The 70,199-nt window shown below is 16.2% G+C and overlaps 14 protein-coding genes across 14 annotated transcripts, besides 105 other annotated features; 5 read left to right on the top strand and 9 right to left on the bottom strand. All coding sequences in view use genetic code 6, as the record gives it.

Moving 5' to 3' along the window:
* Positions 1-1,204: 1,204 nt before the first annotated feature.
* Positions 1,205-1,265: a microsatellite.
* Positions 1,225-1,280: a microsatellite.
* Positions 1,235-1,295: a microsatellite.
* Positions 1,296-1,372: 77 nt separating this feature from the next.
* Positions 1,373-2,119, top strand: IMG5_123260 (hypothetical protein; the record flags this gene model as incomplete). The annotated part of the gene is made up of 2 exons (XM_004032351.1): positions 1,373-1,677; positions 2,079-2,119. Coding segments are annotated over 2 exons (346 nt in total), but the record flags the coding sequence as incomplete, so codon positions are not given.
* Positions 1,408-1,478: a microsatellite.
* A 262-nt stretch (positions 2,120-2,381) lies between the features above and the next one.
* Positions 2,382-2,426: a microsatellite.
* A 614-nt stretch (positions 2,427-3,040) lies between these two features.
* On the bottom strand, positions 3,041-4,622 carry IMG5_123250 (hypothetical protein). The gene is made up of 3 exons (XM_004032350.1): positions 4,043-4,622; positions 3,627-3,901; positions 3,041-3,566 (listed from the first exon to the last, which is right to left on the bottom strand). Exons 1-3 carry the CDS (start codon positions 4,595-4,597, stop codon positions 3,104-3,106), a joined length of 1,293 nt encoding a protein of 430 aa, XP_004032398.1. The 5' UTR covers positions 4,598-4,622; the 3' UTR covers positions 3,041-3,103.
* Positions 3,933-4,041: a microsatellite.
* Positions 3,968-4,041: a microsatellite.
* A 2,444-nt stretch (positions 4,623-7,066) lies between the features above and the next one.
* Positions 7,067-7,324: a microsatellite.
* Positions 7,325-7,556: 232 nt separating this feature from the next.
* Positions 7,557-7,621: a microsatellite.
* A 753-nt stretch (positions 7,622-8,374) lies between these two features.
* Positions 8,375-8,474: a microsatellite.
* Positions 8,393-8,473: a microsatellite.
* A 90-nt stretch (positions 8,475-8,564) lies between the features above and the next one.
* Positions 8,565-8,615: a microsatellite.
* Positions 8,572-8,615: a microsatellite.
* Positions 8,616-8,731: 116 nt separating this feature from the next.
* Positions 8,732-8,765: a microsatellite.
* Positions 8,766-9,306: 541 nt separating this feature from the next.
* Positions 9,307-12,098, top strand: IMG5_123240 (leishmanolysin family protein, putative; the record flags this gene model as incomplete). The annotated part of the gene is made up of 2 exons (XM_004032349.1): positions 9,307-10,924; positions 11,926-12,098. The coding sequence occupies 2 exons, from the start codon at positions 9,307-9,309 to the stop codon at positions 12,096-12,098; spliced, it is 1,791 nt and encodes a 596-aa protein (XP_004032397.1).
* Positions 12,099-12,226: 128 nt separating this feature from the next.
* Positions 12,227-12,278: a microsatellite.
* Positions 12,241-12,300: a microsatellite.
* Positions 12,301-12,736: 436 nt separating this feature from the next.
* Positions 12,737-12,776: a microsatellite.
* Positions 12,777-12,873: 97 nt separating this feature from the next.
* Positions 12,874-12,933: a microsatellite.
* Positions 12,934-13,159: 226 nt separating this feature from the next.
* Positions 13,160-13,193: a microsatellite.
* Positions 13,194-15,215: 2,022 nt separating this feature from the next.
* Positions 15,216-15,266: a microsatellite.
* A 287-nt stretch (positions 15,267-15,553) lies between these two features.
* IMG5_123230 (hypothetical protein) lies at positions 15,554-16,757 on the bottom strand (the record flags this gene model as incomplete). The annotated part of the gene is made up of 4 exons (XM_004032348.1): positions 15,554-15,703; positions 15,751-16,021; positions 16,075-16,362; positions 16,441-16,757. The coding sequence occupies 4 exons, from the start codon at positions 16,755-16,757 to the stop codon at positions 15,554-15,556; spliced, it is 1,026 nt and encodes a 341-aa protein (XP_004032396.1).
* Positions 16,758-16,919: 162 nt separating this feature from the next.
* Positions 16,920-17,744, bottom strand: IMG5_123220 (MORN repeat protein; the record flags this gene model as incomplete). Its single annotated transcript, XM_004032347.1, has 1 exon — positions 16,920-17,744. One exon carries the CDS (start codon positions 17,742-17,744, stop codon positions 16,920-16,922), a length of 825 nt encoding a protein of 274 aa, XP_004032395.1.
* Positions 17,745-18,008: 264 nt separating this feature from the next.
* IMG5_123210 (lalv9 family protein, putative) lies at positions 18,009-19,560 on the bottom strand (the record flags this gene model as incomplete). The annotated part of the gene is made up of 2 exons (XM_004032346.1): positions 18,522-19,560; positions 18,009-18,472 (listed from the first exon to the last, which is right to left on the bottom strand). The coding sequence occupies exons 1-2, from the start codon at positions 19,555-19,557 to the stop codon at positions 18,009-18,011; spliced, it is 1,500 nt and encodes a 499-aa protein (XP_004032394.1). The 5' UTR covers positions 19,558-19,560.
* Positions 19,561-19,684: 124 nt separating this feature from the next.
* Positions 19,685-19,728: a microsatellite.
* Positions 19,688-19,730: a microsatellite.
* Positions 19,720-19,767: a microsatellite.
* A 999-nt stretch (positions 19,768-20,766) lies between these two features.
* Positions 20,767-20,811: a microsatellite.
* A 625-nt stretch (positions 20,812-21,436) lies between these two features.
* Positions 21,437-21,482: a microsatellite.
* Positions 21,483-22,217: 735 nt separating this feature from the next.
* On the top strand, positions 22,218-23,256 carry IMG5_123200 (ribosomal protein, putative; the record flags this gene model as incomplete). Its single annotated transcript, XM_004032345.1, has 6 exons — positions 22,218-22,372; positions 22,418-22,586; positions 22,645-22,729; positions 22,786-22,845; positions 22,900-22,942; positions 23,019-23,256. The coding sequence occupies 6 exons, from the start codon at positions 22,218-22,220 to the stop codon at positions 23,254-23,256; spliced, it is 750 nt and encodes a 249-aa protein (XP_004032393.1).
* Positions 23,257-24,402: 1,146 nt separating this feature from the next.
* Positions 24,403-24,453: a microsatellite.
* Positions 24,404-24,453: a microsatellite.
* Positions 24,454-24,480: 27 nt separating this feature from the next.
* Positions 24,481-24,602: a microsatellite.
* Positions 24,522-24,593: a microsatellite.
* Positions 24,522-24,596: a microsatellite.
* Positions 24,522-24,597: a microsatellite.
* Positions 24,524-24,594: a microsatellite.
* Positions 24,528-24,592: a microsatellite.
* Positions 24,534-24,592: a microsatellite.
* A 289-nt stretch (positions 24,603-24,891) lies between the features above and the next one.
* Positions 24,892-24,926: a microsatellite.
* A 183-nt stretch (positions 24,927-25,109) lies between these two features.
* Positions 25,110-25,139: a microsatellite.
* Positions 25,140-25,755: 616 nt separating this feature from the next.
* Positions 25,756-25,782: a microsatellite.
* Positions 25,783-29,268: 3,486 nt separating this feature from the next.
* Positions 29,269-29,327: a microsatellite.
* A 989-nt stretch (positions 29,328-30,316) lies between these two features.
* Positions 30,317-30,360: a microsatellite.
* Positions 30,319-30,357: a microsatellite.
* A 332-nt stretch (positions 30,361-30,692) lies between the features above and the next one.
* Positions 30,693-30,754: a microsatellite.
* Positions 30,698-30,828: a microsatellite.
* Positions 30,752-30,850: a microsatellite.
* Positions 30,785-30,850: a microsatellite.
* Positions 30,793-30,849: a microsatellite.
* Positions 30,851-31,613: 763 nt separating the features above from the next.
* Positions 31,614-31,644: a microsatellite.
* A 66-nt stretch (positions 31,645-31,710) lies between these two features.
* Positions 31,711-31,748: a microsatellite.
* Positions 31,749-32,033: 285 nt separating this feature from the next.
* Positions 32,034-32,087: a microsatellite.
* A 5-nt stretch (positions 32,088-32,092) lies between these two features.
* On the bottom strand, positions 32,093-34,404 carry IMG5_123190 (protein kinase domain protein). Its single transcript, XM_004032344.1, has 11 exons — positions 34,272-34,404; positions 34,108-34,215; positions 33,932-34,049; positions 33,815-33,890; positions 33,673-33,756; positions 33,431-33,623; positions 33,196-33,369; positions 32,745-33,063; positions 32,554-32,689; positions 32,323-32,509; positions 32,093-32,266 (listed from the first exon to the last, which is right to left on the bottom strand). The coding sequence occupies exons 1-11, from the start codon at positions 34,339-34,341 to the stop codon at positions 32,202-32,204; spliced, it is 1,530 nt and encodes a 509-aa protein (XP_004032392.1). The 5' UTR covers positions 34,342-34,404; the 3' UTR covers positions 32,093-32,201.
* Positions 32,269-32,321: a microsatellite.
* Positions 33,078-33,132: a microsatellite.
* Positions 33,136-33,188: a microsatellite.
* Positions 33,374-33,428: a microsatellite.
* Positions 34,365-34,430: a microsatellite.
* Positions 34,367-34,428: a microsatellite.
* Positions 34,369-34,430: a microsatellite.
* Positions 34,370-34,430: a microsatellite.
* Positions 34,372-34,427: a microsatellite.
* A 4,029-nt stretch (positions 34,431-38,459) lies between the features above and the next one.
* Positions 38,460-38,501: a microsatellite.
* Positions 38,465-38,502: a microsatellite.
* Positions 38,503-39,752: 1,250 nt separating this feature from the next.
* Positions 39,753-39,794: a microsatellite.
* A 62-nt stretch (positions 39,795-39,856) lies between these two features.
* Positions 39,857-39,930: a microsatellite.
* Positions 39,857-39,969: a microsatellite.
* Positions 39,857-39,970: a microsatellite.
* Positions 39,971-40,487: 517 nt separating this feature from the next.
* Positions 40,488-40,550: a microsatellite.
* Positions 40,551-41,121: 571 nt separating this feature from the next.
* Positions 41,122-41,161: a microsatellite.
* Positions 41,125-41,159: a microsatellite.
* A 2,811-nt stretch (positions 41,162-43,972) lies between the features above and the next one.
* Positions 43,973-44,033: a microsatellite.
* A 672-nt stretch (positions 44,034-44,705) lies between these two features.
* Positions 44,706-44,753: a microsatellite.
* Positions 44,754-44,803: 50 nt separating this feature from the next.
* Positions 44,804-44,851: a microsatellite.
* A 9-nt stretch (positions 44,852-44,860) lies between these two features.
* Positions 44,861-47,025, bottom strand: IMG5_123180 (vacuolar sorting protein, putative; the record flags this gene model as incomplete). The annotated part of the gene is made up of 8 exons (XM_004032343.1): positions 44,861-44,940; positions 44,996-45,198; positions 45,251-45,435; positions 45,477-45,718; positions 45,785-46,223; positions 46,297-46,692; positions 46,734-46,856; positions 47,002-47,025. 8 exons carry the CDS (start codon positions 47,023-47,025, stop codon positions 44,861-44,863), a joined length of 1,692 nt encoding a protein of 563 aa, XP_004032391.1.
* Positions 45,431-45,473: a microsatellite.
* Positions 45,722-45,777: a microsatellite.
* Positions 46,168-46,213: a microsatellite.
* Positions 46,247-46,295: a microsatellite.
* Positions 47,026-49,265: 2,240 nt separating the features above from the next.
* Positions 49,266-49,310: a microsatellite.
* A 1,622-nt stretch (positions 49,311-50,932) lies between these two features.
* Positions 50,933-51,003: a microsatellite.
* Positions 50,948-51,008: a microsatellite.
* Positions 50,990-51,047: a microsatellite.
* Positions 51,035-51,079: a microsatellite.
* A 2,475-nt stretch (positions 51,080-53,554) lies between these two features.
* Positions 53,555-53,624: a microsatellite.
* Positions 53,585-53,626: a microsatellite.
* Positions 53,627-53,668: a microsatellite.
* Positions 53,669-53,712: 44 nt separating this feature from the next.
* Positions 53,713-53,803: a microsatellite.
* A 180-nt stretch (positions 53,804-53,983) lies between these two features.
* IMG5_123170 (hypothetical protein) lies at positions 53,984-56,708 on the bottom strand (the record flags this gene model as incomplete). Its single annotated transcript, XM_004032342.1, has 4 exons — positions 53,984-54,236; positions 54,360-54,747; positions 54,795-55,715; positions 55,791-56,708. The coding sequence occupies 2 exons, from the start codon at positions 56,706-56,708 to the stop codon at positions 54,870-54,872; spliced, it is 1,764 nt and encodes a 587-aa protein (XP_004032390.1). The 3' UTR covers positions 53,984-54,236; positions 54,360-54,747; positions 54,795-54,869.
* Positions 54,262-54,337: a microsatellite.
* Positions 54,263-54,346: a microsatellite.
* Positions 54,272-54,343: a microsatellite.
* Positions 56,709-56,764: 56 nt separating the features above from the next.
* Positions 56,765-56,820: a microsatellite.
* Positions 56,821-57,910: 1,090 nt separating this feature from the next.
* Positions 57,911-57,970: a microsatellite.
* A 788-nt stretch (positions 57,971-58,758) lies between these two features.
* Positions 58,759-58,791: a microsatellite.
* Positions 58,761-58,799: a microsatellite.
* Positions 58,800-59,091: 292 nt separating this feature from the next.
* On the top strand, positions 59,092-61,383 carry IMG5_123160 (protein kinase domain protein; the record flags this gene model as incomplete). Its single annotated transcript, XM_004032341.1, has 7 exons — positions 59,092-59,328; positions 59,456-59,595; positions 59,755-59,826; positions 59,869-60,428; positions 60,974-61,069; positions 61,125-61,223; positions 61,325-61,383. 7 exons carry the CDS (start codon positions 59,092-59,094, stop codon positions 61,381-61,383), a joined length of 1,263 nt encoding a protein of 420 aa, XP_004032389.1.
* Positions 59,623-59,663: a microsatellite.
* Positions 59,623-59,702: a microsatellite.
* Positions 60,687-60,725: a microsatellite.
* Positions 61,249-61,291: a microsatellite.
* Positions 61,384-62,100: 717 nt separating the features above from the next.
* On the bottom strand, positions 62,101-63,729 carry IMG5_123150 (hypothetical protein; the record flags this gene model as incomplete). The annotated part of the gene is made up of 6 exons (XM_004032340.1): positions 62,101-62,322; positions 62,365-62,775; positions 62,847-63,098; positions 63,250-63,511; positions 63,557-63,672; positions 63,724-63,729. 6 exons carry the CDS (start codon positions 63,727-63,729, stop codon positions 62,101-62,103), a joined length of 1,269 nt encoding a protein of 422 aa, XP_004032388.1.
* Positions 63,130-63,239: a microsatellite.
* A 512-nt stretch (positions 63,730-64,241) lies between the features above and the next one.
* Positions 64,242-64,282: a microsatellite.
* Positions 64,283-65,510: 1,228 nt separating this feature from the next.
* Positions 65,511-65,550: a microsatellite.
* Positions 65,511-65,554: a microsatellite.
* Positions 65,555-66,232: 678 nt separating this feature from the next.
* Positions 66,233-66,281: a microsatellite.
* Positions 66,282-66,862: 581 nt separating this feature from the next.
* On the top strand, positions 66,863-67,509 carry IMG5_123140 (hypothetical protein; the record flags this gene model as incomplete). The annotated part of the gene is made up of 2 exons (XM_004032339.1): positions 66,863-66,985; positions 67,186-67,509. 2 exons carry the CDS (start codon positions 66,863-66,865, stop codon positions 67,507-67,509), a joined length of 447 nt encoding a protein of 148 aa, XP_004032387.1.
* A 13-nt stretch (positions 67,510-67,522) lies between these two features.
* Positions 67,523-67,569: a microsatellite.
* Positions 67,570-67,632: 63 nt separating this feature from the next.
* Positions 67,633-68,176, bottom strand: IMG5_123130 (ribosomal protein, putative; the record flags this gene model as incomplete). The annotated part of the gene is made up of 1 exon (XM_004032338.1): positions 67,633-68,176. A coding segment is annotated over one exon (402 nt), but the record flags the coding sequence as incomplete, so codon positions are not given.
* A 4-nt stretch (positions 68,177-68,180) lies between these two features.
* Positions 68,181-68,257: a microsatellite.
* A 71-nt stretch (positions 68,258-68,328) lies between these two features.
* Positions 68,329-68,374: a microsatellite.
* A 136-nt stretch (positions 68,375-68,510) lies between these two features.
* Positions 68,511-68,580: a microsatellite.
* A 173-nt stretch (positions 68,581-68,753) lies between these two features.
* Positions 68,754-68,804: a microsatellite.
* Positions 68,805-69,135: 331 nt separating this feature from the next.
* Positions 69,136-69,162: a microsatellite.
* An 823-nt stretch (positions 69,163-69,985) lies between these two features.
* Positions 69,986-70,040: a microsatellite.
* Positions 70,041-70,199: the final 159 nt, after the last annotated feature.

Here is a 70,199-nt window from a genome sequence, read left to right as displayed (position 1 = left end):
ACTTTATTAATTTTTTCTTAAAGCTAAAAAATTATTCTATATATATAATTCTAGAGTAAAACAATTTTTTTTACTGGTTTCATTTTATTTGTAACTTGTAATTGATCTTCTTATGCAGAATAATATCTTTTTAATTTCATTTATTTTTAATTTAAATTATCTCCATCAAAATTTTATTATATTTCATATTTTATAAAATTTTAAACCAAACTCTGATAAGCAATTTTATAATTATTATTATATAATAAGACTCTAAATTCTAATTTATTTGATCATCTGATAACAGATAGACTATAAGAGTTTTAATTAAAGCTGATAATTTAAATTATCAAAAGCGAAAAAATAAAATAAATAAAATGTAAAAAAATTAAATATATATTTAAAAAAATTAGTTCAAAAATTAAATATTTAAAATAAAATATAGTTAAATGGAGTAAAATTAAAATAAACTTTAAAAAATTAAATTTTTCCATTTGAATAATTATTTTTCGATTAATTTTTAGATTAGTAAATTATGTTTAAATCAAACCAAGACAATTAAAATATATCTCTTTTAAAAGTTAATAATATAAATACCAATTAATAATGTAAATATAAAATAAAAGATATTTTATCAACAACAACAACAAATATTATAAGTTTATTAATAAAATGAATATATTTAAAAATAAAAAAATATTTAATAAATTTATTTAATTTTCTTTTATTTTTTTAAATAACTTTTTAAAATAAAAAAAATAAAAAAAATTGATATAATTTTAATTGAAATATCAATATTAACAAATAAAAAAATTACTATTATTAAATATAATTTTGCTTTATATAAAAAATTACTTAAATTAAATAATTAAAAAATAAAAAAATATTTTTTACTAATGTCTTTAAATATAGATGATATTGAAGGAGCTAGACCTAGATATTTTTAAAGGTAAAGAATATTACAAAATGCCAAAATTTATAATTAAGAGCTAGATAGAATTTATACTAGTAATTATAATATGGTAAAGAAATATAAAAAAAACTAAAAAATTAAATATTAAAAATAAGGGAAACTAATAATAATATAATTAATATTAAAATAATGGAAATTTATAAAATCCGAATATTTAATTATAGTAGTAAGAAATAGACTAATAATTAATTATTGTAATACTAGTAATAATTTATATAATAGTAATAATAATAATAACAAAATAATTCAACAATAATAGTAACAACAATATTTATAATAACCAATATAATAGTAATAACTACAATAATAATAGGTATAATAACAATAAATATAAAATACATAATAATATGAAATTTAAAATTAAACTCCATATAATAATTAAATTTAATAATAATTAGAAGTTAAAACAAATATATAGAGCAATAAAAATAATATAGAAAATATGGAATTTAAAAAATAGTAATAATAATAATAATAATAATAATAATAATAATAATAATAATAATAATAATAATAATAATAATAAGATTTTAATTCTCCTATAAATAATATATAAATTTTTAATTAAGATTAGAGAAATAATAATAATATTTCATCATAATAATTTTAAAATTAATAAAATTTATTAGGAATTTTGAATAATTAAAAGAATACTCCTTAAGATCGTATTAAGAACCTATCCTAAAATCAAAATAATAATGATGAAAAAATTCATAAAATGAGTAGTAAATAATATTAGGATTATATGATGCTTTAAGAACTATAAAAATTTAACAGTCATAAGATTTTAAATTAACAAAGATAAATTAACTATAATTAAAATAATAAAATTTTATATCATAATGTTTATTAGAAATAACCTTAATAATTTTAAAAGGTAAAGGAATTTAATAGTATTCATTCTCGATAATAGTTAACTGCAAATGAAATATTAAGCCCATAAATATCTGATTAAATGAAGGACTATTAATATTAAAATTAAAATATTGACTAATAATAATAAGTTTATCATTCTAATTTATAATACTAAAAAAAGTAATGCATATTAGCAATTTTAGATTGTGATAGTGAAAGTAAAAATATAGTAAATTAATTTTTCAAAAATAGAAATATTTAAGATTATTAGTTCTTTGCTTTACCTGGAAGTTCATTAGGAATTGTATTTGATAAAGGCTGGAGAGATACTTTTTTTAGTTGCTTTAGTTTTATGAAAAGAATGTTCTAATTTACAGATATCTATATATTTAATAATATTAATAATCCTTTAAGTTTTTAATGGAATAACTAATAATTACAATAAAAACATTTTTTAATTTAGAATTTAAAGCAAGCAAATTAAATTTTAAATGATGTATTAAATAGCAATTAAAGTTTAGTAATTTCATCAATTTTATTTAATGAATAAAATTAAATAGAAAAGATTGTATGAAAAATTTATTATTGATTATATAAAATTAATAATTTATTTATAAAAATATATTTATAAATAAAAAAAAAAACTATTTTTGAAGAATAATTTTTATATACAATTAAAATATTTTTTTGACAAATATTATTTATATTTTAAATATTTTATTAATATATATAGTTATATTTTTTATTTATAAATTTATATCATATTTTAAAGATTAACTTTTAAAATAATATATTTTTATACTTTATTTAGAAAATAAAATAATTTCTCTATTATTTAAATTATAATTAATATATAAAGAAATTATAATTTTAAAAGATAAATTAAATTAATAATATTTATATTTGTTCAATTTTAAATTATTTTAAATAGAAATTTTAATAATAAAAAAAATTAATTTTTATTTATATAAATATATCATATTTAATAATTAAATTTTCACATAATTTTAAATATAAAATTGTATTTTTTTGTAAAATTAATTCTATAGTATTATTTTATCTTTTATGAAATACATATATATATAAATTAAATAATTAAATTGTATATTTATGCAAATTTATTGTATTTAAACTATAGTCTATTAATTTAATAATAAACATTTAATTATTAAATTTTAATATTACCCATTATTTATTTTATTTATACTTAAAATCAATGAAAACTTAAATTTATATATTTTCTTTTATTTTTGTTTGATAAAATAAAAACAATATTAAATGTATATGTAAATAAAATCAATTATAGACCATATATTTTTAGGTTGCAGAAAATTTCGAATATCCTTTAATGACTTTTTCAATTGATTCAAGTAAATCTTTTTCTGAAATGGCTTTTCTTCTAGCCCTAATCGCAAACATACCAGCTTCCGTACAAACAGATCTCAAATCTGCTCCTGTAGTATTCGGACATAATCTTGCCAATAGTTCAAATCTAATATTTTTCTCCATACTCATATGCCTAGCATGTATTTTAAAAATATGTGTTCTTCCTTCCAAATCAGGTAACCCAAACTCTACTTTTCTATCTAATCTTCCTGGTCTCATCAATGCTGGATCCAAAGTATCGGGTCTATTTGTAGCCATCAAAACTTTTATATTTCCTCTATTTTCAAAACCATCTAACTAATTTACTATTTCAAGCATTGTTCTTTAAACTTCATTATCACTTCCACTTCCATCGTCAAATCTAGCCCCACCACTTTATATATTTATTAAATATAAATATAAATTATTATTTTTGAAAAAAAAAATTATATACATAGCATCTATTTCATCAAAAAATATAATGCAAGCCCTTTTAGTTCTTGCAAGTTAAAAAATCTCCCTTACCATTCTAGCACCTTCTCCTACATATCGTTATACCAATTCAGAGCCTATAACTCTTATAAAACAGGCATCTGTTCTATTTGCAACAGCTCTGGCAGTTAAAGTTTTCCCAGTACCAGGTGGTCCATATAATAAAACACCTTTAGGAGGATCGATACCTAATTCAATGAATTTTTCAGGTTATAAAAGAGGCATTTCAACAACTTCCTAAAATTTAAATATTAATTATTTATATAGCATATAATAAATATAATATTAATATATAAAAAAATTTATAAATATATAAATATATATATATATATATATATATATTTATATATATATATATATATATATATATATATATACTTTAAGTCTATCTAATTATTCGGTACATCCTCCTATATCTGAATATGTTACGTCCGGTTTTTCTTCGACAGTCATCATAGTTACGGAAGGATCAATTTTAGGAGGAAGAGGTAATTGTATAGAATATTTTTACTTTTCAACTCCTACTCGCATTCCTTCATCAATATCTGTAGGCGCTACTTTATCACCTAATCCTACAACGAATTTAGCCATTTACTTAATACTTATCATATATTTATTCTCACTAGGCTAGTCGCCTTATATTATTTTGTTACAACGTGCTACTTATAATGAATGTTATTAAGCTAATCTCATTTCATCTCCTTTTAAATCCCATTAAGATGGTAGGGATAAACCTGTATCACTTTCTTTTATACCACAAAGTTTTTTTATTTTTTCAGATAATTTCTTATTTTCTTCTTCAGTGTTTTTTATTGATTAAGCATATGGACCCATTCCGTATTTCTTTAATAATTAAATGTCATTTTCGTCTAAGGGGATGTGCTTTTTTTATTCTGGATTTTCTGATGTGGGATTTTATTTCTCGTTCTTCATTTTTTTTTTTTTGCTTTTTATAGATTGATTGATTATTAATATTAATAAATATTTTTTTAATTATATAATATTTATTTTATTTTTTTACATCAGAGAGAAATTAATTATTTTTTTAATTTAAAATATACATATAGGTTTATATTATTAAAAATATTTATTTAAGTATAACATTATTATTGTTAATTTTTTTTTGAAATAATTATATTTATTATTAAGTTATTATCTTTTATAAAGATAAAAATAGAAAACATTTAAAAAGTGCTATATAACTATATAAGTATTATTATTATAGTTAGCAATATATATTTAAATATTATTAAAACTTATATATAAAATATTAATTATTTCTTTTATCAAATTTTCATTTATATATAATATCATAATAATCAATAGTTTTATTCAAGTTATAATCTTAAAATGAGTAATTATTTAAATTTCTTAAATAAAATGTATAAGTATTTAATATAGAAATAATATTTTTATAAAATACTTTTATTTTGGTATTTCTAAGGTGCTAATATTAACTTTTTTATTATTAATTATTGCCCTTGATGTCATAGTTTCTCTATTTTACATGATATATCCTTTCCTACTTAACATATTAATTTATTCAATTAATTAATTTTTTAACATTTATTTATTTTCAAGTGTTTTTTTCAATTATTAATATTTTTATCTATTTAAATCAATTTATTCTTCTAAATCTTCTAATTTTTCACCTAGATTATTCCTTATTGTTTTTCTTTATATTAACTATTTTTCCAATTATAATAATTATTTTTTATATTATATAATGGATGGTCGTATTTACATTTGTTTATATTATTCTAAAAAAAAAGAATAATACTAATAATAGAAATCACTTTTAATAATATCATATATTTAACAAGCATTATCACTTTATTATTAATTAATAATATTATTGTTCTATTATTATTCCAAAATATTTTATTAATATTATTAATTATATTAGTTTTTTATTTTTATAAATATTTCTTATAGTTAAATTTGAATTTAAATATTATATTTAATTTACTCTTTTAAACCTTTTATTAATTAAATTTTTATATTTTTCGGTATTTAATTATTATTTGCTAATTATATAAAGTTTTATTTAACATTTTGATTTTTGTTTATATAATCATCATATTATGTATATTATTAAAATTATCCTTATGCAATATTAATCATAAATTTTATTTACTCAACTTATTATTATTATTATAGAATATTTAATTTAACGTTGTTTATTTCTTATTGTTGCATAAAAATTATAAGTCTATACAATCCTTAAGAATTTTTTTTCTTGTTAATTTATTTAATTAATGTTGAATATTTTTTTTTTATTAAAATTAATTATTTTAAAGTTTTTTTTTATTTTTTACTTTAAAAAAATAAAAATAAAAAGAGAAAATTATTTAATGTATTAAGAAATATATATATATACTTCAGATTAAAATAAAATAAAATTAATAAATGTTTTTTTTGTACAAATAAAAAATAATTTTTACTATTTTTATGTGATTAAAAAATAAAATATCGTTAAATTTATTTATTTATTTAGATTAATAAATATTTTATTTTTTTTATTAATCAAACAAAATGAACGAATCAAATAGATATAACTAAAATTTAATAAGAAGAGGTTTCTCTAGTTTAGACTTACAATAATAATTTTAAAATAAACAATTTTAAAATATTATAAATACATTTTAATAGAAAAATGATAATAAAAATAATTTATTAGATAGAATAGATATAAAAAAAGATTAATAAAAATATGAAATGTATAGTAACTAAAATTAAAATAATAATAATGAAAACATAAATAAAGATTAAAATGATTTATTTATAAACAATTCTAATAAAAATTTGAATACTTGGGAGCATTTTTATGTATAAGAAATGAATAAAATATAATAAAATAAAATATAAAATTGTTAAAAATTAGAAGTAAATACAAATCAAAATGAATAAAAAAATAATATAATTTAATAAAATTAATAATTTAAAGAAATATCAGAAAACACATTTTTAATAATAGGCTAGTTTGTCAAATAATTTCAAGAAAATTATTAAATAGAAAATCTTAATTCAATAATTATTCCTTCTTTTTCTAATTTTATTAAATAATTTAAAACAGATATTAATTGTAATGAAACAGAATCATTTTAATTTATGTTTAAATTGATTATTATCTGCTTTTAACAAATTGAGGTTGTTATTTTTTTTATTTTATTATGTATAAATTTCATCATTTTTTTTATTCAATATAGTTTCTTATTAACTACATTTTAAAATAAGGTGAAGATATTGATATTTTATAATTAAATTTATAAAATTTAATGAATCAAGAAATATATTTTGAAGAATAAATAAAATAATATGATAATAAATTGTATTAAACATAAGAAATCATGAAATAATTAAACAATAGTAATAATATTGAATAAATTAATTTAAACAAAGTAATAAATTAATAAACATAATAAATGTAATAAACATAATAAGCGTAATAAACTTAATAAATGTAATAAACATAATAAACGTAATAAACGTAATAAACTTAATAAACTGAATAAACTTAATAAACGTAATAAACTTAATAAAATTAAAAAACTTAGTAAACATAATAAACGTAATAAACTTAAAAAACTTAAAAAACTTAGTAAACATAGTAAACTTAATAAACATAATAAACTTAATAAACTGAATAAAATTAATAAAAACAATAAAATAAATTAATTAATAATATTAAAAGCTAAATAGAACCTTTACAATAGCAGGTAATATACTTATATATAAAAATATTAAAAAAAGAAAATTAAATAAAAGTCGAAACAATTATAAAGCTCTTTTTAAAATTAAACATAATTTTAAACTTTAGAAACTTCACAAAGTTAAAAAAATGCTAAAGATAAAGAAGTATTTTAAACAATGAGAATAGAAATAGATAAATTAAATATATAAAAATGCATGTTTGAATAAATATTATAAAAGTATGTTTATATAAATTATTAAAAAAATAAAATTTAATTTAAAATAATAGAATTTGTGTAGTAGTCCCTGATACAAAATTAGATTAAGTTATGAAAGAATTTATCATAAATAATGATTAAATTCATCAAATGTAAAATATGATAAATGCAAATTAAGAATAACTAACTTATGATGAAATTTAATTAAAATAATTAATTTAATGCAAAAATTCTACATATAAAGAAATTATTTAACAAAGATAAATAATCGATTAACTAAAGGGAGGATAAGAATAACTACTAGAGAAATTGGTGGCATTAAAAAATAAATAAAATTAAATACTTTAAGATATTGATTAGATATTAATGTATTAAAGGTAAAGGGAATTAAATTTTTAATATTAAGGAACGCCTAAGAATTTAGTAAAAAGTAAAGAAAAATAATATTAGTTTAGTAAAAAGAATTTCAGAAATTTAAATATTTTAAATTTAGAAAATTATTAGATTAAAAACAAATATATTTAAAATTAATTGTTAAATTAAAGTATAAATTCTTAAAAGAAATTCTAATAACTATAAAATAATTAAATTAATAAATATTATAAAAAAATTAATATGTTTTCTTATAACACCTCTCCATATAAAAGTTGTAATTATTATAATGTTAACAAATCATCCTATAATGATTTAATCAGTAATAATATTTCACATAGTATTGATTAAAACAATCTTTTAAGGATAAAATTAGAAGATAAACTAAATTTATCAAAAATAAATTTCCTTTAAAAAGATAGAATAAAAAATTGAAATATAAAATATATATTAAAAAAATAAATATAGTAATATTTGTAAAATTCAAATATAATAATATTTTAATAAAAATAATTATTAATATATTTATTTTGATTTAAACATATATATAATTTAATAATATGTTATTATTTAATTAAACTTCTTTTTACGTTAATATTATAATATAATAACTCAAAAAATGTTATTTTTTTATATCTATTAAATTAATTTTTTATTTATCTTTAAATAATAGTGTCAATAATAAATACAAATTTAACATTATAAATAATTAATTTTTTTATATATTTTATTTATATATTAAAAAAAAATATAAAATTTCTATATATAAATTATTATTTTCTTTTAAATATTTAAAAAAATAAATTATTAAAAAAAATGCGTTAATTATAAATTTTAAATTAATAATAATATAAATTTCTATAATAAAATTCTATATTAAATTTAATATGTATATATTTTGTAGTATTATTTTTTTTAATATCAATTTAATTTATTTCTAATTCATCTTGTTATTTTCTATAAAATTCTTACTTTTAAAAATTAAGTTAATTTAATATATTATATTAAATTTTGACATTAACCTAAATATTCACTTTTCTCTTCTTTATCAATTACATATAATTTAAAATTTGGATACATAAATGCTTTTTTTAAAATTAAATATTTTCAAATACATTTCTTTTTATTAAAATAAATATTTTTATATAAAAATATTCCGATAAACTTTTTTATAAAATCACTCATAGACATAAATAATAATATTTATACTAAAATCAATATTCTGAAAAAAACTACACAAGAAATTTAAATAGAAATTAAAAATAGATTATTATTTTTTCAAAAAAAAATATTAAATATTAAATATTCAAAAACATTTAAAAAAATTAATAATAAATCCATAATAATAAAAAAGCAAATATGTTGAGAAAGGTATTAGTAATAATTTTAACATATATTTTAATTTTAATACGCAATTCGCATTAAAAATAATAATGTAATCACGATATAGATAAATAAATATAAACCTACCATTATTAATATAAGCAATACTTTATAAGAAACCTTATCAAAATCCGCAAGCTTTAGTAAAAAAACCCCTTACCGCCTTAACAAATTCGTATAACAACCGATTTAAGTCTTTTGGACCCTTTGTAATAAACTAACCCTGAAATAAACATCCATATAAAATCTCTCATTGAAACTTCAATTTAATATTTTTAAAATTTAATAAAAGTAACTCCAAGCTTATCAAACAATATTTTTCCTAATAACTGGCCTTTGAACTGTTTAAATATAACAGTTCCTTAACTAGACTACACAATAGGAATCCCTAATTCAGACTTACATATATATATCACATATATAGACTCTAACTTAAGTAATTCAGCATAAGTTCTTGCGAGTGCGACTTTTTGTTCTATTGATCCAATTTATAGAAGACCAAATTTTGGAGTAATTTAGTATAATATAGCAATTATGAAATAATAAAGTATGACAAATAAAATTTTCAAAGACAGATTAGAAGTAACAATTCACGAAATTTTACATATTTTAGGCTTTTCATAATATGGTATGGGTTATTGGGTTGACCCTCAAACAAACAATTTTTATTTAAATTCATCTATCATAACAAAAAACATAACCCTAAATAATATCACAAATCCAGTCTTAATATCCTCCAATGTCCTTTAAACAGCCCAAAAATACTACAATTGCTCCTAAATATAAGGCATGAAATTAGAAAATCAAGGCAGTAGAGGTACATACGGTTCTCATTGGGAAAGATCAGTTCTTTTTAACGAAGTTATGGTCGCTGAAACTCTTCCTACTTAAAGCTTTATATCTATTTTTACATCTGCATTATTAAGAGACACTGGCTTTTATTAAGAAATAAACGACAATTTCGTCTACGATAAAATGCGTTGGGGAAACTAAAAAGGTTGCGATTTTTTTAATAATACTTGCAGAAGTAGTGTTTAAATTTTTCCAGAATTCATAAATGATAACCGAACAAGAGGTTGCACATTTGAAAATGATGGTTACGGAGTTCGATAAATCACATTTACAATGGATGGATGTACATCTATAGGTTCTCCAACTAATTCAATATGTTTTTTGGAAGAAAATAACTCAAATACATCTACTAATTCACGGTTTGAAACTTTTGGACCACAATCGAGATGCCTTTAATCCAATTTGAGGACTTTGAATTTCAATTTTACGGATATAAGCAGATGTCATTAAATTTAGTGTGCAAATGATGCATCCTATATCAAAATTAGAATTAACTAGATTAATAAAGAGGTCGTTTGTAACTAAGAAAATGAGGTAATTGTTTTAGATAATGTTTTGGATAATATAAGAGGAAACATTACATGCCCTAGCAATTTTGAACAGTTTTGTAATTATTATCCAATTTGTAAAAATTATTGTAGTTCTAGAGGAATTTGTGTTAATGGCTTTTGTATTTGCAATAGAGGTTATGCAAATGATGATTGTTCTATTAAATGCCCTTTATTTAGTGAAAATGGAATCTGTGTGAATTCTTGTTCTTAAGGAAATTTTTCTGGATTAGATAATGTAAAAAAATAAATTATTTAAAAATAATTATAAATATTAAAATAAAGACTTGTAAACCAAGTTGCCCAAAAGGATTTTATAAAAATATATAGAATAATACATGTTCATAATGCCATTTTTCATGTAGTTAATGTACTGGCCCTTCCCTAAATGAATGTACAGCCTGTTAATTTTTGACTTATTTAGACAACACAACATGCTTAGTAAAATGTCCAAAAGAAAAATTTTAAGATGAATTATAAAATAAATGTATTTAATGTTCAATAGGTTGCTTATAATGTACATCTTCAACTAAATGCATTTAATGTGATGATAATTTAAATTATATATTAAAAATTGATGGAATTTGTTAAAAAACAAGAATTTGTGATTAAAATTGTTTAGCATGTACCTTAAATCTCTTTGAATGCACACGATGCTCATCTGGTCTTTTTTTAAATTTATAAACAAAAAGATGTGTTCTCCCATCAAATTGTTCTATAGGAACTTTCCCAAATAACTAAAATTAGGAATGTTCTATATGTAAAATATAAGGTTGTTCTTAATGTTTAACAGAAACTACTTGTGAAATTTGTGACTCTATAAGTGGCTATAGAAATTTAGGTAATGTATGTACTAAATGCACTACTCCATGTCTTACTTGTATATTGCCTTCAACTACTTTATGTCTTTCTTGTGAAAATTAGAATCTTTTTTTATATAATTCTTAATGTGTAAGTAGTTGCCCTATAGGCACTTTCATAGAACTCTCAAACAGAAGTTGTTAATAATGCACATTAGAAGGATGTATCGAATGCTCGAATGGTACAGTATGCCTAAAATGTGATTTTAGTAGAAATTATATACTTTAGAATTAAGGTTGTATCAAAAACGAATGCGAAGGATATTGTCTTGAGTGTAATACGTAAATTAAAAGTTCTTGCTTGTCGTGTATATAAGGTTACCTATTGTTTATAGATTAATGTGTATAGGAATGTCCAATTGAAACTTTTGCGGATTTAAATACAAGAGTTTGTGGATGGTGTTAGGTTGGGTGTTTGAAGTGTCAAAGCGAAAGTTTTTGTATTGAATGTGATTTTTAATTTGGATATAGGTTAGTTTAAAATAAATGTGAATTTTTGAATTTTTGAAAGTTTGTCATTTTTTTAGAATTTAATTTATAATATATATTTTTCCTTAAAAAACTATTATTAATTATTGTTATAAATTCGAATGTAAGTTATTATTAATTCTATATTATATATATTCTAAATAAAACATATTATATTAATCAATATATTTATTTTATTAAAAAAACTATATATTATATTTAAATAAAAAGAAAATATATTTTTAAAATTTTAAAATAAAAGCAAAATCATATATATTATTCATACATAAAATAATATTGCATTGAAAATTTGAAATTAAAAAATGAGATAAAATTAAAAAAGTTTATTTTAAGTTTGAAATCTAAACTGAAAATAAAAATATTTGAAAATTATAAAATAAAGGTTAAAAATAATAGAAATGATAAAAAAAGAATTAAAACAAATTATAAATATAATATAGCAAGCAATACTAAGAAAAATTTAATAATTTTAAAAATAAAATATTATTTTTAAATAAACTTTATGCATTAATTAAAATTCTCTATTATTTAATGTTTAAAAATGATATTATTTATATAATATTAAATATATATACATTATTTAGATATGCATTTTTTTAAAAATGAATATCAAATCATATTTTAATAATTCTTTAAAATTCTATTTGCAATAATTCTAAAACTAAAAATAATTGAAAAAATCTAAAATATAAATTGATATTTTTATATTCTAATTTCTGTATTTAATAATTTATTTTTATTGATAAAAGTAAATATGATTATTATAAGAATTATTATTAAAAATATAAAAGTACAAATTAATTAAAAATAAGTAATTTTTTTAAATTAAATAAAAATATCATTTATTATTAAATAATACCAGTATTATAAGAATAAATTATAAAAAAATATATTAAAAAACTATTATTAGCAAATTATACATACTTAATTAAATTGTATTTTAGATATTAATATATTATTAATTTATAATTAGTTTTTATATCAATATATAATAATTATTTATTAAGTAATAAATTAATATTAAATATAAGCATATAATAATTTAATTTTTTTCTATTTTATTAAATATTTATTATATACTTTTATATTTAATTTTTATTTTAATTTAATTTTTTTGTATATAAATTAACGAATTTATAAAAAATTTAATTTTATATATATCTTGCATTTTTTTAAATTTTAAATATAAAATTAAATTTTTTAATTTGTTCCTATTTTTTAAAAAAATTAATTTTTTAAGAATATTGTTCAAAATTTTATTTTTAAATACATATATTTAAAAAATCAGACAATATTCATTAAATTTAATAATATTTTTTTTTTAAAAAAAGCTTTAATATCAATTTTTTTACTATCTTTTATAATATAATAATATTAAATTTATTTATTTTTTAATTTTTTTTTAGTTATTATGTTATACCAATTTTATTTGAAATATCCTTTAAAAAAATTACTTAAAAATTACAAAAATCAATAAGTTTCATAAAATTTCATAATTACTGATTTTTAGTATTAAAAAAAAATATTAATAGTTTCACATCCAAAATATTTTTAAATATTATAAAATCAAATAAATAGTAATTATTTTATATTTAGGACTATTTTTAAATTTAACCAAGCAGTTTATATTTTTTCTAACCTTTTATTTTGTTGGCTATTTTTATAAAATAATTTAATTATTTATATATCAAAGATTATATTTATTTGTATCTACCATCTTCTAAAGGAACTAAGTCTGGTATTTTTGCTTGAAACTTATAACATATATCCTGCTATTAGAAATATAATGTTTTATTTAGTAATAATTATCTATAGCTTTTAGTAGTCTTTTTTTCTTTTGGAAAGATGATCCTTAGAAACTTTTACAAGTTAAATGCTTCTTAAAATTTTAAATAATTAAACTTAAAATAAATAAAAGATGTGCAAAAAAAAAATGAATACATATTTTCTTTTAATTTTTTTAAATTCAAAATTATTTATGATATCCATATTAACATAACTAATCTTTATTATGAATAATGTTAAAATAAAAAAATGTTTTTATATTTATTATTTTAAAAATTAATAAGAAAAAATATAAATTAACATAACATCATAATTATTAAATTTTAATCAGTAAAATTATAAATTAATGAGCAAGTAAATATACTTATTTTTAATTTTGTTTTAAATTATTATTTATGTTTTTATTTAAACGCTAACCAAAACTACAAAAATAAAATAAAATTATGTTATATACAAATTAAAACTATTATTATATAAAGGATAAGAGAAGAAGAATATATAATTTAATAAAAAAATTAAAAATATTTAAAGATTCTATATATTTATATTTTTAATGATTTTCTTAATATTTGTCACAAAATAAAATTAAAATTGATTTTAATAGAAAATAAAAAATCATACAGTAGTTAAATTTTATTTCAAATTTTATATATCAAGTTTTAATGGAAAATTGTATATAGATTAATTTTTTTTTAAATTTAGCTGCTTTATTTAAATCTATTAATTATTTTAATATTGGAAAATGTCATTGATGTTATTAGAAATTTTGTTAGGTAATTATTTTTAGAATATTTATTGTATATTTTCTAAAAAAAACATAATAATAATCATGGAAGTTATGCACGAAAAAATAATAATAACATATTTATTATTAAGAAATTTGTTAAATAATTATATTATTAAATCTACATTATTTATTTACTTTTATTATTCTTTTATTAAATAATTATATATACATATATATATATACATCAATCTATTATTAATATTATTTTTAATTTTTTAATTTGTCTAATCTATATTAAAGAATTAGCAAATGTAAATTAAATTATCTGTTTGTAAAAACATATTATAAATATAAAAATGAATATTTTCTTTTATATTTATAATTTTCATATATTATTTATTTTAATATGTTAAAAATAATAATAAAATACAATTGCTATATTTAAAATACTTGAATTTAATTTTAATATATTTTAAAATATAATTTTTAATTTAAAAATTTAGAAGTATAAAACATAATTTATTTTTTTCTTCTATTTCAAAAAATAATAAGAATATTTTTTTAATTGTATATTAAAAATTTAAAAATTAATTATAGTAATTATTTAAAAAAATATAATAAAATTAAATATAAAGACTAATTATAAAATTTAAAGAAAAATTATATAATATTTAATAATTATTATTATTTATAATATAAATATAACAAAAATTTTTAATTGTTTTTGAATTTTAATTTAAAAAAATAAACATTTTATAAATCAAATTGCATTTAAAATTTAATTTAATATATTTTTTGTTATTTTCTTAATAAAACTACAATTACAATAAATCTAAATTTAAAAAAACCAATTATATAAAAATATAATTATAAAAAGCGTAAATAAATTCTTCTAATTAAATAAGTTAATATCTTAAAAAAATTAAAAATACATCTTGATGTAAATTACTATTTCAAAATTTTCATATTTTTAATTTTTTTTCCATCTAATCTTAATTCTTTTTGGTATAATAATTTAATCTTTCAAGAACTCTAATTTATCCTGGAAGAGTAGGTTAAGGGTTCTCACTAAAATAAGGATGCAACATAGCTTTTTCTGCACTAATTCTTTTCTATTAAATATAAAAATAAAACATATAATATAAAATTGAATTAATACATTCGGATCCCAAGCCAACATCTTTTAAAGTAAATCTAAACATTTATCTGAGAATTTTAAATTTTTTTAAATATTATTACTTTTATACATCGAAAACTTTTCTAACTCTTTTCTTACTTCTTTTTTAACTAATTAATAATAATCATTCCATTCATACCTACATGGATATCCAATCAACTAGCAAATAAGTTAAAACTAATTTGTTTCATTATTTCCGGCAAAAATAGGTTAACCTTCATTCAAAAATTCAGCCAAAACACATCCTACAGACCTTATAAAAAAATTTAAGTTTTATTAAATTTTAAAATTACTTTTTTTTTTAACCAAATATCAATAGCTTATGAATATTAATCCAATTCTAAAAGTAATTCAGGTGCCCTATACCATAATGTAACAACTTTAGGCGTATAAGGTCTATGTGGAATAGAATAATGCCTAGCTAAACCAAAATCAGCTATCTTTACAATTCCTTTATCATTTATTAAAATATTTGAAAGCTTTATATCTCTATGAATTTGAAACTATTTATGCATATGCTAAATTCCATTCAAAAGTTAAAGGACTATGCATTTTATTTCTGATTCTGTAAAATATACTTTTTCTATATTCATTCTATATATAAAAATATATATTTTATGATTTATAATATAAATAATGAAAAAAAAAAAACTAAATTAGTATTTTTTTTACCTATAAATTAAATTAGCTATATCAATTTAGCAATACTCAAAAATTAAAAAAATGCTATTTTAATTTTATCCAACAACAACTTCTTTAAATTTAACAATATTAGGATGATCTTAAAGTTCATTCAATAACTTTATTTCACGGACAGATGTAATAGGAAATCCTTCTCTTTCATCATGTATTTTAACTTATTTTACGGCTACAATTTCACCTGTATTTTTATCTTGGGCTTTGTATACTTTACCGAATGTACCTTCGCCTAATTAATTAAGTTAAGTAAACTCTCCTATGAATCTACATGATCCAAATAATTCATTCATTTTTTTTTTTTAGATTTTATTGTTTTTTTTTTTTAGTAAAATAAAAATATTTTTATATTAAAACATAATGAGAAAATATAATGTAAATAAAAGAATTTAGAAATAAAAAAATATATAAATCAAAACAGCATAACTATGAATAATATTTTTTTTATATATAAATCATTATTAACTATCTTAAAATAAATCATCAACAAAATCACCTTCAGCAATATTTCCATTAGCAAAACACATAATTCCTTTACCATGTTTATTCCAATTCTTAACAAATCCTTTATAGACGTCTCCATTTTAATATTTAATAATGGTTTCCTGACTACTATCTAAACAATTATTTGAGAAAGTTCCTTAATAAATGATTTTGTTTTCTAGGTTTTAATAAGTCCCTTATCCATTAAACAAATCAGATATAAATTCGCCATTATAGATAAAATTTTTACTTTAATATTCTCCCTATCCATGCATTTTTCCATTTTTAAAATCGCCACAATAAAAATCATTGTTTTTTAAAAAAACAGTTTATCCTTTTCCTTCATATTTATCATTTTTGAAATTTCCTACATAATTCGAAATTTAAGTTTTATATTTACCCATTCCATTTTTTTAGTTCTCTTAAAATTCGCCTTCATAAATATTTTAATCACTATCAATTAATATGCCTTATCCATTAAATTTATCATTTAAAAATTAACCTGTGTATTATAATTTATCTTAAATAATTAACTTTCCCTATCCATTTTTTTCATCTTGTTTATAATTTCCTTCAAAAAATAAATCTCCTTTTATACTTTTTGTAACTGTATGTCCATTTTTTTGATCATTTATATAATTTTCACATATTTATATTATTTTTTAATGCTACAAAAATAATATCCCTTAAAATATGTAAAATAAATAAATAATTTTTTATAAAGTGTACCTTTTCCATTCTTTTAACCATTTTACATTGACCCGATAAAAATATCTCCATTTTCTTATAAAAGACATATATTTTACGCAATTTCGTTTGAATTCTAGCTTCTTAAAAATATTAAAGGATTATGATTTTTTCGCCAATATTTATAATTATCAGTTTATAAATATTAATTGATAAAATTAAAGTTATAACTTTTTAATTTTCTATAGCATTTTTTTAACAACTTCTTTTTTAATTACAATTCTTTTTATTCTTTAGATTATTCCAAATTCACATAAATTCCCATCAAAATTTCTCCTTCAAATTCTTCTTCTTATTCATTTTATAAATAATTATCAATTTTTACATGCTTTTTTTTTAAATAAAAATACTATTAAAAAATGATAAAAAATAAATACAGAATTATTTTTATAAATTTTATCTATTTCTTTATTAACATTATCATATCTAATTTTAAAAAGTTCCACTTCACATAAAAAATCAATAATATATTTATTAAATTACTACCTAATCCAATCATTACTTCCTAAAAAAGATGTATCATTACTATTAGTAAATTCTATATTTTTCCAATCTTTTTGATTATCGTCATCTATATGTAAATTAACTTATTTAATAATATTATCAATTAAATTCTTTTCTTCAAAACTTACTTAAAGTTAACTCTTACTCTCATTATTAAGAAATACAATTTAATTCATATCTAAATCGACAAGTAAATCAGCCCTAGTTATTTTATGTTATTTTATCAGTTAACTAGTAGTTCCAATTAAATAACTTTTATAATAATCCATACAATCTATCCTTATATGAATAAATAATATATTTAAAAATATATATAAAATTACCTAATTTTTAAATCGTATAATAAGGTTCCAAAGGTCTATCGATTTCATTAAAAATTCTCAAAGGCAACCCATATTCCCTTAAACCTTAAATATCAATATTTAAACAATCTGAAAAAAACTAAAAATAGGACAAACCAGGAATTAAACTAATAAGTGTATTAATAAAATTACTACAAGATGAGCTATTTTAAGAATAAACAATAATTTTTTTCTCCAACAATAAGGCTTTTAATAGTTAAAAAGTTTTTTCTTAAAAAAAATATACTAAAGCTTTTAATTTTATTCCCAAATAAATCTCATTATTTCCTATACTATTAAAGTTCTTTAAATTCTAACTAATATTAGCATGTGCCTATTATAATAATTCAAAGTCATCCATTTCTTCTTATTAAAAATAAGCTTTCATAGTCGGCTATAGTCTACTTATAATATAGGCCTATAAGGGCACTCCTGTTAGTACAAAAAGGCTTTTTTACATATGACTTCTAGTTAATTAAGGATCTTTCGCCTTCATTTTTTCTGTAATTTTTACTTACTTAAAATATGAAACTCCAAAAAGTATCATTTATGTATTCTTAATATTTGCTTCCATATTGAAATAAATAAAATCCTCATTTTAATTATGTACAGCATCCGGCATACAATAAATGGTGAGTTATTCTTATATTTTTTTAAATTCTTCATCGCTAGAGTTTTCTTTTAAATTATTTGGATATATGAATTCTATTACAGAGCCTAATTTATGGTGAAATCCAACAATTCCAATATAAAAAATGTCAGTATTTTAAAAATTTTAATTTTATATTCTTTTTTCATCTTAAATTTCTTTTTGTATTTTAAGAATTTAATTCTCTGTTATTTCTACATTATTTATTTAATGGGAAGAATATGGTTTTTCATAAGTTAAATAATATATTGAATTTTAAAGTTTTTAGTAATCTTATTGGGGTAAATCTGCGTTTTATAAAAATTTTTAAAATTAAGTTATTTGATCATCAGGAATATTTAGTTATATTTTTTCATCTATTTAATGCATATTTATATCTATTTAGTGTTCAATTTTTTTTAAGTATTCTTTTCCTTTTTGGAATAATGATTTCATTTATTTTATTATATTTTTTTGCTTTTTTTATATTTAGAAATTATATTATAATTATTTTTATTTATATTTTATATATCAATTATTTTTTATGGATACAATTATTTTATTTAAATAAAAATTATATTTATAAATAAATAATTATTTAGTTTTTTTATTATTTTATATATTCAAGATAATTAAAAACTCAATAATATCACAATCATATAAAAAAAAATTTAAAAGTAAACATTATTTTGTTTAATAATTATAAAAAAATATATAAATAATTCCAATAAAACCTTAAAATAAATTATATGTGTAAAATTAGCTAAATAAAAAAAACAATAAGGCTTAGAATTTGAATATTATTATTTTTTTTAAATATTTATTAGACAAACAAACTAATTAACTCTATATTTATAAAAAACATTTTGATTAAAATCAAAATTACAAATTACAAATTCATAATTAAAATTTAAAATTGTTTAATCTAAATTTACTTTAATTAATTTACACAATATTTTTATCGAATATTATATATTTACGAATTAAAAAAAAATTAATAAAAAATTCCATAATTTATATATAAATTATTATAAAATCTAATTAAACAAAACAAAACTATTTTCATTTTCATAAAAAAAAAAAATATATTTATTTAAAAGAGAAATGATTTTTACAAATATTGTTATTTTTATTATTTTTATTTAATTTGTTTTTTTTTTTTTTTATAAAAAATGTAAAACTATTAAAATTATAATAAAAATAGTAATTAATTATAATAAAAAATTAAAAAAATAATAATAATTTTATATTTTATTATTTAAATATTAAAAGAAATAAAATTTATTACTTTTTTAAATATATAAACTTATTAATAAAAAAATAAAATGAATTAGCTAAGTAGATTAAACGGTTTTTCCGGAAATATTCATCCATTATAAATATTATCATATTTGATTTATATTTTATCGGTTTTAGTTTACAGTATATGTATTTTACCTTTTTTTGAAACAAAACTCCAAATAATTTCTTCGACTTTATATTATATAAGTTGCTTTTTTATGGCTATTTTATGTATTGTTTGTACTTATATAGATCCCTCAGATCCAGTAATGAAAGAAGAAAAACTTTGTTAAATAAACAAGTAATTTTACTTAGAAATAAAAAAAATATATAAAATTTAAAAAAAATATATAAAATTTAAAATTATAAGAATAATTTTATACTTTAAGAATCCCTTTTGATTCATCAATCTATGAATATTATTGTAGTTCATGTAATACTCACGTTTTAGAAGGTTCTAAACATTGTAAAAAATGTGATAGGTAAAAATTATTGTTATTAAAAAAAAAAAAAAAAAGATGTGTAGATGGATTTGATCATCATTGTAAATGGCTTAACAATTGTATAGGGAAATAAAACTATTAACACTTTTATATTTTAATAAGTATTTTATTCATAAATTGTATTATTTATGTATCTTTTATGGTGTATGGGTTAATTCGTGTATTTGAAGATGACGATTTTATCTAAAAATATAATTATTCAACTTTAAAATATAACGTTTGTAGAATTTTTGTTTGGATTTTTCTTTTTGTGAATGCATTTTGTGGATTTTTAGTTTTTAATTTATTTGCTTTTCACACATGGTTAAAAAAATAAGGAATAACTACTTATTAGTATATTTTAAATTAAAGAAAGACAGAAAATTTAAAATTTATAGTATAAAATAAACCTTAGTTTAATATTTAGTCTTTCTTTTAGAGAAATAATTAAGTAATTCCAGAATAAAATAAAAATAGTAAATATTAGGAAAATATAGAATAAATCAATTAAAATAAAGTATTTAAAGATTAAAATTAATTATTTAATGATTAGATTATACATGTATTTTTTTTATTTTATTTTTAAAATTATTTTAGACATTTTTTGATTAAAAATATTTTATATATATAGGATATTGCAAGAAGATCTTTGTGTAATAGTATAGAATATGTTTAATAAAATGAAGAATTAACTAAAATATAAGATAACTTTTTAAATAAAAATAAGAATATAGAAATTAATTTAAATATTGTTGGTAATTAATAATTAATGACCTAAAATTAATAAAATTATTAAATAAAGTTATAAACTAATATATCTCCAAATAATCAAAATAATGAAGGCTTACAATAATTATTATAATTTAAATAAAAAAAGAGTAATTCTCAAATAAAAAATAAACAAAAAATAAATAGTGTATAAAAAATTTTACAAAGAAAACTATCATTATAAAGAAATTTTTCTTATTAAGGAAAAAATAATAATACATCGGAAGAAAAGTAAATTAATAGATGGAATAATACAGCTATTATATGAAATATTATATATTAAAATTTACATTGATATTCTTAATTAATAAACTATAATATATAGAGTTTTTTTTATTAATTATATTTTTAAGTTTTTCCTTAAATAATAAATTATTTAAAAAAATAATAAATAAAATACATAAATAATTATAATTATAAAAATAAAATTAAAATTAAAAGATTTCAATTTAGCAAAAAAAATAAATGATGATTAAGTTATTTTCTAAATATCTATCAAAACCATAATATTAATTTAATATGCTTTAATTTTAATTTGCTACAAAAAAAAGAATATAAAAAAAGCCTAAAAAAGAAGATGATGCAAATCCAATATATACATTAACATAAGCCTTAAAATTAGTTAGATCTCATGCAATAGCACCATATGTAGAATCAATAGACTTTTGTGTTATGTAAAATAAAAAACAATAAAAAAATAAAAAAGTCTTAAAAAATAGATTAAATGTAGATCCAAAGCATGGTGATTAAATTGTTAGAGGTACAGCATAAATGCCTTTTGGATTAGGAAAATAAAAAAAGGTTTGTGTTTTTGCATCAGAATATTCAAAATAAAAGGTTTTAGATTCAGGAGCTGATATGTTTGGAGATGACGAAGTTATAAAAAATGTAATTTTAATTATAAAATAATATTTTTTTCTATTATTTAAAAAAAATAAAAAATAAGATTAAAAATGGTGTAATTAATTTTGAATAAATTATTTCAACACCAGAAGGTTTAATTAAGCTTAAACCATATGCAAGAATACTGGGTAATAAATATATTTTTTTCTAATGCTTTTTATATATTATTTTATAAAAAATTTAGGTCCTAAAGGTCTTATGCCAAATGTAAAAATAGGAAATTTAGTTGAAGAAGAAAAATTAGGTATTTCATTTTATTTTAAATTTATCTTTAATTTTTTTTTTTTTAATTTTTTAGAAGAAACTATTAAAAATGCAAAAATTGGTTAAGTTTAATTTAGGTAAAAATATGCAAATTATTCTTAATATTTATTTAATTAATTTTTAACTTTTTCTTTTTTTAAAAATAAAATATAGAGTTGATCCTGGAAGTAATATTCATTCGCCTTTAGGAAAAATTACACTTTCAGATAAATAAATTGTCGGAAATTTATAATCTTTACTTAATACTTTAATATAAAAGAAACCAGATTCTGTTAAATAAAATTATTTTGTTGATGCTTATCTTAAGCCTACTAAAGGACCTAGCTTTAGAGTTAATATTGAAACTATAGACCCAAGAAATAAATCTTCATAATTGCTTTTATTTTAATGATTTTTTTTATATGTTTAATTATTCAATTTTTTTGTTTTTTCTATTTAAAAATATATAAATGAAATTTTATTTAAATAATATAATTTTATAAAATTACTTATAATAATATTTTATTCTATAATTATTTAGAATGTTTATTTTATTTTCAATAAAATATTTAGTTTTTTTATTTATAATCCAATAAATTAATTAAAAAAAAAGAACTTTTATAATAAATTTAAAATTATTTTTTAAAAATAAAAATATTTCTATAGTAAAATATAAATAATATTTACGATTCGATATAATATATATTTTATTTGTAATATAAATATTTAAAATATTTTTAAAATTACTTTTTTTAAAAATAATAAATTTAATTTCATATTTCTTTTTAACTTTCAATTTATAAAATAAAGTAAACAAAACAAAAAATATTAACTTTAGAATAATATAAGATATATAATAAACATAAAAAAAAATCATAAATTTTTAATCTTATTATTTAACTATTAATCCTGAAATTTATAAAAATATCGATGATTTTTAATTAATTTAATTTAAATAAATTACAAACTATATTTTATTATATTTTGTTATTTATGCTAATTTAATTTTCTAATCTCCATATTTATTATAAAGGACTAATTTTATTTTTAAATGACTATTATTTAAAAAAAAAAAAAAAAAATTAATAAATATATAATTTTAAATTACATATATTATTAAATTTAAATTTTAATTTATTGTACTTTTACAAGAACTTAATTTGAAATTAAATATTTATTTAGTAGTAGTTTTATTTTAATTAATCATTTTTTTATTATTATTTTATTTTAGTCAGATTCGTTTATAAATTATTTTAAAAGACCTTATTATTATTCATGTATAAAATATCTTTTTCTAAATGTTTACTAGATTTTTTTCGATTTAAATAACTTTTTTATAAGGCAATCTAATTATTTTGATATTTATTACTTAAAAACTATTATGTAATTTTATATTTTACTTTTATTATTTTAATAATTTTTAGTATTTCGTATTAATAAAGTTTTTAAAAAATTAATAAAATATTATTAATTAAATTATTTAAATTAATATTTATAATTATAATTTATTTATTTATAGTTAAGAAAAAAAAATGTTTAGATCATTTTAGTTTTTACTATTTTATAAAAAAATATAATTTTTTAAATAAAATTATGTTTTTTTAAAAAAGATAAAAAGAGAAGTTAAAAAATTTCTATATATAAAAAATAATATAAAATATATAATTTTTTATTATTATAAAATAAAATAAAAAAATATATAAATAATATAAAAAAAAATAATATAAATATAATTAAAAATAAAATAAAATATTATAATATTAAATGAATTTTAATAAAATATTAAATTAATAAATATAATTAAAAATTAAAATATTATTAAAAATAATAAATCTTAAGCAGAAACATTTTATTTAGATTTATATTCATATACCATTTTATGAATCTATAAAAAGATAATTTACTAAAAATTTTGTTTATGAATTTTATATTTTATTGATTTTTTTCTAAAATTCTTTGTTATCTTTTTTTATAAAAAAAAAACACATTAAAATTATATCAATAAAAAAAAAACCTTATATCTATTATATAATATAAAAAATGTCATTTTATTTTTCTATTATTTTTCTTTATTTTTTTTTAAGAAGCTTTTATTTTTAATGATTTTAATTCTAGTTATTAATAATTTATAAATGATTAATGATTTTCGTTTATATTTTATTAATTATTACATTGAATTTTTTTTAAACAAAACATTTATTTTTATTTCAGTTTAAAAGAATTTTTCATTTTTTTTTATTTGTTTTTTAAATATATTCATTTAAGTTTTACTTTAGATATTTTACTTTAATATTTATTTTATAATTATATTTATTTGAATTAATTTTAATTGAAATTCTCATTATAAATTATTTATATTATAAAAAATATAATAATATTAAAATTATTTCATATTAAATCTATAACATTATAATTTTTATAGTATTCATCTTAATTATAGGATTGTTTAATATTTCTTTTATTTTTTAATTATACTAGAAAAAAAATTTATCTATATTATTAATAAGTATTTTATTTTTTAATAAATTAAATATTTTTGTTTAAAATTAATTAAATTTTAAATAATTTTATATTTTATCTTTATCCTTATCTTATATTAAAAATTTAAATCTAAAATCATTAATTAAATAATTTTTAAAATTATTTTCCTCTATAATTTTTAAAAATTTTAGTAATTTTATTTTTTAAAAATAATATTTATAATAAATACCACGCATTTATATAATAACTAAATTAAATATAAAATATGTATTTATTTTTTTAATAATTAATAACAATTATAGAAAAGTTTTAAAATATTAAATACATAATTATACAAAAAAATAAAAATAAAAAAGTAGACTCATTTTTCATTACAAAAAGTACAATTTAACATATATCCCGAAAAAAGTATTTTATAATTTTCTTCAATAAATATTTTTTTTGAAATATTTTTTTTATTAAATTCATCAGCATTTTTAAGACTTAAACCTGTATAATATTTAAAATTATTTTCTTTTCCATTGACTTAAATGTTCCAAGATTCATCTTTATAAACAATTTCACAATGAGCCTCATTTTTAATATCCAAACTATCAATAAAAACCTAATTCTTATTTTAATCAGATCCAAACTTTATATTTTCAATACATTTATTATCTTAAAAGTTCCAAAAAAAATCTTCCTATACGATTTTACTCTATGTCCATAAAACTTAAATATTAATAAAATAATCATATTAATTTGAATTATATTCTTTATTTCTTTTAAAGATTACATAGAAATATTACTTATATTTTTTGAAGCTTATTAATTATTTTAAATATCATTATTACTTTTATAATTATTTGTCTATTCATCTTCCTCATTTTAATCTTAATTATTTTTTTAAACATTTTCCTCATTTTTATTTATATTTTATATAAAAAAAGCTTCATTTGTCTTATTATTATTATTTTCTTCTAAAATAAGAGATTTTTAAGAAACTTATTATCTATTTTCATTTTAATATTCTTCCAATCTATTATTTAAAATTTACCAAGACTTTGATTTCAGAAATTTACTTTAATAATTTTACATTCCTTATTTGTTTTCGCTTTTCCTACATTTTAAAGAAACAACCTAGAAAGCTATTAAATCTTAAAGAATAAAAATGGATCCTTCTTCAAGCCTAAACCCAATATTATCGATAAACAATTAAGTTAAATTTGACATAGAAAAACATTAGACGAAGTATTTATTTGAAAATTCATCAAATTCAATTTAGAATTATTAACGAGAAATACCTCTATCCTTTTCCTGTAAACAAATATCCACTTATTATGTATAATTGAATGATTTTCTACCAAATAACAATGTGTTTTTATTTCCTTTTTTATGTGGACAAAATATTATTGGCTTAAAATAAATTATTAACTCTTCACTTGTTTTATGTGGCGCTCGTACAAAATTTAAAAAAAGGTCCTAAATTATGATTTTGTCGAAAACATCTTAAGGAATTTAATTTATTTCCTAATTAATTTATTAATTTTATTTAATTTAAAAAGAAGCTTCTTATTTATTTTTTTGTAATTTTAAATTTTAACATACTTCATATTAATTCAAATTTAAGTATTCTGTTTTATAAAAATATTTAATAAAAAAAATATTTAAAGTATCAAAATCATTGATTTCGCTTAATATTGAACCTATTTTTATACTTTCGGAGTTTTCGAAAAGACAAAAAAATAAATTAATAAAAGTTTATTCATATGAAAGAAGCTTTTTTTAGTTGAAATTTAAATCTATCAAAATCGCTAACTCGCTTATTTATTATAACTATGTTTTTTTTTGATATTCTTCTACTATTTCTTAAGCAAAAAAATCATCTGTAGTCTCTTAAATATCAAAATAATCCAAGTATTTACATATTTAAACATCTATAACAAATAAAAAATATCGAACATTAAAGTTTTATATTAAATGTTAAAAAGGACCTATTAGTTACATAAAAATATTTTCTATTTCGTTAAAATATTACTCGTTTTATAAATTGTTTGCCAGTTTTTTTACAAATTCATTCATTATCAATTGTTCAATTATTTCGAGCAAATTTTAACCAATTTTTAAAATTTTTTGAATATGTAAATTGTATAATTTTTCGTCTTAAATTTCTATCCTATATAAATTATGTGATAAAAGACCATTTAAAAATATTTGAGTACAATTCAATAGTTTTTAAAACAAATGTTTTATTAAATTTTGCTAGGCATTTTTTATTTTTTATATTATTTCATGAAATAGTTTTATACATTATTAAAAATTTTGTAAACATTATAAAGATGTTTTTTGCTCTATTTTTAAGGGTTTTAAAGATCTTATCATTATATAACAATTATTTAAATCTATTTTATTTGCTTTTTTAAATTTTTTACTAATTTATATTTATTTATTTTTGTTCAAGAAAAAATAATTAAATTAATTCTAAATATATGATATAGAAAATTAGGTAAAAATCATAATATATTATATATTTACTTTATAATATGTTTTATTAGTATTTATTTATTTTTTACTATTTTACAATGAATTTTATTTGTTTTGAAATTACTTTCAGGATTCAAAAATTAACTTTATAATATTTTTTTATTATTTAAACTTATATTATAAAACAGTAATTAAAATAAATTCTTAAATTGATTAAAAATATTTATTTAATTTATAAATATTCGAAATATTTGATTTATTACAGAAGAATAAAAAAATATGATACTAATTAGTTTTTTATACATATAGAAGTAAATGCTAAAATTTTCTTAATATAATAAATTTTAAATTAAGATATAAAAATAATTAATAAATATTTTATTTTATTTATATAAGTTTTTATGAATATGCTTTAAGAAATAATGTTAAATTTTAAAATATATAGTAATAATCTAAAAGATTGAATAATTTAGAGAATTTAATAAAATAAAAATAATATATTTTTTATTTTATATTTAATTTGATATAAATATATAACTATAAATTTTTCTATTTTATTTGATTTTAATTTTAATTTTTTTCTTATTTTTATTATTTAAATGAAATAATGTATAAATCTCTTGAAATAATATAATTCAAAGGAGTGTTTTATATTTAATTTTTTTTTAAATTATTATATTGTTTTTTTAAATTAAAAATATATATATATATATATATATAATATTAATATTTAAATATTTTTTTTTTTTTCATTTTTTAAGAAATCTTTAAAAAAACAAACAAATAACTAATAATTATTACCTTATATATATAAAAAAAAGAAATAAAAAAAAATAATGAATTAAAATAATAATTAAACATTTGATTAACCAAAACAAAATCTATATGAAGAATAAATAAATAAAAGTCTACTTTACCTAAAGACTAACAGTGTTTTGAACATAACCGATATTGAATTGAACAGTACAAACTATAATAATGAAAAAGATGAAAAAATAAAAGATTTAGAAGAAAAAGAAAATTAATTGAAGAAATAATTAAGAGATGTAACTGCCAAATTAAAAAAAGATATAGCTATATTAAGTTAGAAAAGTGAATTTCTAGAATTAGAATTAAAAGAAGCTAAACAAAAAGTAAAAGAAAATGAGGAGTTTTTCAGGTTGTTTGAAATTAATGATAATAGATATTAACAACATCCCATATTCAAATAAAAATTCTCTGAACTACATTAATTACATATTCAGGAGTAAAATCAAAAGTAGAAAACAATAGATAGTTTAAGAGAATAATTATAAGAATATAGAAATTTAACTTAAGAAAATAAAAATGAAGAAGAAGATGATTTAAAATAAAAAAATTTGAAATTAACTTAATTAGAAGTAAAATTATTTAAATAAGGAGAAAAAAATGAGAAATTAACAAGTGAAAATGAGAAATTAATAGAGGAAAAGTAAAACTTAATTAAGGAAAAAGAGAAGATTATTTAAGAAAAAGGAAAAATAGAATAAGAAAAATAAAAAATATTATAAGAAAATGAAAGGTACATACAAGAAAATTTAAATAATAATGAATAAATTAAATAAATATAATAATAAAAACAATAACTAATAATTCAAAATTAATAAATTAAAAATCAATTAAATGAAGAATTCACTTCTTAAATTAATTCTTAATAAAATATCATTAAAGAATTGGAAAATAAGCTTTTAAATTATGAGAAATCTAAATAGATTATAAATTTATAAATTGAAAAATAATTAGAACAAAAATTAAACGAAAAAGAAAGTTAAATCTAATAATTTTACGAAGAAGAATATTTACAAAAACTTGAATATTTCTAAAAAAGTCATTAAGAAATTCTTGAATAGAATGAATAATAATACAAGGAAGAATTAAATAATAAAAAAATCGATTTTTAGAATTGGAAAAATCAAATCTAATAAGAATATCAATAAATGGAATAAAATTATTAAAACTAAATTCAAAAATATGAAATAGTAACGAAAAATCACATTAACTAAATAGAAATGTAAAATTAAACAATTACCAAATATGAAAATGAAATTGAAAAATTAAAAGAAGTTAATGAAAATTTAAATAATAAAGCAAATCTTTTAATCCAAAATAATGATAAGCTTTGTAAAAGTAATGATTTTTTAAATAAAAATAATGAAAAATTCGAAAATGTTTAATTTGAAAGAGAATAATAACAAAAGTTAATTTTAAAATTAGAATTGGAAATTGAATAAACTAAATTGGAATAAAAAAATAAATACAATTAGTAATTATAGTAAATGTATGAATAAGAAAAAAAAAATTAATAAAAATTAGAAGACATTATTTAATTTAATACTTAATAATTTTAAACGTAAAAATTAATGTTAGATTAAAAAATTAATGAATAAAATTTGTTTTTAAATGAAAAAAATTAAATTATCTAAGAATCATAATAATAAAGCGATGAATATATATAAGAATTAAACTCATATTAAAATTAACTTAAAGGTAATTTAATTATTATTATTATCACAAAAAAAAACAAAAACAAAAAAAAAAAAAAAGAAAAAAACAATTAAATTTAATCTTTAGAAAAATAAACTTAAAATTTACAAATGGAATTAAAAAAAAAAGAAAAAATATAAAAAGACTTAATGCAGTAATTAAATTTAATAGAATTAAATAGAAAACAAATAGTAGATCAAATGGAAGAAGAACAATCCAGATTCATTAAATAAATCTAAGGAAATATCTAATAAAATTAAAAGCCAGACAATAAAAATTAAATAATAGAAGAACTTAAGTAAGAAAATAATCAATTAAAGTCGTAACTAAACGAATTTTAAGTTAAATTATAAGATCTTTACTTTAGACAAGAATAATATTAGTAATAATTACATCAATACTAATAATAATAATAACAGTAATTATCCTCATATTAATAATAATAAAGTTAATTATCTCAATAATAACAATAATTATCTTAATATTAATAATAGTAATAAAGTTAAATATCTTAATAATAACTTTAATTATCTTAATAACATTAAATATCTTAATAATAAGATCAAAGTGATAATAATATAAAACGTACTAATTAAAGCATTTCATTAATAAATAAATATAATAATTAGTAAATGAATAATAGAGAATCATAAACAGCTTCTAACAATTCAGTTATACTTAATAATAATAATTTAAATCATGGCTTCGACAATTAAATTATTTTTGGAAGTTTGAACCATAGTAGTTTATTTGGACTTAATTAAAAATAAATGCTTGAAATAATTGAAAAAGCTTATCTTTAGAGACTTTAAGAATAATAAATCTATTTTATGGAAAAAATAAAAACTGATTATGAAGATAAAGTAATTAAACTTAAATTAAGCGATAAATAAAAAAGTTAATAAATAAAATAATTAAGTAAAGAAATAGATTTCTTAAATAATTAAATAAGTTAATAAAATAACTAAAAGTAATTGCTTTTTGAAAGGGGTTGTATTATTGAAAAAGAATAAAATATTTTGAGAGAAACTGCTAAATTATGTTTGGAAAAATAAAGAGTTTATAAGGATAAAGAAACTGAATAATAAGAATAATTAAAGGAAAAATTAGTCACTGTCGAAAAGAAATATTTCGATTTAAATCTAAATAAAACCAAAATCGAAATAGAAGCTGAGCAAATGGTTGGTTTATGGAATAGGTAGAAACAAAATTATGAAAGTCATATTAGTAACATTGAAAATTTATTAGAAAAGTAACAAAAATAATCAGATTGTTTTAAAGATTAATAAAAGTCTATGAATAATATTAATAGAAATACAATTTATAATAGTAATAATAATAACAGTAATAATAAAGAAGATGTAAAATAAAAATTACAAAAAATTAAATTTTCACTAGAGTAAAATGATAATAAAAAAACAAATAAAATTAATTAAAATAAAATAAATAAAAGTAAAAATTTATTTAATTCAAATTAGCAATATAATGAAAAAGAATAATAATATTTAAAAAATAGTTATATGGGAAGTAATTTAACATAATAAAAAGAATCTTCTTCTTTTATAAATTATGAGAGGGAAAATAATTAAAATTGTGTTTTGAAAAAATCTTATATAATGAATATTGATGATAGTGTAAATTTAAGAATGAATAGAAGTGTTACTGATAACAAATTTTTCTAAATTTTAAAAATGAATTAAAGATTTTGATGATATAAATAAATATTAAAATTAAATATAATAAATATTTATATTTATATTTATATTTATATTTATATTTATATTTATATTTATATTTTAATTAAAAAGTAAATGATTAAAATAAAAATTATTTTCTATTTTTATAAAATGAAAAATAAATTTTATTTTATTGATTTTTTATAATTAAATATATAATCTATTTTCTTTTTTCTCAGAAATCATTAAATGGATCATTTCCATTTACAGTTTTACCATGATGTTATTCTAATACAGGATCTTTATATAAAAATTTTTAAAAAATTATTTAAATATTCTTAAATAATATTAAATACTCATTTAAGTAAAATCTTTATCGAAGTTATTTAGCCATCCTTCATCTGATACATTTGGAACAAATGGTGGTTATATTTTTTTTTGCAACAATAAATTCCAATCTATTTCTTTAAACCAAGGGTGAGTCATAATTTCTTAAACATCGTTTTTAGCCCCAAGCCTTTATCTTCTATCTCTGTTTAAGCACTAATGTATATTATTTTTTTTAAAAAATTAAACAATGAATATACCTTTATAATAAAATCTTTAGCTTCATTAGTAATAGCAGGTTTTTCAGGGAATCTTAATTCTCCTTCTTTTATTAATTTAAACATAACACTTTATTATTTATTATAGAAAGGAGGTAACCCAAACATCATTTCATATCTATATTTTTTTAAATATATTTAAAACTAAAAAATAAAAGAAATAACAATAATACGTCAAAATTCCCAAAGACCACCAATCAGTTGTATGATCACAACCTTATCCTAGAATAACTTCAGGCGATAAATATTCAGGTGTACCGCAAAAAGTCATAGCTAATTCATTTTATTTAATCATTTTAGCCATACCGAAATCAGAAACATAAACATTACCAAAATCATCCATTAATATATTTTCTAATTTCAAATCTCTATATATAATATTCTTTGAATGAAGATGCCCAATTCCCATTGATAATTATGCAGCATAAAATTTAGCTCTTTTCTCTTCAAATCTTCTAGAAATGCTTAAATGCTAAAATAATTCTCCTCCTCCTAAATAAATAAGAATATATATATATATATATATATATATATATATATATATATATATATTCATATATACTAATTTATATTTTATAAATATACAAATATATTTACATATTTTTAATATATAAAATTAATTACTCATAAATTGCATAACGAAAAATAAACGAGAAGGATCCTAAAAGGCATAAACTAAATTTACTAAATATGGATGATTTACATGCTCTAAAATAAGTTTTTCAGTTTTAGTATGTTCAAATTATCCTTTATCTAAAACCACATCTTTTTTTAATACTTTCATAGCTAACCATTCATCTGTTTTTTTTTTTATTTAAATATATTTTTTAATTTTTTAAATATATATTTATTTTTATACTTGTTTTTTTTTCTTCTACTAATAATACAGTACCAAATGCACCTGCTCCTAATACTTTGAGTGTATTAAAATCATCCAATGTTACTTATTTTCCTTTTTCTCTAGACCATAAAGTAGATGTTCTTTTTTTTATATCAGTGTAATTATCTGCTTATAAATCCATAGTTTATTTTAATGAACTAATATCCATTAACTATATTTATTTTTATTTAAATATAAAAATATAAAATAAATTATTTTACTTTTGGCTCATCTTATGGCATTCTATTCATTTTTTTTTTCTTATCATCTTTTGTAGTGGCGTAATTGAATAAACTAACGTCTTCCTTTATTATTTTTTTTTAAATTATGTTAGTATAAATATAAAAATATAACAAAAATTACTTTGAAAAAACATTCCATTTTTTTGTTACACCTCAAATTATATGCTTTAACGATATTCATTATAATAACATCACGTCTTTTATTTACATATAAAAAATAATACTATATAATATTTACTTGTCATTAGAAGCATATCTATAGTCGTATTCATCCGGAACATGTACAACAAATTCAGTGCCTAAAGTACTTACAGTAAGGGCTTACACTTTACTCATATCAATTTTTCTTTTGATTGCTATATATTTTATTTTAATAAAAAAAAAATACATAAAATACTAAAAAATTTTTCTTACACATTCCATCAAGATTATATATAGCATGAGTTGTAACACAAAAATTTCTTTCTTATCTTTTTTTATAGTCATTGAATTTAAATATTTAGCAACTCAAAAGTATTTTTTCTGTACAAATAAAAATATTTTATGTTAAATAAATAGAATAAATTTATAAATATTACCTCCTTATTCGAGTTGTTTTTAAAGTCCTTTTTCGTTTGCAAGATTTAGGTAATCTAAATTATCGTTCATTTTTAATTTTTATCTTATATATATATATTTTTTTTTTTATTTTTTTTTATTTTATTTTTCTTTTTTTTATATTTATATTTTATTTTTTTAATTTCTCCATAAAAACAAGATAAAAATAATAAAAAATAATTAAAAGTGAAAAAAATCTATTTTAATATTTTACAACTAATTCTTTTTTTTTGTTTTTTTTTACAAACCAAACGAAAAAAATAAATAAAAAAATCTTAAAATATAAATCTATATTATAAAATAAATAAAAGATATAAGAATATTTTAATTAATGTATTAAAATATAAAATTAATAAATTTTTAAAAAAATATAATAATAATATTCATTTATTTAATATAGAAAATTTTAAATCAAATATCTAAATTCTTTTATCATTATTACCAATTGCCAATATTTAATAATGGTTTTCTCCGAAAAATGATATTTTCGCCGATTATCCATCTGAATGTTTTCCTCTATCATTTTAAAGCAAATATTAGCAACTACTAATATTATTAAGCGTATTTAAATCATAAAGTACTGCCAATCCATCCCAACTCATTGCAATCAAAAAGTTGTTTTCGATTAAATTTAGACTACAAATTCTTTATTTATGTATTTTAAATATTTTACTATCTAAATAAAAATATAATTAAATATTTAATATATATATATTTATATATATACGATTATTTTCTTTCTATAAATTAAAAATGCTAATGGATCCGTTTTCACTTCCCACAATAAACAAATCTAAATTAACTTATCCCAAAACAATTGAAGTTATAATATCTTTAGAAGCCTTAATTTTATTATTTAATGTAATATTTATGATTTTGCTATTATTTTCATCAAAAACAAATTAATAAATTATTATTTCTCCTTCTATGTTGCCCAACACACAATACTTATTATTGCAATCAAAAAACTTACAAACTCCTTCATATTAAATACTAAATATTTATTTATCTTCCTATTCGTCATTTTAATACAAATTCCATCCTTTAATATACTTGTCATAAGAAAGACTCACCAATACTTCCAAATCATTAATAAAATTTATGTTTTTTATACTTTTAGAATGCCCGCTTATATTTCTAATTAACACTGGGTTATATATATCCTATAAATCATAAACAAGTATATTATTATGGGCCATTCCAGCAAATATTAATTATCTTTTTTTATCAAATTAAATTTATAAAGCAAGATCATTTGTATTGATTTCCTATTTTTAATAAATTGTGTAATTGTGGGTGAAACCCCAAATTTTAATTTTTTATTCATTTCCTGAAGTTGCAAATGTATCATAATTTATAATTGCCAATGAATTTATACTCGTTTTATGATCTGTAGTTAAAATACTTGCTTTTTACAAAGAGGATTAAATTTCTTATTCATTATTTATATTATATATTGATTTTTTATCATTTTAAACCTTTTGTTTTTCTAAAAGTTCTAAAAATACAGGCTTTATAATTTTCAAGGAGGTAAAATCTAAAAAAGAGTTATTTTTTAAAGGTTCTTAAAGAATTTTTTCAATACTAGATTTTATATCTTGAATTAATTAATTTTTATAGTATTAATTTTTTTCCAAATCAAAATTTAAAGCTTAAAGATTGTCTTCGATTTATTTAAGAAAAAGATCAATGGAGAATTCGTGAGTTTTTTCTCGAATTTATTTAATGAAATTATTTACTTGGAATTAATTTTCATAATGGAAATTATTTGAAAGAATTTATTTAAAATGCTCTTCGATATTTTTATTTTCTTTTTCTAATAATTTATAATTTAATTCTGTATTTTAACGGAATTCTTTTATTTCCTAAAGTTTTTATTTCTCAAAAAAATTTATTTTTTTAAATAAATCAATCTATATTATTTCACAAAATGTCTTTACATTTCCTTCAATTTCTTTCATGTCATTTTCCACTTTTTCTCTTAAATTTTAACTTTTTCCTTTATAAATTTCTCACTCGAATTTATTTTTTCCTTTATTTTTTCTATCATTATTTTCTTATCTTTTCCTGTTAACTCTTTAATTTTTTAAGGTAAATAAATCTCAATTGCACTTATGCCATTTTTACAATCTTTTGAATGTAATTCATGTTATAAAATACATTTTGAACATAAAATAACTTCTGGATATTTGCAAGTTTTATTTGTACATATATGATCAAAGTTTCTGATTTTATGCTATGGACATTTTAAACACATAAATTTCTAAAGTAATTCTTCTAAAGATTCTGGTATTGGGGCTGGAGTTAAATTATCTACTTGCTCTTTTACTAAAGTTTTTATCAATTCATTTTTTTATATTTGATCTTATAAATTTACAGGCTATTTTAGTGCCTTTGTTTACATTTTTATATTTATAAAATATAATTTAATTATTATTATTCTAAACGTTTTATTTTATACAATAATAGTTTATATTTAATTTATTATTTATATACATATATATAAAAAAAAGAAAATACTTTTCATAATCTTTATTATAATAAAACTAAAGTATGATTTTTTTAAAAAATAAATATAATATAAATATATATGTTTTTGATTATATAAATTTATATAGATAATCATAATATTAACTATATAATAAAAGTAAATTAGTCTATTATGTATAATCATTAACAATTTCTTATTATTAATAATCATTAAAAAGTTAACTTTTTAAACTAAAATCTCAATAGAATTTTTAAATCTTAATAAGAATAAAAATTAACAATCATAATCAAGAAAAAAAGTTCAATCAAAAAGAAAATTATTTAATTCTTTATTTTGCATTAAAAATATTCTCTTTTCTATTATACAATTTTTACTTTTTTCAGCAAAATTTTTAGTAAAATTTTGAAAATATATGTTTTTATAAAAATATCACTTAATTAAAAAACTAATTATTCAAAAAATAATTTATAGATAAATATAAGTTAATTTGCCCCTCTAACTTTATTTTCCGTGAAATTTTCTCATTTTTATTATAATAATATCAATTTTAAGAATACTATTATTATAAATCTTTTTTTTCTTCCATAAAATAACTTCTATTTTATAAATTAATTCCAACAATAAAGCATAACAAAAAGAGCTCAAAGTTCTTCATTTACAAAAAAAACGGTAATCACACTATAATTATTAATTAAATTTATGGGGAATTTACTCATATAATTATACATCTTCCTAAATTTAATTATTTATTAATTTAGGGGGCATGGAGGAAGGGGTTAGTTATTATTTTATTTTTTCCAACAATTCCAAAATATTATATATAAAATAAATAAAAAGATTAAATGATAAAAAATAACATAAATATCTATAAATAAAAGGTTCATTAATATTGTTTTAAGAAAAATTATTCGTAAAAAATATTTAAAAAATAAAATTATATATCTACAAATTAACTATAAGAGCTATAAATCACCGAAAATTCATGTATATTAATAAACTCACTAAAATTCTTTAATAAATTAATTAATTATTTTTTTTAATTTTCATAATATTTTATTACCAATACTTAAATATATTAATGGAATGCATAGAGAAAAAACTTTATAAATATAACAAATAAAAATGGGTGTTTTCAAATGTGATAAACATATATATAGAGTTTTTGGTTACTAAACATACTTAAGCAATATTTAGTGTAATACTTGAATCGAAAATGCTGTATTGATAATGTAATAATATATAAAAAAAAAATAAAAATACTAGTATTTAGAACAAGCTAATTAAATTAATCTATATATTTAAAAAAGTTAAGTCCATATAAATACACTTAAATAACATATATATGTTCATTAATATTTAAATTTTATTTAAAAATATATAAATACATATTTTAATAATGTATAATAAATACATTTATAATTATTATTTTCAACATTTATGAAAATTATTTAATAATAATAAAATTTAAATAAATTAAAAAATATTTTTTTTTCAAATATATTATTAAATATATTTAATAATAATTAGATTATATTTTTTTAAACAAGTAAAAGATTTTAGAGCCAATTTTTTTAAAAAAATTATATATTTTACGATAAAAAAATTATTCATAGATTTAAAATAATAAATATTTTAGGAGTTTTTATAATTTAAAATTAAACTTATTTACTTAGTATTTTAAATATAATAAATAAACTAAATAATAAATAAATATAAATAATGATAAATGTATGTATATAAAAAATATATATATTCTATATTTAAAAAATAATAAATCGTTTATAAATACGAAACTTAACTATCATAAATATTTAATAATTTATAATTAATAAATATTTAAACTAATGATTTCGTAAATATTGATTACAAATTAAAGAAATAAATTTTTAAAGCCTAAAAAATAATAAAAATTTTTAAATACATAACTTAAGTTTATAAAATAAAATAATAAAAAAAAAGCCTAAAATTAAATAAATAAAAATATTTTATCATAAAAAATAATATAAAAAAGTTAAAATATAAAAAATAGATTAAGAAGTACTAATTTTTATAAAAAAAGTTTTTAAAGTTATTAATATTTAATATGTATATAAATAAGAAAAAAAAAAAAAATTCTAATAATAAAATTAGTATTATATATCGAATAAATTAAAATATTATATTTTAAGATTATTGTGAATAAAAAACACTAATTAAATGAGTAAAATATTTAATTAAAAATTATTTATTATGTTTAAATATTATAGAGAATAAAAAACAATAATTATTCTTTAATATAATAAAAGACATTAAGAATTTTAAAATATTTTTTTTTCGAATTCAAGGATTGAAGAAATATATTAAAATTTTAAATTTATATTTTGTAAATATATTTTATTATATTTTAAAATAAAATAATTGTTTATTTTAAATATTTTTAAGTTATAAAATTTAAAAAATTAATGAAATCAAATTTTATTTCTCATTTAAAAATAATTGATTTATACGAAATTAAAATTATAAATTATTTATAAAAGTTTATTATATCAAATAATTTGACATTTTTTGATATATAAATTATATTTAAACTATTTATATTATTAAAATAAGTTTATTTATTTTTGGATATTTTATTGTTTTTCTTTTATTTTTTTATTAAATAATTTCAAATTAATATTTATATACATATAAAAATAATATTAATTTTATTGTTTTATAATAAATATTTGGTAATATTTTTTATAATTATAAATGAGTCATGGTATAAATAACAATTTTTTCATTTTCATAATTTAAATAATAATAAAAAATAACAAGTTTTTTATTTCGGAAGCAAGCAATATTAACCAGATGGTACTATTTATTATTAAAAAAATGATTTAATGTAAAATAAAAAAAAAAAAAATATTTTGAATTTTTTATAATTAATAGAATTACAAGAATTCTATTCTAAGACGAATAATTTTAAAACTTTATACAATCTGTAAATGATAATAAAATTTCATAAAATAAAATTAAAAAATATAAATTTAAATTCACTAAAATATACTCAGGACAAAATACAATATTTGCATTAGATCGTAATAATTAAAAACAATATATCTAAATATATAAATATATATATATATATATATATATATATTTATATTTATATTTATATAATTTATATAAAACTATTTATATATGTATATATATAAATAAATATATATTTTTATAGAATAAAATAATTTATGGTCATTTGGATCTGGAAATAAAGGTTAATTAGGAATAAGTAAATTTTAAAAAATAAAATTTTCCATATAAGTATTTATTAGATTAATAACTATTTAATGTAAAAACTCCAGTTAATATAACATAATTAAATAATGTTATAGAAGATTAAATAAAATAGATATCTATTAATAATGAACATGTAATATCTTTAACTGGTATTAATAATAAACCATTTAACATATTTATTTTTTATATTAAAAATAAAAAAAAGAAACAAATAAAATTTTTGTATGGGGTGACAATACATAAGGAAAACTTTTATAAAAAGGTTCTGATATAATAGAAGTTCCAAAATATCTAAACTAAGCATGTTTCTAGAATTATATTTCTAAATAAAGTTAATTTTACAGATAAACTTTCTAAAAAAAACTAAAAAATTTCAACTCAACTATACATAATAATTTTTCTTAAAGACAAAATTCATATAAAAGCATCCGAAAATCTAAATCTGTCAAAAACAATTTAAATTTTCAATAAAACAATTTAAATTTTTAATAAAACAATTTAAATTTTCAATTAAATAGTATTAATTCTTAAAATAAAACCAAACATTCAGAAAAGTCTATATAATCTCCAAATAATATTACATAAAAAAAAAATTATTTCCCTTATGTAAATAAACATGAAAAAAGCATTACTAAATTTAACCAAATATAAATATGTGCTGGATATAATTAATCTTACTTTTATGTTAATGATATTTTATATTCTTGTGGAAAAAATGAAAATGGACTATTAGGTTAAGGTTTAGAAATTAGATAAGAATATGTAAATGTCCCTTTACCTGTTTAAAAACTAAATGTAAATACATAATTATATATATTTTAATACATAAATTAAAAAGGGTATAATTATTAAAGGAATAGCTTGTAGTATTTATCATTGCTTAATTTGGGATATTTAAGGAAACTTATATTCTTGGGGAAATGGAATTTATGGTTAGTTAGGTCATTAAATTGATGATTGTTATTATAATTTTAATTAAATAGAATATTATCCTAAGTAGATTTCCTTTTTTAATGATAAGAAAGTTATTTAAGCTAGTTGTGGTAAATATTATTCGTGTGCAATAACAAACGAAGTAATTTAATATAAAAAATTTAAAAAAATAAAAAAAATAAAAAAAATCAAATATAGTATTTAATTTCGAATTTTAGGGTTTATTATATGCATGGGGTAAAGGAGAATATTCAAAAAGTTAAGAAATTTCATTAATTAATGGTATTTTTTTTATAAGAAAAAAAATATTATTTTTTTTAATAAAAAAAAAGTAATTGAACCTAAATAATTGATGCCTGTAGGAAATACAAATTCTCATGTAAAATTCGTAAAAGTAAAAAGCTTTCTTATAAAATAATAAATGAAAATTATTTCAAATAAAATAGGTTTAATGTGGACCTACACACAATGCTGCTATAGATTAATTTGGGAAACTTTATACATGGGGAGATTATTCAGAAATGTGTTTAGGACATGAAGATTAGAAAGATTAATTTCAACCTAAATTGGTAGATCGTTTAAAGAGAAAATTTACTCTAGATGTTGCTTGTGGAGATAGATTTACTGTTGTTATTTAGGAAAATAATAATCCTGGAGGACAGTTAAATAATGTTGTTTAATAATTTAAAAATCTTCATTTATCAAATATTAAATCTAAAATTAAAAACTTAGGAGTTTAAATGATTAATGATGTATAATTTTTTATTTTATTAAAAATATTTTATTTTAAAGAGAAATTCTTGTTATTCAATTAATTAAGAAATCGATTAGAAAGTAGAAAAAAATAATGAAATTAATATAGAAAATTATCAAATAAAATAAAAAAGAAATATTTCTTTCTAATAATTAAATATTGAAAATAATACAACAAATATAATAAATAAAGATAATTTATAATAAATTAAAAAAATAAAAAATTGCTTCTATCTTCGAGGTTTTTTTATAATTATAAACAAACAAACAAATTATTAAAATTATAAAATAAAAAGATCAAGTAAAGGAGATTTTAGTTTTAAAGAAACCATTCAAAAATTAAATTTAAATATTAAAGAAAATTAAATTAATTCTGTTTTTAATGGCAATTCCGAATAATTTGAGTTTGTTTTTGATTAATGTTCTTAATAAATTATAAATAAGGAATAAAATGAACCCTTATATATGCCATTATTTGAATAATAAGACACATTTAAATGTAAATAAAAATTATAATTATTAACAAAAATTAAACAATAATTTTAAATTTTAGAATAATCCAAAAAAAAGAAAACACACCAAGAAATTAAATATAATATAATACATGTAAGTTTTTATGTATAAGAAAAATATTAAATAATATAAATTTTTATACTTAGAAAATAATATAGGTAATAAAATTACTATTAATTAATAAATCGATGTTATGAAATATGAATATATTGATATGATCTAAAAAGGTATGGAAGATGCTCATTTGTTATATTTACTAACAAATCCTAATGAAAACAATACAGATAAAATAATATCGGTTAAATAAAAAAGTAAAAGTACTGTATGTTAATTAGATTAAAATAATTAAGAAACAAAAATATAATATGAATAATTATTAAAAAGTATAAACGATTATACATAAAATACAAAATAAATAGTAAAAGAATGCAAGAATACATAAAAAAGAGTCACTTAATTTGTTGGAGTTATAAAAAATAAAATTAATTGTACTTTAGATACTAAAAGTTTAAAGCCAAGTAAACGATATAAACCATTATTAAATTTCATGAGTTCTCCATTATAATATAATCAATTTATAAGTTAAAAATTAAATGAATAAACAAAAAATTTAACTGAAAGAATAAAGAATGCTAAAGAAAAGAAACATAATATTTTTTTAGAGAAGTAATTTATTTAATTTTTTTATTTTAAATTTTATATATAACAAATAGGAGAAATCTAATATTATAGAAATAAATCGAAAAATCTCCTGAATTTTTAAAGCTTTAAATTTAAATAAAAGAAAATAAATTTAAAGAATTCAAAGAAATCGAAATAAAGAAAAAATTAATTAAAACACTTTTCCTGGATTAAATTTTTATGATTTATTAAAAAATTGCATATTAATTTAAAAGCTAAGCTAAATATAATTTTATTTTTAATATTAAAGCAAGATATATTTAAAAATAATATAAAATATTCAAAATCAAATAATAAATAAAACAATTTAACCCTATTTAATTCTATATATTAAGAAAATATGTCTAAGATTTTTAAAAAAAAAAATCCGTAAGAAGAATTATGTTATATTTTTATAAATAAAAACTTTATTAAAAAATAAGTTCTAATTTATTGAGAATAAGATTAATAGTTATAAAGTAATTAAAATATATAAAATATTTATATTTTTATTTATTATTTTATTAAGCCTTTAAAAGTTCTATTTATATTATGTTAATTTAAAGATTGTTTAGTTAACTTAATTAGCAGTTTAGTGGGATTAAAGTTTAATTAATAATGCCAAATATTTTGATTAAAATTTGTTTAAATTTCTTAAATAAAATGAATTTATAGATAAAAATATAGAAAATAATATTGTAAATTTATTTAATATACTTAAATTTTTTTATAAATAAAAAAGAATTATTAAGATATTTTAAATGAATTTAATTTAAAAAATAAAAAATAAATTATTGATTGCTTTAGTTATATAAAGAATAAAACTTAAATTGTTTAAAATATAAATCTAATACCTTCTTTAATTAAAATTAAATATAAAACAGACTTTCAAGTATTAATATATTTTATATATATTTATAAAAAAACTAATTTAAAGTAAAATATCTATTATAAAAATTAAAATGAAGATAATAAAACTTAAAATATTTCATCTAAAAAAAACTTTTAAATAGAATATTAACCTTAAGCAATTGGAACATTATTACCATACTCTTAACATAGTCTATAAATGATTATATATATATATATATATATATATATATATATATATATTTATATATATATATATATATATTTATTAATTAAATATTTAGGAAATTTAATAAAGTTTGAATCTATTCACGAAATAAAATATGAATGTAAAATTATAGACGAATAAATTTAAAGCAAATTTGAATAAGCTGAACTTTAGATAAAATATAGTATCTTAAGTAAAAATTATATATTTATAAACTTTTCTTAATAAATTAATTTTTTTCTATTTTGAATATAAAGAGAATTTTTTAACTTCACTTAAAAAAAAATACTTAATAAATTTAAAGGATTATTAAAAAAAATTATAAAATTATTGCTTTAAAAACAAATATTAACTAAATTTAGAAAGGACATAGTAATTATTTATTAATTAAAATGCTATATCTTTATTTTTTAAAAAATCAAATTAAGACTAATGTTAAGGACAAGTCCAAAAAGTTTAATGAAAATAGAAAAAAAGGAAGATTTTGATTTTAAAAATAGAAAAAATTTTAAAAACGAAACTTTATTTGCAAAAGACCATTTGCCTTTTAGGACTATTATATCATAAATAGCAACCTTGATGGAAGATGCACCTTAAAAACCATAAATAATAATAAAATTAACAAATGAGTAGTTTAGAAGGCTTTTCGAATAATATTTTAAATAGATAAAATAAAAATATTCTAAAATTGTTAATGAATATAAAACTGTTCAAACTAAATTACATAAGAATTAAAATAATAAAACTAAAATTATAATTAAAAAATGAAAATTAAAACACATAAAATTATTTTAACTTTAATAAAGTTTATTTTAAATTAAAATTATTTATAAAAAAAAAATATTAAAATATAAAAAATATATAAAAAGAAAATACATAAAAATTCAATTACTATAATTAATTATATTTTAAATTATATTTTTGCTATTAATAATATGAGTTGAAGCAATAATAATTTCTCTATCTGTATATATATAAATAATGAAAATATAAAATAAAACGTAAAAATAAATAAAAACCTATTTATTTAGCTAAAAATCTAATAGCGTTGATTTCTCCAAAAGTAACACCTCCGACAATATAAACAAGAATAGCTGATTTATTTTACAATTTTACATATTATTAAGGTTCAGGATATTATTAATATCCATTAATAGATTTTAATTATTCTTAAATTTGCTTCCAGCTTTATTTATTTAAACATTATTCAATTAATCTTACTCTAGAAAATTAAAATCAAAACAAAAATAAAAAATAAAATAAAAAAATAATACGTTAATGGACAATATCCAGAATAAGTATACGCTGGATCATTTGGATTTTCAGGTTCAACTTCATCGTTAATTAATTTTAACTATTCTCTTAATTTTGGCCAAGAATTTTTTTAACTATCTTATTTTCTTAATAATCCAGCTTAAGAAAGTCTATATAGAGTTAAAATATGTTTAAATCCGTATTCCTAATAAAACAAAAAATATTATAAAAAAATAAAAAATAAACATGTAAAATTTCTTTTCTTAAAAAATCTAATTCTTTAGCTTTTATACCTTTATCAACTAACGATTATAAACAAAAAAGTTTCAAAACTTTTTAAATAGGAGCTCCTAAACCAATAAGAACTTCTAAATATTCAAAAGATTAGTTAGAATTTACTCCTATAACTATACCTTATTCAATTTGAAGATCTTTATAAAATTCTATTGTTTTCATTCTTTCAACAATATTCAAAGATATATTAACATCTGTAAAAAAATATAAAAAAATGAAATTTTAAAAAAATATAAAAAAATGAAATTTAAAATATTTACGATCTTCAATTTTCTTTTATTATTAAGAAATTTTGTCTACAATTTTTAGGCATTTTTAAAGTTCTTCTGCTGAAGCATTTTTTTTTTTGTCAGAAATTATTTATTTCATTCTTTGAATTTCCTATGCTTAACTACTTAAATATTATCGTGCCTAAGTTATTTATTTACTTCTTATGTTCTCATATATTTAATTGTTTTCACTTGATATTCTTATTAATTAAGGTTTACCACTTTATCCTGTTAATATTTTAGAATCTACCTTAAGAATATTCCCTTAAACTTCATAAAAATCATCTAGTAAACCTTCATAAATTAATTAAGAACATAAAGGAGTTACTAAATCAATATTTCTATCTAACAAAATCAAAGTCTCTATATCTATTTATTATTATTCATCATTTTAAATATTTTATTCTTAATTTAAAATATCAAGTACTATCTATTTAAATTTAATTTTCATAAATATATATATATATATATATATATATATATATATATATATATAAATATACTTTAGCTCCATCTCCTTTAGCAAAAATATTTGGAATTTTCCCGTAAACAACTTATATTCTTTGAATAGATTCTGCCACGAATTAAAAAGTTGAAAAATCATTATCTAAATAAATATTATTAAAACTATTTTATAATTCTAAGGATAATACATCTTAATCTAAAGGAATTAAATCGAAACTAAAATCTATAACTTCTACTTAATTCTCTGTAATTCCATATTATTATAAAACTTATTTACATAAAGCATTTTATTTTGGCCAAAAAACTAATGTAAAGTTTTTCTTTTCTTATTAATTTTTTTTATTATTTGCATCAATGAAAGTCTTTATTATTTCCATGTATTTTATTATTGGCTATATGAATATCATAACTTATTTACATATTAAATCTTTAAACTATATTTTTATTTTTATTTTTTTATAAATTTAAATTTTACTTGTGTATTTTATATAGTACTAAATCCTTCTACTTAATATTCTTTCATTGTTGCTTAATCAAATGTTAAACTAAGAACATTTTTTACGTCTAAGTCAAATATTAAATGCTTTTTTTCTTTTATCTATTTTTATTAAATATAATAATAATATTATTATAATATTTTTTTAATTACTGAATCAAATTAAAGAAATTAATTTTAATCTTAAATGCTCTTTAAATAAACTTTAGTTATATATTTTTTCATTTTCTTGATTTTAATTTAGTACTAATTACTTGTAAAGATCTTCCATTTTTTATAAATAATACTAACTTTAAAATAGTAATTTATTTTATTTTTATATTGCAAAATCTTTTAATGTAATTTATAATATAAAAATAGAATAAATAAGTTTTTAATTAATTTATATAAATAAATAAATAAAAAAAAAAAAACATATTTTAAAATATCTTAATATAAAATTTAAATAAATTATTTTTTCTCTGTATAAATTTATCAAAATATATAAAGAATTAGAACTAGTTTATTAAAATAATATTTAAATTAAATTTATTTTTTGTTAAATTAAAAATTATTTTATATTAATAAAAATGTATTAATGATTATTTTATTTTATATTAATAAAAATTAAACTAAAATTTTAAATTAAAAAATACAAATTACACTTTTTATATATAAAATTCATATATTATCTTATGTAATATTTTATTTTTCTAAATTTTTAAATTTTATAAACTATTTTTTTTTATTTAAAAGTTCTATAACTTAAAATTGACCTATTATCTTAAAAAGTTTTTAAAATATTCCAAATAATAGAACTAGACTAAAAATATAAAAAAATTCATATAGAAACTTATTTAAATATATAGAATAATTATCTTCTCTAAAAACATTCATATAAATATCTTTAATAAATAAAAAAATAAAAACATTAATTTCAAGTAATTACAAAACACTAAATATTTTTAAACATTCTGTTATATGATTTTAATTTAATTAATCTTTTTATTTATTTATTTGAAAATTCTATAAAAAATTATCATTTTCTAAATATAATTACCCAATATTAATAAATATTATAGCAAAAGTGTTAAAATAAATTATTTTTAAAATCTAATTCTCATTATAAATATAATTTTATTCTAATTTAGAATAATCTAAATGATTTAGACAAATAAAATATACAATAATCGCATAATTTACTTTAGAATTTATTTAAAAAAGCTTAAGTAAAAATAAAATAATTATTAAAGTAGTAATTAAATCAATTAAAATTTAAGTTTCTTGTAAGTTTTAGAAAAATATAAAATACGAGATTACCAAACTATTTTAAATAATAAACATACATTAAATTAAGTTTAAATTTTTGATTTTTTAAAAGAAAAAAAAAGTGTTTAAAACTAAAAAAATAGCACAAAAAAACTAAAAAGATTTCCCTTATAATTGTTCGTCAAAAACCAAAAAATAAATTTAAGAAAAAACATAAATAATAAAAGCTAAAAATCCGATTTTTTCAATTTTATTAACCCAAATATATACTTAAATACATAAAAACTAATAAGAAATGAAAATAAAAGATTAAAAATATTAAAAATCTACTCTTTCCTTATACAATATATTAATAAATAAGCATTTAATAACTAAAATAATCACCAAAATAAATATCTAGATTACTTTTTATCTTTTTATTTATTATTTTTGAAAATATTTAAAACCTTAAAATATAAGCTAAATAGAAAAACTTACTAAAAAATAAAAATAAAATTAATTAATATTATTAGTAAAATCCCATTTTTTCGCAATAGCAGAAATTAGAAAAAGCGCATTCCAAAATATAAAAAAGCTTTAATTTTTTTATAAAAAAGAATAAAATCCAATAATAAAAACTAAAAATATTAATATAAATCCGCATTTTATTTAGTTGAAATTATAAGGAATCATTAAATTATAAATTAAAAATTAAATTTCGTTTTAGATATTCTAAATATTTTATATTTTTTCAGTTTTTTATTCTTCGTTTTAGTTTTATTAAATATATATATGTTTGGTTATTTCATAAGTTATTCCCTAAAACTCATTCTATTAACATAAATTATAATTTTTTTAAAGAAATCTTAATAACTAATATTATTAATTTAATGTCTAATAACTATCTTAATAAATCCTTTAAAAAAAATGCTATTTTCCCATATTCTTAGGATATAAATCAAAAATCTACATCCCAGAATTCACAAAAGGAACAGGTAAACCGAATATATTACTTAGAGTACTTGAGATCTAACTTTCGTGTATGTATTTATTTTATTAATAAGGGACTATTTCATCTAATAATTCTTTATTTTACTAAAATCCTAACTTTGTATAAGCAAATAAAAAAGGTTTTTTTAAAAAATTAATTATTAAGAGCTTATACTTATTGTTAAAAACAATGAATTTTCATCTAAAGAATTAATTATTTCATTTATATTACTTTCTTATATATTATTTAATGATGTTTATACTTTTTGTATTTTTTATAGTATAAAAAAAAAAATATATATATATAATATATATATATATATATATATATATATATATTAATATTTATTATCTAAAAATAAAGTCATAATCTTTTTTTTTTATTTATTAAATTACTTTATCAAATAAATTTTTTTCTTAATTTTAAAATTATTATATATTAATCGTATGTGTAAATTTATTTGGAAAATATTTTTCCCATTATGTTTAATTTATAAATCCTACAGATTTATATTTTGAATGGTTCATTTAATGTAAAAAATTGTCTTCTAAAATTTCCATTTTCCCACTACTTTTTTTTTAAAAGCTCTTTCGAAAAAAATGCTGTTTATTCCTAACATAAAAGTACTTATTTTAGGCATTCCAAATGCGGGATCTGTTAATTTTATTTCATTTAAATATGTGTTCTCATGTTAATTTTATAAAAATTAATTAAATATATCCCATTAAATGTTTTCATGATTTTTATATTAATATTATTATTGTTATTCTTAATCTTCTAAAATTAAGAAAACAAGTTTTTTGTATAAACTAGAATTCCATAAACCTTCGTTTTTAGTATCTTAGTTTACATTTACGAATGGATTTTCTTAAGGACTCTTTTTTATTTTATTTTTAAATATTTTTATATTATTCCTTATTAATAAAAAAATATACTTTTTCTTAAATATTAAATGTGTAATTTAATATTCCATACGGATAATAAAAAGACCAATTATCGAAAATATAAAATAAAATATGGTTTGTGATATTTACATTAATTTAAAAAAGACTTATTGAAAATTGAAAAAATGAAATAATTAGGTTTTAAATTAAATATTAATTTATATACAATATCTTATATAAGTCAATAGAAAACATATATAAATAATTAATTTATTTATAAAGAAAACTTATACTTAAAATTGTAATTTAAAGAGAAATAAGAAAATAAAAAAAACTTGTAAAGAAAATTTGATTAGTTTAATTGTGATCCAGGTTTAGAGAATATCTCAGCCATACATATTAGCATATCACCCTAGTTCAAAATTAATAGAATGTTTCCACTGTATTCTGATTAAAAGATTGTGAAACAAGTAAAAAAAATACACTCAGAATATTAAAATTAATTGGTCTAAAAACATACCAGTAGTTAATTGAGTTAATTATAATTTAAAATATGAATCCTATATATGAAGGTAATTTTCAAGTAATAGGCTTTGACTAATTATGTTTAATTAATAACGAAATTTTCAGAATATAATAAAATATTTTTTAATTTTGATATTTATATTTTGAAAAGTATTGTTTTAGAAAGTTAAATGAAAATATTTTTAACCTTTAAATTAAATACGCAAAGTTATTATAAATAATAATTTAAAAGAATCTAGAAATCAGGAGTCTTCATTTTATATTAAATTATTTAAAAACTCGTAATTATAAAAATATAATGAATAAAGCTTCTTAAATAAAATAAACTTTTAATTATAAAATTATTAAACTAAATGATTTAAATTTAAAAGTAAATATAAATAAATTATAAATAAAAAAACTATTATTAGTTAAAAATGGTAAGCAAGAGAAAATCTAATAAAATATAAAAAATATATATATATATTAAATATTAAAAAATTATTAATAATATAATGACTGAAATAAGAGAAATAAAATAAACAAAGATGCTAAAAAAAAAGACAATGAAAATTTAAAAATATAAAAAAAAAAAGTATTTATAAATATAAATTTTAAAAAAAAGTATTTATAAATATAAATATTAAATAAATATATAAATAATAATTTATAAATATATATATATATTTATATAATTTTATTTATATATCATTTATTTAAAAATATATTATCATATAAATTTATTTTTAAAAAATATAGTTTATTTTTATAAATAAATAATATATAAATTAAAATATAATTAATTTTATTTTATTTTTTATGAATCAAATATCTGAATAACTTGCTTCTATATTAAAGAATTTATCTTCATAAAATATATTTGTATAAAACTTTGATAAAATACTTAAATCATGTTTCCTTAATTTACTAGATGAAAAAGTAAATTTAAAAGCATTAAATTAGATTTTTAATACAGCTTTAACAGATGAAGAAAATTAACTTATAATAGAATCATTTAATGTATTATTACTTTTAATAACAGAATTTAACCGTAAAAATTTTATTGAATTAGAAATAGAAATTGTATTAAAAGAATTGGGTTTTTCAGAAGATATGATATCTAATTTTTGTTCTAAATATTCTTAATTTATTGAATATATTTAAGAAAAAGATTATAATTTATTTGATTCTAGTATAAACTTTAATAAATTAATTGACGTGGAATGGAAATAAGAATATGTATTGTAAACTAAACATATAAAACATTTAAATAAATATGAATATCATATTGAATTGTCAACTTTAAATTAAAATAATAAAATTAGTCCAATCAATTTTAAATGCTCAATTGAATAATTAACTGAAATTGTACATAAACTTTCCGCTGCAATTAAAAGTGTCGAATAAGCAACTGATTTAAAACATGTTAAGATTTAATAATGAATATTTTTTTTATCTTTTTAGTTAATATAATTTAATTTTTATATTTATATATAATATTTTTTTTTTTTTTTTTCAATTATGCTTAATCATTAAAATAAATTAAAATTAAGAATATTAAACAATATTTAATTTTAAAAGAAATTAAAAAATATTTTTATCTTATTTTGAGTTTAAAAAAAAATAATAAAAACATTAGTTTAATATTAGATTAAAATGTAATAAATTAATATTGTTAACAATTTTTTGGATTAAATAAATAACATACTATAAGATTTTTAAAGTTGAATAGATTTAAACAATTTCGAAAAAGCGTTTAACAGTATACATTATATTTGCAAATTAAAATAAAAAATAAATATAGAAAGAAGTTCAAATATATAATGTTAATTATGTTTAAATTAAGATATGTAATTATCATAAAAAAATATGTCTTAATAATAATTACTAACATTAACCAAATGTCCAAATAATCACAAATAATACTACCATAAAAAATGCATTAATTAAAATTTAATATAATAAAAAACATCAATAATTTTTGAATTAAAAAAAATAAAAGAACTTCAATAAATAATTGATTTTAAATATAAAATATCGATAAAATGTTCATAAGGTTGCAAAAAAATAGAGTTTGACAGTCAATTAAAATAAATATACTAAAAATTAAAACAAGAAATTTAAAATAATAAAAATTAATAACTTGAATATGCTTTGTAAGAAAAAAGAAAACAGAAAAATAAATTAATTTTTTGTAAAATATGTAATAAAAATTTACTTAAAGAAGAACTTTAGTAATTAGATATAATCGAAGTAGATCTTAATAATAAAGAATAGTCTTACAAATAAAACATATAAATTACTTTTTTGGATTGCCAACATGTATATTGTAATAATTGTTTATAAAAATAATTATTTTAATAATGGAAAAACGACATATGAATGTCCTGATTGCTAAAAAGTTATATAATTTAATTAGATGTTGAAAATATTCGACTCTAGATTTTATTTTACGATTAAAATTAAGTTTGAAAAATTTAATTATTTAATAAATAAAGGAAAACTTTCTTTAAAAAGTAGTATTTTTTTAATGTCCGGGTTTTTATATTAAATAAAAATAAGAATGTAATAAAATTTGTATGGAAACTTAATAAATTAATTAATATAGGGAATATTTGTAAAATAATTATAATTTTCCTCTTCCTAAAAATAATTAAATCATAAATTTAAAAAGCGGTTAATAAATTATTAAATGTATAAGAGTTTATTAATATAATTTAGATTAATAAGTTGATTTATTTTTTTAAAATAAAATTGATTAAAAAAATGAATTTAATTATATTTATTAAATGTATTTAAATAATATAGTCAAATTAAGTTAAAATATACATAATATGATATATTGTAAAAAATGTAAATATTAATTTTGCATGAATTATTGTATAAAATAACACTAAAATCCATAAATTTGTCCAAAATAATAATCAAAAGAAAATTTTATAGATATAGGTAATATAGCTATAATACAAGGTAAGAAATAAGGTTTATCTAAAATAATTAATTAAAAATTTTAGAATAGTTAATCTTATAAATATTGCTCAGTTTGTTATAAAATGATAACGTTAAATTAAAATTGTGATTTACATTGATAATAATAATTAAATAAATATTAAAGTAAAAAAAATTAATCAGAATAATCTGAATAATTTTATATTAATATTTATATTACGTTAGGCTAATTAAAAAAAAAATTGATATAAATAATTATATTAATATTAATATTTATAAATATAAAAAATAAATAATAAATAATAATATAAATAAATTATATATATTTATATATATATATATATATTTATATATATATAATTATTTTTTATAGATACTCTATACAAATTACAAATATTAAAATATAATAAATTATATAATTATAAATATATTTTAATAATTAATAATAACTATTATATATATAATAATTTTAATTAAATAATAAAAATTAATATTTTATTTTCTAAAAATAAAATATATTTTTAATATATATTATATTATATAAAATCAATTATAAATTGCCAAATTAAAACCTCCTCCTGTAAATCTTTTGTCTGGTAAATTAATTTTAATGGCCATTGTTTTTTACTATGTTTATAACATATCTACTTTTTACATTTCTCTTTTTTTTTATTCATAAAACTTCTTTTTTGTATCTTACAAATCCTTAGTTAATCTATCAATTTCTAATTTATATTCATTCAGATGAGCCTAATACATAGTTAACTCACCATTCATAGCCCTCATTTATTTAGTTTTTGATTTCAAAGAATCCTAATATACAGGAATCATTTATTCTTCTTCAACACCAGGTTATCTTTTCATTTCTTACTTTAGTTTTTTTAATTCGCCTTCTTTGTTTTTTACTACATCTTCTTTTTAAATAACCTTTAGAAATATTTTAAAAAATAATTAATTTAAAGTATTTATAGATTTAATAATTTATAAATTTAAATATTTATATAATTATATATTTAAATATTTATATATATATAAATAATTTTTATTAACCTCTTCTGTTTTTTATATAAGTCTTTTTTGCAAAGACTATATTTTGTCATTAATTCATATGTTTCAGAATCTGTTGCTTCAAGTTTTCTCCATCTATGCACATTCATAGGATTTTAAATTTCTTCAGAAAGTGCCTTTACTTTTAATTTTTCCTCTATAAGTTCTTTCGAAAGATTATGTATTTCCTTCTGCATATCTTATATTAAATTCGCCTAAGCTTTAAATTCTTTTATTTAATTAATCAAATCAGCAATTTTACTCTTCCAAACAATAATATCACCTAACCTTTCTGAATATTAAACTTCTCCTTTTTTTAAAGTTGATTGATTTATTTTTATTTTTTCATATAATAAAGCTGCTTCTGTATTTCTTCTTATTAACTAAGTACCTAATTGTTAAATATATATATATATATATAGATTAAAATAAAAATACCTAAAATATCTCTTTCTGCAACTACAAGTTCATATTCTTCATGTAATTTTTATCTTTATTACTCACTTTCTTATATCATATACCTTAATTTAGCTATATCTTATTAAAAAGCTTTTATTTTCTATTCTTTTTCGTAGATTTCTTTTTTATATTTTTAACTTTAAGCAGTATGATCTTTACTAATTTCATCTTTTTTTTTATGATTAATATGTTCTTATAATAATTTTTTTATTTGGAGTCAATTTCTTCTTTTAATTAGGAAATTTATTAATTAACTGTTTTTTATTTCCTTTTAATTTCTTCCAAATCCTCCTATGTTTCTGTTAGGTTTTTTGAATATAAATTACTTTCTTATCTAACTGTTTCATATAAGTTTTATTATTATTTTAACTTAGCCTAAGTTTCTATATTTTTTTTCTAAAATTCTGATATTAAATTATCCTTTAGTTTTATTTCTTCCAAAGCATGAAAATATTTTGCATTAGCTGAAGACGCTTATATCCCATATTTTTCTTTCTCTTTTTTTAACTATCCTATTTAATAGTTTAACTTATCCATTTATTTATTCATTCCTGAAAATTCATTTATTTTCTCTTTCATAGTTTTAGTTAATTAAATAACCTCTTCTTCCTATTTCTTATTATTAGTGTCGGCTCTATCGATTTCTTTTTATAAAATATCCCTATTTCTTCTCAATTCTTCTAATAAACTGCGATCTTCAAAAGCTCTTTTTTTCTAATCCTATATATCACTTTCTAACATATTAATTCCTTATAAAAAAGCTTCTTTTGTTCTTTCAGAAATTTCTTTAAGATCTTAAGATTCTTTTATTTAGCTTAAAATTTTATATTTCTAATTTGATAATTATTCATATCGATTATTTTCATATTCTAATTATTAATCTTTTAATCTTTCGTTTTCCTTTAATAAAAAAAATAAAAATAAAAATATTTAAATGATATATATAACTTTAAAAAAATAATAATAATAAAATACCAATAATTCTTAAATTTTAGAATTATATTCTAAAATATCATTTGTTACTTTATCTAATCTTTCAATAAGTTCTTCTTTTGATTTTCTTGCAGCTTTTAATTTTTTATTGACCAAATCATTATTTTATATTTATTATTTCTTTATACTAATCTTATTATCAATTTAAGTTTTCTCTTTAATCCCTTTTTAAGATATATAATCGTTTTATTTTTTCTTTTAACTTTCATATTCCTTCTTAATATTTTCTAAATCTTACTAAATTTGTTTTTTCTACTGATCGTCTTTACTTATTAATAATTCAAGTTCTTATTTTTATTATTATATATTATTATATTCATTCTATATTTATCCTTTTTCATTTTCAGCCATTCTAATTTTATCATTCAATGAATTTATATCTTCTGCTACATCTGTAATAGTATTTTTCAATTAAGTGCATTCCTTTAATAATTCTTCTTAAGCAATTAACATATCATGAACGTTTGCAGTTTATCCAGTTGCATTTGCAGATCCCTTCTCAATTAATTGATTTAAATGCTAAATTTCTGAATATAAATTTTCAACTTTTTATTTGCTTTTTTCTTCCCTATCTTTAGATAATTCTAGAATTTTGTATGTTTTTTCTAATTCTTGTTTTAAATGAGTTATTGTAGTATTATCTTCCTATGTCATTTTTAAAGCACCTTACAAATTAGATGTATGATTACCTATATCTTATGTATATTCACGACATTTAGCAAGTAAACGCTTTTCATTTTCTTAAGAAACTTTTAAAGCACGATGAAATTTTTCGAATTCTTGACGAAAACGATCCAAACTTTAATCAGCAGCTAAATCATTAAGTACTTCTTAAAATTCACGTTCTAATACTTCAAACGCTTAGTTTTCAATACCTATTAATTAATCTTAATTTTACATTTTAAATTATTTGTTTCTTATTAATAGTATTAATTTTAAATTAAAAAATAATAATAATATATATATATATATATATATATATATATATATATATATATATTTATATATATATTTTATATTAATTAAAAGTTATATTTTAATTTAAATAATAATTTTTATTTTTTTTTTAATTTAAAAATTAAATATATTACATAATATTCTTTATTTTTTTTTTTTTAATTTTTAAATCTTTTATTTATTAGAATTAATTAATATAAGTTTAATATATTTTTTTATGATTGATTTATTAAACTATTTTATAATTTTATTATTTTTGTTTGATATTTTAATGTTTTTTTATTTAATATTAATTAATATTTTAGTATAATATACTAAATTAGTATTAAAACTTATATATTATATATATTTTTAATCAAAATTTTTATTTTTTTTTAAATTTTATTTATATTTCTTATATATCAAATGTTTTTTTAATTAATAATTATATTTTTTAAAAAGTAATATAATTAAACTATACTTTATTTATATTATTTATGTATTAGTTTGTATTTATTATTTTATAATTTAATTAATAATAACTTATAAATTAATGAATCTACTTTATAATAAATAATTTGTTTTTAAAAATTATATAATTAAAAATTATATTTAATTTTTTAATATGAAATCAATCTTTATAAATAGTAAAATTAATTAAATTTTAATTTAATAATTTAATATATTACTTATCTTTATTGGAAAAATAAATAACTATTTTTTTTCTAACTCTGTTTTTTTTTAATTTCAATACTTAAAATTAATTATTTTTTATTTTTTTATAGATTTTTTTTTTTTTTTTAATAATATTTATATTTGATATTGATATTTTTGTTCATTCAAAATAAATAAATATTATAAATATTTTATTTTAATAAATTTAAAATATTCGAATAAAATATTTACTCATTTTAAAATAAAAATATAATAATATAGAGCAAGTATAAAAAATTATATTTGAAATGCAAAAAAGAATAAAAAAAAAAATAGATTGAATCAGAAATGAGGATGAAAATATTTAAACAAATAATTCTAAAATCATCGATGTTTTTAGTAATTATAAAATAAAAATAAATTAATTTTTAAGATTATAAATTTATATATTATATTAATAGTAAATATCATTATAAAAATAAAAATAAATATAATATATGAATAAATAACTTTATTATATTATATTATTATAATATTTATTACTTTTATTAAAATTTAAATTAATATTATTAAATCGATAATTTAATTTAATAGAAAAAATATTTATTTATAAATTATATATAGTTTATCAATATAATATATTTAAAAATTTTTTATTTTGTTATCTATATTTTTTATTTGGTTTTTAACAGTTTACAATTAATATTTAAATTTAATTTATAAATAAATATTTTCATTTATTAATTATTTTGAGAAAATATAGAAAAAATTTTTTAGTAAATATATTTGTTATTTGAATAAGTTTTTATATTAACTAATGTTAATTAAAAATTAAAAAAAAATTATTTCAAAATGTGATATGTTTTATTTTAAAGTATATAAATATTAAATTAAAAATATGTTAATATATTTAATTATCAATGATTATATAAAATTGATTTAATTAAAAATGTTTAAATGCTCATTAAGAATTTTTAAAGAATATGTAAATTATTTATATACATAAAATTAAATTATTATTTATTTAAGTTATGTATATTTTTAATATTTTTTTTTATTATAATTGTTAATAAATATAAATAGTTCATTTGAATTTCTTTATTTTAAATAGCATATTTAAAATATCAAAAAATTATAACTATTTTAAAAAAAATTAATTTATAAATATATACAAATTAATGTAATATTAATAATTTTTAATATTTATTATTATTAATTATAAAATATTTGCAATAATATTTTATATAAGATGTCAATATTTAAACATTTTAAATTAAGAATAATATTTATATTTAAAAATGATAAAAAGTAAAATAAATATATTTTTACAATAGTCAATATTAATCTTAAGTATAAATAATATATATATATTTATATATAAATTTATATATATTTGTATATTTTTTTTTTTATGAAAATATATAATAATTCTGTTCTTAACCTTAATAAATTAAAGTTATAAGATATTAAAAATTAATAATTAATAAAATTATTACGTTAATAAATATAAATTATAGCGAAATTTATTGTTTAAATATTAATATTAAATTCTTAATAGCCTCAAAATTAAAATCATTTAAATTTTTATAAAAGTTTAGTTAAAAGATGTAAAATATTTTTTTTTTTTTTAATATTTTTAAAAATTAAAAAAATAATTAAAATAATAAAAAAAAAATATATATTTTATATATACATGAAAAATAATAATATTAATTTGTACGACTTTATATAATTTGAAAATCAAGAAAAAAAGCCTATTTCTTTAGATTCTTTTTATTTACTTACAATAATAGGAAAAGGTTCTTATGCTAAAGTTTCTTTGGTAAGGAAAAAAGATGATAATTAGGTCTATGCATTAAAAGCTATAAAAAAATAATTAATAAAAGAAAAAAATCAAAGAGAGCATGTTATTGGCGAAAGAAACATTTTAGTACTTATATTTTTTAATAAGCCTATATATAGTATATAATGTTAGTCATTTAAATCCATAATTAATTAAAAAAAACATATAAATTAATATATTTGTTTCTATTATATTTTTATTAATTTAAATATAGTAATAAGTGGATAACTAATATATTGTAAAAATGAAATATGCTTTTTAAGATAATAAATATATTTATTTTGTTTTGGAATTCTGTCCTGGAGGAGAATTATATTAGTTATTATATGCAAAAAGATAGCTTACAGAATAATAGTATTTAATAATTTAAATTTAATTTACATATATATATATATATATAATTATATAAATATATATTTATACTGATAAAATATAATTTAATAAAATATATAAATATATATTTTATTTTAATAAAATAGAAATATATTTTATTTTATTAAACAAAAAAAATAGAACTAAATTCTATGCTGCTTAAATGGTTAAAGCTTTCGAATATTTGCATAGCAAGAACATCATTTATAGAGAGTAAATTTATATATATAAAACATTAAAATAAAATAAAATTAGTTTAAAACCCGAAAATGTACTAATAACTAAAGAAGGATATATAAAATTAACTGATTTTGGACTTTCAAAAATGAATATTATAGGTCAAGAAGCAAAATCCTTATGTGGAACTCCCGAATATTTAGCTCCTGAGATTTTATTATAAAAAGGACATGGTAAGCCTGTCGATTGGTGGACTTTAGGAAATATAATATACGAGATGGTTACAGGATAACCTGCTTTTTATAATGAAAGTAGAAAAACATTATTTTAGAATATTGAAAAAAATAACCCTACCCCACATCCTAAGATATAAGGGAAATTAAAAAGTATTATTAATGGTTTGTTGGAAAAAGATCCGAATAAAAGATTAGGAAGTTTAGATGGGGCAAAAGAAATAATAGAACATCCCTGGTTTTCGGATTTGAAATGGGATTTATTGTAAAAATAATAGATTGTACCTCCTTTTGTACCTAAATTAGATAATGAAATAGATGTTAGATATATTGATCCTGAATTTAAAGAAATGTCTTTATATTCACCAGTGGATGATAAAATTTATTCTTTAGAAAAATATTTATGTAAAAAAATATTTTTGTTATTTTATTATCTAAATTAATTTAATTAGATTTTACGGTTGATTCAAATAATATAATTAATAGTGATTGTTAAAATTCTTTAAGTTCATCTTAAAATATAAGTAACAATATTAAAATAAGTGATGAAGATGAAAAATATGATATTATTTAAAAATATGAAATATGATTTTTTTTTTTTTTTTCAAAAAATAAAAAAATAAAAAAATTAAATAATCCTTTTTGAATTTTGTATAAATACTATTTTCTATTTTTTTGTTTTTTATTTTTTATTTTTTTTATAAAAAAAGAAATATATATAATTTTTAAAAAAACAAAAAAAAATATATTTTATTTATATTTTTATTTAACATATTTTTGATTTTAAACTTTATTTATTTTTTCAAAAAAAAAAAGTTACAAAATAAAAATATATATATATATATATATTCTTATTTATAAAAAAAAAATATAATTAATAAAAATACATATATATTTTTATTTTATAAATTAATTTTTTTATATTAATCAAAAAAATATGAACAATTCAGATTCTGATGAAGAACCAAAGATTGAAGAACCCCTTCCTCTTCATTAAGTAAGATTTAACGATATGGCCTAGCCTTTATTTAAGAAAGTAGTTAGATGTACAAAATTATTGAATTTTTTTATAAAAAAAATATATATTTTTTATATTTATAGAAGCAGAAGTTGTTATAAGAGAAAATTCCTAAGCTTTAGAAAAAGATATGGCTTTATTATTAGTAAAATATGTAAAATCATAGCCTGAATTTAAAATTGGTTATTATTTTTAATATGATGATAAATATATATATATATATTCATATATTATTATATATATATATATAAAAATTTATATTTTAAAATTTTCAAATATATAGGAGATGGTGAATGGTAATGTATTATTAGGAAAAAATTTTGGATGCTCATTAACTTTTGATTCTACTTCTTTAACATTTTTTGACCTTATAACATTAAGAAAATCAGTTTTGCTTTTTAAATCAGGATGATATTAAATTAATAAATAATATAAAAATTTTAAAAAAATATAAAAGATAAACAAAATATATATATATGTATTTTTTTTTTGTATATGTTTGTAAATTTAAATGTTTTTTTTTAAAAAAATAAAAAATAAACTAGAAATAAATAAACTCTTTAAAAAAAAAATTCTTTTTTTTTTTAAACTAAAAATAAAATATATTTTTATTTTATAAAATAAATTTTCGTGTATAAAATTGTGCCTTTTTCTTATTTTTTTTTTATTATTAAATAAAAAATAATTATATTTAAATTAGTTTTTTTTTTATATAAATTTTAATATAAAAGTTTTTTAATAATATATAAAAAAAATTTAAATAATTTCTCTCAAAATATCTATTTTTTAAAACTTTTTAAGCTTGGAGCTAAAAAAAATAAGAAAATAGAAAAATTTTAAATAAAATTATTATACGTGTATAGCTTTTTTTCTTTTATAACCGCAACTTCAGTAGTTAATATCATCGAAGCAACACCAATAGAATCTTCAATAGTTGATTTAGAAACTGTTAAAGAATCAAAAATACCTCTATCTATAAAATTAACATATTCATCTTAAAATATAAAAATACAAAATACTTTATTTTATTTGAAAAAAAAAAAAAAAAAAACCTAGTATTCAAATCATATCAATATATGGATCATCCTATTACTTTTCCAGAATTTTTTAAACGATATATTTCCCATTAAACCCCGCATTATCCAATAAAATCTAAGTAGGTTTAAGTAGTGCGGTTTTGAGAGCATTTAGTCCACATTTTTATTCGAAATTTTCCACTTCTATATAATCTAATAATTAAGATGCTTTTAATAAACAAGTACCTCCTCCTGTTACAATTCCCTATAAAAAATAAAATAAAAAAATATAAATTTATATATATACATATTTAATAGCATTTTTAACACCATTTAAACCATCAACTAACCTATCTCTATTTTCGTAAATATCCAATTCAGTATTTCCCCCGCATAAAATTATGGCCATTTTTCCTGTAAATCTAGCCAGTCTTTCTTTCAAGATTTTCTATGAAGTTTCATTATCAGAATTTTTTATGGATTTTCTTAATTCTTCTACTCTTTAGTTTATTTTATCTTAAGGTCCTTATGTGCCCTAAAAAAAAGTCTCAAGTTCAGAAACTAATACTTCTTGGCATTTCCCAAAGTCTTTCTATTGTATTTCTTAAAATAATTCGTAATTTAAATTTTCGAATAGGGTCGCGCCTGTTAATAAGGCTATACCTTCTAATAAAACACGTGAGTAATTACCCATTCCAGGTACTGTTATTGCACAACACTATATTTTTGTTATTATTTATATGTATATTTATATTAGTATATTAAAATAAAAATATATTTTTTAGTTACATTAATTATTTTCTTTTGTTAATTAAAGATTATACTAGATAAAACATCATTTGATATATCTTTAGCAAAAATTAATAATGATTTATTAAATTTTTTAGCAAGTTCTAAAGCAGGAACTATTTCCCGAATTTATTTAATTTCTAAATCTGCTATTAATATAAGAGGATAATTTAATTCTACACTATTGGATTATTTATTTATTATTAATTCTCTAGATGCATATCCTCTACTTAATGTTATACCTTTAGTAAACTTATATATAAATTAAAATAAGAAAATATTTTATATTTATATATATATATATATGTATATTATGTTTATATATATAAATATATACATATATATATATATATATATTTTTATATATATATTTATTTATTTTTATATATATATTTAATTTTACAGAAAGTTCATTAACCAGTTAATTTCCAGGCTCAATTTCTATAATACCATCTAATCCTACTTCTATTAAAGCATCGCTTATTAATTTAGACATTTTTTAATCATGGTTTGTGCAAACCATTGCAACCTTATTAAGCTAGTCTTTAGTATTTACTTTTATTGAAATTTCTTCTAAATATTCAAGAATATGTTTTTTGCCAATATCCATTCCTTTTTTCATTTCTATCGGATTTATATCAAAATTTACATATTTTTATCCTTCTCTTTTTTAATTTTTTGTATTTTGATTTTAATAATAAAATATTTACTCTAATATAGAGTTTGCTAATATGATTGTTGTAGTAGTGCCATCTCCTGCAAATTTGTTTGTATATCCAGAAGCTGATCTAGTTAAAGAAGCTCCGATTTCTAATAATTTATTTTTCTTATTATATGTTTTATTTTTATTATATTTATATAAAAAAATAGTATTTACAAACATTATATTTTTTGCAACTGTTACTCCATCTTTTGTTATTCTAGGAAGTCTTAATTCATTGTCTAAACATACATTTCTTCCCTATCATTTTGTTATAAAGGTAATTTTATTTATCTATTTTATGTACTTTTGGACCAAGAGTACATGATGTTGCTTTATTTAATTATTCTATTCCTTTTATTATTTAATCTCTTGCTTTTTTTCCATAAATAATTTTGGTAGTACCATATAAATATTTTATTTATTTCAACATATTTTGTATTAAATATAATTATTTTTAAAATACTTTGGTTTTTTAGTTTTTGTTTTTATAAAAAAAATAAAGATATATAAATTATTAATTTATTAATAAAAAATTATATAATTTTTTGGATTTTATTATTTATATTTTTTATTGATTTTTGTTTAAATCAAAAAAAATAAGAAATTATATTTTAAATTAGAAAATAAAAATTTGTTTATATTTTTAACATACTAATATATTTAATAAAAATATAAATATTATTAATGATTAAATTTATATAAAATAAATTTTATTTATCATAAATAATATTTTTTATTAAATATACTTATAAATGAATTAATACATTAAAGAAAAATTTAAACTTTAATAAAGCAAAAAATTTTTAAGATTAATAGATTTTAAATAAGATATAAACAATACAAATGCAAAAGACTTAATTAGAATAAATTTTAATAATTATAACATTGAAAAATAACTTTAAGATGATATAGCAAATAAAATTGAATAAAATGAACTAAACAAAATTGACTTTTACAAAATTATTTAAGTTGAGGTAAAAGAAAAAAAATCGAAAAAATAAGGAAATTATAAATCAAAAAGATTTCTTTCTGATATAGCTTTTTTAAGGGGTACAAAAATATACAAAAGACCCGAATATAATTACTATGAATAAAATGTCTTATAATAATTAAAAAACAAACCAGGAAAAAAATTACTAATGAGTGAAATGTTAAAACTAAATATATATCATAATATAATAATAATATTATTTTTTATTTTAGATATTATTAATTTGAAGAATAGAATAATGAATTTTAACTAAAATCTCCTTAATAGACTTTGAAATTACCTTATATATAGAAAATAAATAAATCTCATTCTTAATATGAACAAATTTAAAACCAAATAAAAAAGAATGAAATAAAATAAATTTAAGAACTTGATTAATGGCAAAAACATATGAGAAATTAAAAAAAACTTTAGAGTCTACAATTATAAGCTAAACAAGATATTAATTAAAATCTAAAATATGACGACACATAGAGACAATTAATTATAAACGTAAACAAAATTTAAAAAATAGATATATATAAAATAAATAGAGCCAAAACTTAATATAAGAATCACCTTAAGTCTAAACCAAAAGAATAAAAGATATGAAATAAATAGCTGAAAAAACACGATAAAGTGTACTTATAATAGCCCGTGAATAATTTACTGACATAAAAATAAATGATTAAGATTTCACTCCAAAATCATTGGCAGAAAAAAAATTATTAATATTAAGAAGCCAATAAGAAAAAGCAAAAAAAAATTCATTTACAGATTTATTAAGAAAAAATACGGTCTTTTTTAAAAAAAATAAATAAATAAAAATAATGATATATATATAAATATAAAAATCTTTTAATAAATAATAAAAAGATATCAGAAACAAATGATTAATCTAAAAAAAACATAAACTAAAAAGGAGATGAAATAAACTAAAGTAATTAAAATTTTCAGCAAATGTCTTAGCATGCAATAAAATAAATAAAGAAAAACGAAAAAGAAAATGAAAACGAAAATGAAAATGAAAACGAAGATAATATATCAAACGATATTCGATAAATATAAAAGTAAATAATAAAATATGTAAAATAAGTTCCTAATATAAATGGAAACGAAGATAATAATTTAAGTCAATCTGATTTAACATCTGAAGGTATAAAAAGGATTTTGTGCACATTTTATTCTATAGATAATGATGTTGACACGAATTTAAATATAGTAGAAAGGGCCAAAAATTTCGAAAAAATTTCAAATATTGTCGAATTGCATTTATTATAAAAAGAAAAAAATATATTTAACCTAATTATTAATAAGTAGAATATTTTAAGGGTATTGAGGCTAGAAAATCAATCCATTTTTTTAAAAATGAGATAGATTAAAGGACTGAAAGAAAGTTTGAAATAAGAAATTGAAGCTTATAATTAATAAATTAAAAATCCTTAAGAAAGTCATCATAATATAAGTAGTACTAATGATAGTTTAAAGAAATATATGACAAATAATTTAATTTTTGGAAAAAAAAGTGAAGAATAAAGTGTAACGAGTAGTAGTTTGAAAAAAATTCAACCATAAAATCCTAGTAGGTCGGCTATAATTGAAAATGTGATGGTTATTTCAAACAAAATATAAGAATTAGAAAAAGAAGTATAGAATTTGTAAGATTCCTATGCTAGTTTTTCTACGAAATAATATTATAATTTTGTAGAATTTAATTTATTTTTAATAAAAAAAAAAAAATTAATTTATAAAAAAAAAAAAAGTAAATGATCAATGCTATTGAAAAAGAAATTTAAATAAAAAAATAATATTAAAAATAATTAAATCAAGCTAAAAAAGTTTTCTACTTTGAAATTTTAAAATATGGAAAAGATAATAGAAAAGAAGGTCTTTCTTGGATAATTCATACCATTTTAAATTTTGGCGAAAAAGTTTATGAATAAAACTTACCAGATTTCTTAGACTAAAAAAGTAAAGAATTTCTATTATAGAAATCCTCTAAACTATAAGAAATAAAGGAACTTTAGATTATTTAAAATACCTGTTTAGATATATTTAAAACAAATTTAAAAATAAATGAATAATATTTCTCTTTTAATAATTAATTGCATTCTTATAATGGAGAATATTATAAAAATGAAAATAATAGTTTATTATAAAATAATTGTAATATTATAGATATATAATAATTATGTATATTTATATTTTTTTATTAAAAAAACAATAACAAAAAAAGCTAGCATTTTAAATATCAAATAAGTTAATGTAGTTAATAATATGAATTTAAGTAAAGTAAATATTGCATAAGTAAAAAATGAAGAAACTTTTAAATAAAAGAAATAAATGATGTAAAACATGCAATAAATTTTTGATGGTTTAACTCAAGATGATCTAAATACTTTAGAAAGAACAATAGATTAGCTTTTTGCAACTAAATCAACATCAAATGATATTATATATAATGAAGTAAGTATTTTTATTTAATATAAAAAAATAAAATAAAAAAGACATAAAGAAAAATTAGAAATTTAATATAGTTAAATAATAAGAAAAAATCAGAAGATAAAAATACTTTTGATTAATTAAATTATACAAATTCAAATATTTCATTTGTATTTTTTAATATAATACATATATTTTATTTCGAAAAAAAAAAAAAAAAAAAGTTCTTTAATGATAGTTAAATAGATAACTAACCAATATCTCATAAAATTATTATGTATGATAATGATATCCCTTTAAATAATTATTTAAATAAAGAATAATTTTTTAAACAATTTCAAGAAATGCAAAATAAACTTGATTCTAAAAAAAAATATTTAAAAAATATCGAAAAAGAAGAAACAATTCGAATAATTAAAGAATATGAACATAAAAATTACGAAAAAAAATATGGAAATCCTATTGCTGTTATATTATCAGCTTTATTAGGACCATAATAGGCTGAATTAGAAATTTTCAAACATGGAATTAATAGAAAGCAAATATGATTAAAATTAATTATATAAAGTTATTTAATAAGTTATAATTTATAAAGTTTATTTTATAAAAACATAATAAAAAGAAATATTTATTATATAAAATAAAAAAAAAATTTAAAAAAAAAAATAATATGTTTAAGAATTAAAAAAAAAATTATTATATTTAAATAAAATTATTTACTAAAAAAAAAAAGAAATACAAAAGCTTTTATTTAAAAAAATATTTCCCGATCTTTATTTATTTATATTTATTTATTTTTATATAAATTATCATCATTTTTTCTCTTCAGTTCTAACCTTAGCATTTCCATTAGTTATTCTAACTCCAAGTTCAGCAGCTCTTTTAACGATTTATGCTTTAACTCTAGCTGAAACATTGTGTGCAACTTCTCCACAATATTATCTATTGTTCATTAAAAGAACTTCGAGGTCTTATAAGTTAGTAACTAAGAATTTTTTGAATCCATTGGGAAGTAAATGCTTTGTTGCTTTGTCAGAACCAAAACCAATTTTCACCATACTTCTTTATCCTCTGAATCTACGTCTAACACGATTATCAATACCTCTTGGTCTTCTCCAAGAAGAACGTAATTTTCCAAAATCTTCACTTTCAAATCTTACGAATTTTTTCGTTCTTTTTTTAATAATTTTTTTATGTGATACGGGTTTAATAGCCATATTTATTATTATTATTATTATTATTATTATTATTATTATTATTATTATTATTATTATTTATTTTTATTTTATATATTATCTTTATTCTTTTTTAATACTTTTATTTTCTCACAAATTTAACTTTTTTTTATATAGATTATATATGTATATATTATATCTTATTTAGTTATTAATTATATCTATATTTTTTTATTAAATTTGCAATAAATATCTATTTTTAAAAATTTTAATTATGAAATTATTTAAATAATAATAATTATTTATTTTATAAATCTAATATGATTAATAATTTATTTTACAAGTAAAATAATCATTTCAATATAAAATTTATGTATATATTATCATATAATAAATATATAAAAATATATAAATATATATATATATATATATATATATATATATTTGTATACCTTTTTATTAATTTAAATTCTATTTTTTTTTTTCTAATTCATCGATTTTCAAAAAAAATATTTTTAATAATTCACACTTTATTATATAAAAGTTATTTCATTTTTTATTATATATTTCCATAATTTTTTTCTCTAATTTTATAATAGGTTTTATATTAGGTTATGTATATTTTAAACTAAATATAATTTATATATTATAAATGAATATATTTTATACTTTTTTTTTATTTAATTGCTATTATTGTTATTTGTATTCTTATAATATTTAATTATTTTAAATTTTATTTTGTTTTTACTAAATAATTCATTATTTATTTTTTAATAAACTCTTAGTAAATATTTTTCTTTAATGTATGATTATCTGTTTTTATATTTAATATTTATTATTTTAATTTTTTTTTCTATTTATATAAAAAATTAATTAAAGTTAACTTTTTCAAGAATTAACCCATTTTTTATTTTTTTTATTATAATTTATCTAAATTATCAACTTAATTATACATTTTATTATATATTTTTTTTAACAAAAAAACAAAACAAATATATATATTGAACAAAAATTATTGAACAAAAAATTTTAGTTTTTCATTATATTAATGCTATATATTGTTTTTTTATATAATCTGCAATGTAAATATAATTAAAAATAAGTTTTTTTTTAGATTTTCTTTTATTTTTTTAAAAATTATATAATATTTTATTAAAAAAAAAAATTAACTTATTAAATTAATTTTTTGATTTTATGCAATTAAATATTAAAGATAATAATTTTATAAATAAACTTATTTTATATATCCACTTTTTATTCTCAATTTATAAAAGAACGGACTCCATTAAAACTTATTAATTATTTTAATTTTATATCTTCTTCTATATTATCATTAAAAACCTAAAGGAATATTCTAATTTCTACTTTTTCAATTTATTTTTTATTATTCTTTAAATTTTTAAACTATTTTATTAATTAATAATTCATTTTTTTCTTAAAAAAAGAATTCTATTAGATAAAAAAATTAGAAAATATACGTCTAGTATTATTTATAATGTCATCTAAAATTTTATTAATTAAAGTTTATTTAAGAATTCTATTTGTTCCAAAATTAGTATCTTTTTAAGTTTAATTTACATTTTAATTTTAAAATAAAAAAAAGAATATAAAAAGCATTTTTTAGCTTTAAATCTAAGTTTTGGACTGATTTCTTCAAAACTTTTTAATTTATTATTATTGAGAAAAATCCGAGCATATAATATCAGAGTTTTTATAACTTTTTTTTTATTTAAAAATACTTCAATTATAAATCTCTATTTATATATCTTTTCCGAATATCTTAATTTCTAAATTTTTAATAGAAATAATTTTTATTTTTTTTTTTTAAAAAACAAGTATAAATAAATACATATATATATATATATATATATATATATATATATATATATATATATATATATATACTTAATTTCAAAATTATATTTTTTGGCTTTATTACTTTTTTGAATTTTTACCTGATCAAATTATATTTTAATTTAATTTTATTTTCATTTTAATTTTTAACACATATATAATCCTTTTCTTTTTGTTTGATATTCTAGTAAAACGATTATTTATTTTGG

The sequence above is a fragment of the Ichthyophthirius multifiliis genome (assembly GCF_000220395.1).
Source record: "Ichthyophthirius multifiliis unplaced genomic scaffold scaff_1120509250977, whole genome shotgun sequence".
NCBI classification, from domain to species: Eukaryota; Ciliophora; class Oligohymenophorea; order Hymenostomatida; genus Ichthyophthirius; species Ichthyophthirius multifiliis.
The sequence above is the reverse complement of the archived record's forward strand: the minus strand, read 5'-3'. Positions and strand labels throughout refer to the sequence as shown.